The sequence below is a fragment of the Gracilinanus agilis genome, chromosome 2 (genome assembly GCF_016433145.1).
Source record: "Gracilinanus agilis isolate LMUSP501 chromosome 2, AgileGrace, whole genome shotgun sequence".
In the NCBI taxonomy this organism is placed as follows: domain Eukaryota; kingdom Metazoa; phylum Chordata; class Mammalia; order Didelphimorphia; family Didelphidae; genus Gracilinanus; species Gracilinanus agilis.
Window position 1 is genome coordinate 221787297 of NC_058131.1, and position 69461 is coordinate 221856757.

The following is a 69461-nucleotide window of genomic DNA, read 5'->3' on the forward strand; positions in this document are numbered from 1 at the left end:
AAGAAAGAAAGAAAGAAAGAAAGAAAGAAAGAAAGAAAGAAAGAAAGAAAGAAAGAAAGAAAGAAAGAAAGAAAGAAAGAAAGAAAGAAAGAAAGACAAGGGGTCAGGATAGGCCTCGGACTTAGTAGACAAGAGAAACAGGCTAATTTAGGAAATGAGACTCGGGGGGAAAAAAGTTGAGATAGACAGGAGGAAAACCAAGAGAGCAGTATGACAAAAAGAATAAGACATAACTGAAAGTTTGTAACTGTATTAGAAGACTTCTAGGGTAAATAAGCAACAAAATAGGCATAAAACTAACAGGATTAAGGAAGGTTAAAAAGAAAATATCTCACTTCCCAGGGCAAGAAAACATACCAGATGCTGTAAATCACCTGCTGCCCTTCCAATCTAGCAGACTTAACAGTAACCTTGAAATTCTGGCATCTGCCAACATCCCTACTGCTGTGTGAGTGAACTTATCTGTCAAGAGAGATGTAGTGGAACCTTTGTCAGGAACTGGCCTACTTACTATCCTGGGAACATCTTAATTATCAAGTGCTACTTCATTACTTTCTGACTGCTCAGAATAATCCATCTCTGCCCCAACTTCATTTCAACTAGAACTATTATTGATCTTAGGGAAATGGCCAACAATAAGCAAATGACTAAACTAAAGAAATGATTTTGTATTGTTAATAGGGTTGGAACCCTCAGTTTAAAGGACTGCCTTGACCTCAGTGGTCTCCTGGTCTGTCATAGAACTTGAAATATGAAATTCTTTATTATGTTCTTATTCTTTGCTTTAAATCAGTTTTTTTTGTTTTTTTTGCTAGAGGTATAACGATAAAAGTGAATTTCTAAAAGTGGAGCACATTTCCATCACCCTTCATAGTTGAAAATAGTAGGCTATAGATAAAGAAGGGAAAATTATTTATATATGAAATAATATGAGAAGTATTAGAAAGTCCTTAAAATATCTGCACAGATCATCAAGGGATTATATATCTAAAGCTGACAGGACATCAGAAATTATGTGCTCCAAATGCCTTATTTTATAGATGAGTAAAATAAGCCTAATTTAAGTTATTATTTGTTCAAGGTCACACAAGTAGTAAACATCAAATGGAATTAGAAGCTAGGTTCTACAGTTCTAGAGCCATTAGTCTTCTTATTGTACCCATTTGCCTCTCTCTTTAGAGTTTAGTTTCTCTTCTCCTTTCTTTGACTCCCCCTTCCTTTCTGCCTCCATCCTTCTCCCTCATACTAGGTTGTTCAGAAAAAATAAGTTAATTTTATCCAAGTAAAAGGAATGTCATCGCTATACATTTTCAATTATGGCTATAAATAATATTGTCTATTGATAGGAACAATTGATAAATTTGCATAATTTAGTAAAAGTGAAATTTTCTGTGAAGTTTTTCTGCTTATAAATTTCATATTTTCCCTAATTTGAGCAAAATTTAATTTTTATTTTGTGAAATTAAGTGGGACAAATGTCTTATAATTAGTTCACTGTTTGAACATCCCAGGTTATTTACTGCCAAGGGGGAGTTAGATCGTAAAGCACCAATATCTTCCTAAGGTTGGCAAGAAAACTTCAATAACGTCCCTGATGGATAATCTTTCAGTCTTTTCTGGAATACCTTTATAAAAAGGGAAAACAAGATATGACATAGAACACCTATTTCATTTCATATGGGAAGAAATTAAAAATCCAGATATGATTCTGTCTAAATATTCCTGCATACTCTTTTCCCACCCATCTGAATGTTATCTTTCACAGTATTCAGAGTAAATGTCACCCATTTACCAGCTGAAAACAAAGATCAATAATCATGCCTTTTCCCCACCTAAAGAATCTTTCTCATTGCCTTTATTAATATCTGAACTTAATTCAGTTCTATGAGTCAGTTCACTGGTTAGTAACCAAGGCAACTCATAAGTACTTTGAAAATGAACATATTTATTATTAAAAGATTACAAAGACATCATTTAGATTTCTGGGCAAGATCTAGAGCCAGCTCACAGTTGTCATCAAAATATAGCTTAAATTAACTCTTACAAATACATTATCTTCAGTTACCTCTAATTCTCTAATCAAAGTATCACAAAATTTCAGAGTTTGGAAGGCTCTCAATAAGTTCTCCTACTCTCTAAATAATCTCTAACAAAACATCTGATAAGTGTTCATATAGACATAATTTAGAGTACTATCATTGTGGAAGAAACTAGCATTCAGAATAGCTTATTCAAATTTTTATCATCTTTAATCATGAGTATTTTCTTTTTCCCTGGACTTAAAGTCTCAATATGTCCCTTTGAAAATTTGACTCACAAATAAAAAATATTACTCCATATTTACAATCACCAGACCAAGATAATTCTTAAAGAATCATATGAACTAAAATTTTAGAGATAAAATTAATGCAGAACTTAAAGAAAAAAATTTCTAGGATATAAAGTGAACAAATTTGAATGAGTAGAAAAAACATGATTTTAAAAAGATCAGTGTAGATACTTAGTACATAGGGAACTCACCCAGAAACCATCAGAGATTTACACAACATAGAGAAATACATATATACATAGATGCATACATGTTCATGTATACATGCATATGCTTTTGTGTATAAACATATATGTAATATGAATATACTCCATATGTGTATAACATATCATATGTAAATAGGTATGTATTTGGAGAGAGAGAGAATATGCTATATATTGACTTCATTCTTTAAAGAATTCTAGAATAATATATCTGGAACTGAAAAGTATATCAAAAACAAGATAGATCAAAATTACTTATTTTATAGTTGAGGAAAGTGAGCTCTAGGTAAATTAAATCACTTGACCAATATCTCAAAAGTATTAAGTATCAGAATTAGAATAAAAATCTAGGTCTTCTGATGCCAACATACAGACACACACACAGATATACATGCACAAATGTATGTATGCATACACACAAACATGCATACACTCATGCTTAATTACATATATATAAATATATACCTGCTTACATGAAATAAAGGTATCTGTATATATAATAAATAAATATAGTTATGTTTATAAGACTATATAGTGTTTCTAGAGTGAGTAAGCCATGAATAATATTTTCAATTCCATTTATATGTGTATAATCATTATACATATATATGTATGTGTATATGCATACACACAAACAAGAAAAAGAGGGAAAAAGATGCTTCTTTAAGAAGAATGTCAAGAGCACTAAATTTAAGAACAAAGTGAGACTGGAGAGAAAAACTAAGGATAGCAAAATACATTTTCTAGATATATTTGAAAAAAAAGATCAAATAATAAATAGAACAATAATTAATTACTATTGGGAAATCTCTTGGTGTAAAATTTTCCCTGTATATCTATCTGTAGATACTGATATATAGATCTATCTAGATTTTTATTTGTTCATCTAAAAAGATATAGATATATCAATATATATGTAGACACAGGTCTACATAGAAATATAAATATCTATATGCATATATGTATATATATATATATATTCTATTGGAAGTTAATACACAGTATGTTAGTATATAGTAAGAGTATAGTACTCATCTTAATGGAATTCATGTTTTCCAGATGAATCATATCTTCTAGTATTGAAAAAAAACAAACAAGCAAACAAACAAACAGTGGAACACTTGCAAGCTATATGACATTGGGAAAATCACTTAACCCTGTTTGCCAAGCCCTTGCCCTTCTGTCTTAAAGTTGTTACTAAGACAGAAAGTAAGATTTAAAAAAAACCAGTGGAAAGTATGATGAAGTCATTTAGTAATTTGACAAACATTTATTAAGCACTGTGTGTATGAGTAGTTATAAGTATGAGTGAACCCAAAGAGGAGTTACCATTAGCCAGCTTGTAGAGACTATATTAATGTGTCTTCAGGATCTTAGTGATCATGATATTGTTTTAACATTTTTATCAGTGTCTTGGACCTGCCCCCAAATACTTAAACTTTCAAAAGACAAAAAAAAAAAAACAACAGAAGAAACTGCTTATTCACTAACTAACTAAGAATCAGGACACAAGAAATGTATTTATGGAATAGAATATTGAATTAAATCAAATTAGATGAAATTCAGTAGGGATTAAGGTGAACTCTTACAAATGCATGAAAAAATTCAGATTCATGAGTATATGCTCATAGAAGTATAGTTAGAAAGTAATTTTTTTGAAAAAGCTCAACTGGTTTTGATGGACCATATGCTCAATATAGCCAGCAGAGTGATGTGGTAGGCAAAAAAAAAATGTTCTTGAGTTGTGTTAAGAGAGGATTAGTTTAGAGAAATAAGAATGGTTCTTGCTTTATCCTGGATCCTAGTCAGTTCACATTTGAAATAGTATGTTCACCTTAAGTGTCAGATTTTAGAAAGAATGCTAATATAGTGATCCCTCACCTATTGTGGGTGTTACCTTACAGATATCCCTAAGATAGGTGAAAATCCACAAAGTAGCGGCATTATAAACTCTTCTCACTCTCCTATACACCTTTTTCACACTCTTATAAACACTCAGCCAATCAACACCCAGGATGCAGAATACAGGACTGTGGTTGGTCACCTTTCATTCCACCATCCAATATTGTGCTGTGTAAAATCTCATGTTGGCAAACTTGTGCAAGTGGTAGTAGCATACTGCATTTCCATTGTGTACATTATGGTATTCATCTGCAAAATCCCACAATATAGTGAAAACTCTGTGATATAGAATTATATATATATATATAAAACCTGCGATACAGTGAAGCTGCTATATGTGAACTGCAATACATATAGAGAGAAGATTGTAAATCAAGAAGTGTTCATGAGAGGATAATAAGGTTCATCCACATCCTTGAATCTATTTTATATGAGTATCATTTGTACAACCTGAAATGTTTAGTTAGGAAAAGTTAACACTTAAAGAAAATGTGAAAATTGCTTTTAACAATGTAAACTGTCATTTGGTCACCAAGGACAGAATAAGAACTATGAAATGGAAGTTTAAAAGAAACATATATGGGTTTAATGTGTAAGATGTAAAATCAGGTTTGACTATATATGAGTTGTAAAAGTGAGATTGTGGTCACCATTTATAATATATTAACCCTTAAGTCAGAAAAAATTGTTATCAGCTTTTATTTTACAACAGGGTAGAGATACTGAAAGTGGGAAATGTAGGCAGGAGACAAAGTGTTGTCTAGCCTACTGTCCTAAGTGCTAGTCCAGTGAAGTACAATTAAGCCATCAGCAGGGGGTTCCCTCAAGTCCTGATTTCCATATGGAAGTCCCATTGGTGTCTCCAGAACAGAAAACTCCAGTAACTCATCTAGCAAGTCTCTCCAGGGAAGAAAGCTCCAGTCCTGAATGATTCCAGGAAAAGATGATTGCCTCCAAGGAATATCACCAGAGTTCACACTGAAGAGTGTCCCATGCACCAACAAGAGAGGGTCTCCTCACCAAAGAACCAAGGTGGTCAAGACTAAATCTTGTCCTATGTCCTTGCCTCTTATACCCCTTTTTCCTTGTCACTTTCTGTCTCTCCCCCTCTTCATAGAAACCAATCAAAATCTCTCAATTTGTCTAGCACTACCCAGGGGGCAATGTCTGTGGGATCCACCTCCCATCCTCTGAGGGTGTGAACTCTTATCAAAAGGATTCACAAGTTCCTGACTAATTAAGTTAAAAACATGGAGCACTCCAAGTATTTGTTTAAGTTAAGATTTTAAAATTTCTTTTCACAATCCCTGTTATTCTATTGGGAGACAAGGGTTTTGAAATCTCCCAGATTTACATGCATAGTTTCCCCAGTGAATCATTTCAAATATCCTGCTAATCCATCTAAAGATCTTCCAGCTAAGGGTGCATACAATACTACACTTTCTAAGAGGAAGTTACAAGAATTGGAGATAAGAGGGAAATAGAAAAAGGAGAGCAAAACCAATGATTGGTAGGCAGAAGCAGGAGCAGAACTTACCAGTATTATTCTATAAGAATTCCTTCCTGGTTCTTTAACTACTAGTGCCCTCCCTCTCTAACTTATGTTTGTCCATTTTGCAGTTATTGAGTTTATTCTCATTATATCTAGTCTTTATATATTTATGTATGTATTTGTAGGCCTCCTTTATTAGACTATAAACTCAATGCAAGTAGGAGTGTTTCATTCTTTTTTAAAAGATATATATTTCTTTTGCCTAACAAACACTAGAATAATCAGGACTTAAGACTTGTTGACTAATTGTTTGAATGATTAGAATTATCCAAAAGTTGAATTGGCTTTGTGAAGAGATAATAGGAACCTTCAAATTGGAACTTCTCAACATGAACATATATAACTATTTTTTTAATTTTTATTATAATCAGGATTCCTATCATAATAATTACAATAAAATATCTAGCATTTAAATAAAAACTTTGGGATTGTCAAAGTAATTTTTAATATTATCTTACCTTATTCATAAAACAGCCCAAGAAGCAAGGTGCTATTATTAACCCCTGTTATAAGTAAAGAAACTGAGGCATACTGATGTTAAGAGGCTTTCTCAGGATACATAACAATCATCTGAGGCTAAATTTGAATTCAAGTACTTTTGACTTCAAGTTCAGTGTTCTCTATACACTATGTCAAAAAATTGCTTAGTATGGATTAGACTTGATAGCTGTGGTCACTTTCAACTCCAAAATTCTGAGATTTCATTACCATTCTTCCAGAAATCATTTTATGACCTGCTTCTTGCTCAAGTCTCACTCTCTAAGATATGTTTTTTCTTTGTTTGTTAACTTCTTCCATATGTTATTCCATCATGCTCAAAGCATTCTGGAGAATGAATTATTTTCCTGCCACCATTATATCTGCCACAGAATCATTGACTATTGATTACCTTTGCTCTTTCATTATTTTCTTATTGCAACTAAGCTGTCACTTTATTACCTTAACACAATGGAAAATTTCTATATAAATAAGAGGCCAACAGAGTCTTGGTTCAGTTTTTATCCAGTATTCTATCTTGGATCAGTTTTTATCCAGGATTCTAAACTCTTAGGATTGTGTTATTAGAAAGATCATATTATACGGAAGAGATTCCACATGAAATCTGAAGATAAAAGAAAGAGTAATGAATGATGCTCAGATTATGAAAATTCTCTTATTTCTGTGAATATTGTAATAGTTGGAGTTAGATTTCTCTAAAGTTAGATAGTTTTCATTATTAGAAAATCTATTTATTATTCTACAATATGTCACTTTGTAAGACTCAGCAATCCTCTGAAATAAAAAAGAACAAATCTTTTCCATGGGAAAACATTCTGAATATTTGAAGATGCATATCAAGTCATTTCATGAATCTTTCTAGACTACATATATGTCATTTCTTTTCATCACTCCTCATTTAAAATGTATTTGAAATTGTTGTGGGAGACTTTTAGAGTGAAATCCAAGGTTTGGGATAGGTTACCCTTTGGAAGAAAGCAAGACTCCAAGTCTTAGCTTAAAAAATAAGAACAGAAATTTATTAATTTGGAAGTCATGTTGAAAGGCCAAGAGATAGTATGCAGGTGGAACACTGCCTCCCTGAGGAGATGGGATATGAAGATTTTATGCCCTTTTCACAGCAGGGGTTACAGGTTAAGAAAAGGGAGATGGAGTGAATCAGGAATGAGGTAATTCACTGAGGTTGGGGATATAAGGGATGTTGTAAGATAAATTAATAAGATGCTTAACATTAGTTAGCTGTGAGGCTTAGCAAGCAGGGCTGGAGAATTCTAAATGGAATGGGGAAGCAGGAAGTTGTGCTTCTCTCTCTGAGATGGACTCCATGGTGGCTGGGGACAAGTTGTAACTGACCCCCTGGGAGACCTCAGAGGAAGTGGAGTTTGTATCCTGATATTCTGATATCCAGAAGGAGGAAAGTCATTTGCCTGTGGGAGGTTAGGTTGAGACTATAAATCCTAACCTGGGTTGCTGGTCAGCTCAGGTTGGTTTAGCTCCCTGACTTACCAACAAGGAGTATTGGCTGAAGACCTGGGAAAGCTGTATCATTGCTGGACTTTGACAGGACTCAGCAGTGAAGACCCCACTTTCCTTCCTGATCTCCATTGTGCCCTGCCCTGCTATAGTGTCTAGTTTAGTGTAGATAAATCCATTCCCTGCCCCTGAGGCTTGCCCAAAGGCTGATAGAATAGAACCTCCTTTCCCTTCTTTCAGACTATCATTCATTGAATTAAACCCCTGTTTATAAAACCTCAGTCTACTCACTTTTTGGTTTTACAGACTCCCTGGCTAGATGGATCAGTGTGACAGTTAAGACCCAACAGTCAATCCTGTCAACTGCCATTCCCCAAACTGCCAAACCCAATTTCCCTAACTTGTTTGGTCCCAGACTATTGTCCATTTCTGTCTTCTACTCACCCTTCTGAACCCAGATAAAATATAAGTTAACCCCAGGTTTTACCTTAAGAAGGATGGCCTGTGGAATTCAAAGGTAGATTAGGTACCACCCAATGCTAATCAGAGTGGAAGCAGGAAGTATATGTCTATGTTAATTGAAGGCCTAGTGGAAAGTCCAAAGTGGGGAGTGGGAGATGGATTTTTGTAGAAAGGAATTTCTTATGTCCCTTTTGATCTAGAATACTTTTGGAGTTTGGAATGGCCAGTGGGAAACCTGTACCCACATATCAAAATGACTTGATATCATATTCACTTTCTTATGGATTTTGTTTTGTCCAGGTCCTCAACTTTGTTCATATTCACAAACCAGATATACTATCTCAAATATGATCAAATATGTAGAATTTAGTGGGAGTGATGTCCTTGATCTGGAGAATATATTCTTACCAAATTTTCCTGTTATTAAATTTTTTTTTGCTTTGTTTTATTCCTAAGAATGAGTAATATCTTTGCCTCTTTTTGAACTTGTGTTTATGTGATCAACTCTAACCTCTTTGTATCTTTTTTACATGAACTATTAACAATGCAGGTGTTTTTCATCTGGACTTATATAATTGACTTATTCTCAATGTAGGTCTTTGCATTCATCCCCATAAAATTTTATCTTCTTGGTTGCAATATAGCACTTAAGATTTCTGAATTCATTTTAAATGCTAATTTTATCTAATAACATTCAATGAAATTGATTTAAATATTGATTGAGACATGATATCCTCAAGGTAATTGATTTTGTTTATCACTTAATTCAAATGTGTAGTACTCTGAGTGATGCAGTGATCACTCATTTCACAGGATGAATGATGAATATTGATGCCTATCTACTGAAAGAAAGGTGATAAATTAAATTTCTAGAATGAGAAAAATTTTTAGACATAGCCAAAATAAGATTTTTAAAGCAATATTATTCATAAGAAATCTTAGATATTTAAGAACTAATATGGCATCCCTTTTTTACATTTTCCCCAAATACATATAAATACAATTTTTAATAATTGTTATCTATTTTGAAATCCATGTTTTCTCCTTCTTTCCTTTTCCCCATTCTTGGGATGGCAATTAATATGACATAGGTTATACATATAGTATTCTTTAATACATATTTCTAAGTTTGCCATATGAAAGAAGACACATATCATTTGCATAAGAAAAAAGTCAAAAAGGAAATGAAGGAGAAAATGGTACGCTTCATTTGATGGCACCTCTATTGCTGGATCTCATTACAAACCCTAAAAGTTCTATCTCTGTGATAACTCCCAATTTATCCTGTGTCATAGATAAAAGAATAGATCAATAGATGGATGGATGGACCAATAGACAGATGGGTAGATGGATATATGTTTGCCTCTTATCTCCATTAGAATGTAAAAACCTTAATGTTAGAAAATATTTTTGTCATTTTATATCCCTAATACTGAGCATAGTCCCTGACACATTGAAGTATTATGCTAGTTTATGATGAAACAGCATTAAAGACCCAATGGGATCAATGATTCTCGATGGTAAAACTTCTTTGAATAATACAGTTGGGGAAGTGGGCAATTGTTTGCATATTTGTAATGTCAACCTTAAAACCAAACAAGCATACAGACAGCAAAGATGTTTATTTCCATTGAGAGAATTAAAAAAGAAAAGAAAAAAAAAACACCTATGAGAGAGGCTGGATAGACTCAAACCAAAGAGACTAGATAAGGGTACAGGTTTCTATAGTGTTTCAAAAAAGTGGAGGAGAGGGATCTTTTAGGCTTAGATAATGTGGGAAATTTCTACCCAGCACAAAAATACTATTGTCAGCTGTGTTTCTGGAACCTCCAAATTTGCCCCCTCTCTTGGGAACTTGCCTTAAGGGCAGACTGATCTTCTCTTAGACTGAACAATGGACCATCAAGCATCTATTAAGTATCCTGAATAGGAGTGATAGAAATACTCAAATTTCAATCACCCTTTTTGTCTTAGAAGTTTCTTCCATTGTATTAGGCCACACCCTGGTATCTCATCCTCTGACTACAGTCTTTTTCCCTGATGTAACCAGTCAGTATGTGTTTTGTGTCCTCTATTACCCAAAAGGTATATAAGATCCCAAGTTCTTTTGTTCTCTGGAAAATCCCCTTTGGTGGAAAAATCTCCTGTGGTGGTGTATTTTCTCAGAGACACTGTTCCCAAGGTCCCAGAGCTCTTGGCTCTGTGTGGATTTAAGCACTTGACTCTGTGTGGTGGCCAAATCTTGATCACTGTCTCTTGTCCTGTTTAAGGAACTTGTTCTTTCTAAATTTATGATTCTGGGTTTTTTAAGGTTGGCACTGTCAATAAATATTTTGGAATGTAGGAGGATGCAACTTTGATAAGAAAGAAAGTGTTTATAGTCTTCAGGGCACACAGATCTTTATGGGCCAGAACACTGCAAAGTTAAATGCAGATATATGTCACCATTCCATAATTGTTAGGTTCTAAAGCAATTATAAACATCATAAAAGCCACTTGAAACTTGTCAACCCTTAATATTTCATAATTCCCACATTTTCCCCTCCCTCCTATTTTTTTTTGGGGGGGGGGCTGAGGACTTATTTGCCCCTCCTCCCAATGTCTAAAAAAGAAGAAAAAACTTGATGGTAGATAATTTTTGGTCACAATCTATTGTGTATTGAGTATGACAACTTTGTTTGATGTAACCCCAAACTTTACTTCTATCTCATGGGAACTTGCCTACAAAGAACTTCCAGATTGACTCTTGTTCCAGACTGAACAATAAGTCAGCAAGAACCCAATGAGCAGAATAGGAATGATAGAAATACTTAATTCTTAAGTATCCTTTTTTGGTTTCTTGTTTTCTTTTATTGTATTTGGGCCTCTACCAGATACCCTAGCCTCAGGCTACAGCTACTTTCCCCAGCTGCTGTGTAACTCAGTTGTTTCTCTTTGGTGATATTCCCTTAGGTATTCTGGCCTCTGGCTAGACTCCTCTTTCCCCAACCTCCCTGTAAACCAAATAGTTGTCCTTCCTTTCTTATACTCTTCAAAGTGTGTATAAAAGGCCAGGTTCTTTAGTTTTGTGAAAATTCCCATTTATGGTGCATTTTCCTGGAGACATTGTTCTCAGTCTCAGAGCTTAGCTCTGTGTGGTATTGGTGTATATGTGCATGGCTCTGTGTGGTGTCCATCAGACCATTCTCTCCTTGTCCTGATTAAAGAAATGTTCTTTGTAACTGCTTTCTGGTTCTATATTTTTCCAGGTTAACAAGTATCTTGACACAATATCCATAAAACATTAAGAAACTGAAAAAGAACTTAATATACAAATACAGTGAAACAAAGGGCCAAAGCAATAGAAAATGAATATCATTAACTAATATTAAGACTTTTAGTATTTTTAAAGCCCATCTCCAATTTCTACAATTTTATATTTCACATCTTAGTTGACAAGTATGATTGTTTTAATTTCAAAAACATCTTCTTTTGGACATCCTGGGATAAGTCTTCTATCTACTAGATTGATTAGCTTTTTTTTGTTCCATCTCATTTGTTGAGATTCTTTAGCTGCTCCTGTTAAAATCTTTTGCAAATCAGATCTCAATATAAATAAGTACAACTTTTAAATTTTACTTCTTCAGAAAGTAGTTGAGGTGGCAAAAATCATTCAAAAACCTGCTGTTCTGATCTTTATTAGGAATTTTTAAAAAATCATTTAAAATCCAGAGAGTTGAAATTTTTACATGCCCATTAGAATCATTTGCATTTAACATTCAGGATTATCTAATCGGTTATTTTCTCAAAACTTTTTATTGCAGTTTCTTTAGGAGGATCAGATATTGTTGAGGTTCTAATCCTAGATATAAAAACATAGACAACTTTTTTTTTTTCCCAAAATATTTCTCTACCCTGAGAATAGTGGGATACATGAAACCTAGACATCAGAAATCCTAAGGGACACATGAAAGACTTCTTAGCTTCCAATCTCAGGACTTTAATGTGGATGAAATATCATGTCTGATAAATGCTGATAAATGGACAGAGATTGCATATATGTTCCATACTTTTGAGATCTTCATATCTCACTGATAGACAACATTCCTAACTTTAAGCATTCTCCTCCCACCCACCTTTGTACATACCTCTCTTCGATTAAACACAAGCAGGCTGTGTAATTAGAATCTTGTACCCCTAGACTTCATCTCCTAGAATCCCTTGTCTTTTATCCCTATGTTACATCCTTAGGTGTTGTATATAAAAGTTTCTGTAACTTTCCTCTCTCTCTTTTCTCTCTCTCTCTTCTCTCTTCTCTCTCTCTCTCTCTCTTCTCTCTCTCTCTTCTCTCTCTCTCTCTCTTCTCTCTCTCTCTCTCTCTCTCTCTCTCTCTCTCTCTCTCTCTCTCTCTTCCCGTGAATATGGTCTGGGTAAACTCTTTACTCAGGCTATTTTATTCCTTTACTTCAAGTGACTATTAATAAATGTTATAAAAATATAATACTTGGAGTATTGGATATTAATTTTTAATCTTACACTTCTAGCTACCACTTTAGGAAACAAATTCTCAAATTTTTTATTCAACCTTTCAGTAAAGACAGTAATTTTGCCTGATGGTGGGGACTCTGCCCACCAAAAGAGCCAAGAGCCTCTCAGTGTGCCCTCTGCTTACACAGCTCCCTGGTTACCTCTGGCCTATGCTGCTCCCACTCCTCTGGCTGTTAGCTGCTCTTGACTGCTCTGCGGCCACCTCCCCACAGCTATCTCAGAGCTGAGTCTCCATAAGGAAACATATTTATTTCCCCTAGCTGAGTGGCTGATACTGCCTCCAGTTGTGGCTATACCCCTCCCTGGCCCATCTGTGTCTCAAGTGGTAGATTTTTTGACCTTCCAGCTTGCAGTTCAGATGACTCATAGACCAGTGAGCAGCACTTTCATGGCTGGCCAGCCCCATCTCTCTTCTAGCTTCCAGCCCGATTTTAAGCTGACCTTGGGCTCCCAACTGAGAATGTTGCAACTCAGGGTTTTTCATGGGGGTGGGGTGTGTCTCCCCTGCCACCCTCTTCACCCTACAACCCAGGATAATGGGGGAAGGGCAAGTAGTCAGTGGATGAAAAGCCAAAATTTTTTTTGGAAATGTACTTGTGATTTTTTTCTCTTTTTCTCCTGACCCAAAACACCAAGAGAAGCCCGAATTTCATATTCAATAATCTATTGTTCTCCCTGGAAATTTTGCCTTTAGAGAGAAGGGGACTGAAGGTTTCTCTTCCAAACCTCTTAACTCGTAGGCAGTGCATACAAGAGTAGCTCCACCTACGGACAGGAAGTAGAGATTGCAAGCATGGTCCAGTTTCCTGTCTATCTCAAACAGCTCCTATTTCCAGAGAGCCTTACTGACTCATGCAGCTCCCAGTTTTAAGATGTCTTTCTTCCTACTGTTTCTAGGTGAGCTAGTCCTTGCAATTAGCTTAGGTAATCCTAAGATTCAGGGAGGAGATTCAGCTACCTACATCAACTTGTGATTTTGGCCTGCCCAGTTTCTGCAACACACCAAATATGGGATTTGTCCACAGTCTGCCCAGTGCAGGTATGGGAATTTCCAGAGGTGTGACCAAAGGAATATAAATGGATGATGATACTGGGGAGGGGAAGGAGCCTTAAAGAGTCTGGATGTGAATTTTAAGCCTTTTCAGATATCATTGTTTTATTGATGATAACTCTTTCAGTTTTGTCCCCCCCCAAATAGTGAACAAGTCTATATTGGAACTGGAAAAAAAGGACTCTTGAATTCAATATCTGTATCCTATCACACTTATTTATTTGCTGAGTATTTGCTTTAAAATTAAATTTTTTTAAGTTCACATATTATTCTGATCTATAACATTCTGTTACACTGAACCATTTTCATCTACTGTGTTTTGGCTATTAGCCATATGTTCTGTTACATTGTCTTTATTTGTACCTTCCCTATGACTGTACTGGAGAAAACATCATTGTAAAAGCCCATAGTCAACTTGCAAAAACCTTTTTCAATGGCAAAACCATAGGTCCTTATGGATGCTGGGTTTGTCACCAGATCTATCAAGGTCACATGTTGCCTATATGACCTTTTGTTCCTTTTTTCCTTTGTTAATTGTCCTGTAGGTGATGATAGATGGACTCCATCAAACTGGTTACAACCTATATACAACCTTTGGAGAATTTAATGAACTAGAAATCTCAATTGATTTTAAGAGGTCTTCAGACATGATTTTTGGATATATAGTAGCATCCCTATTTCTGACTGATCATTTGCCTGCCTCTGAGTTGTTTGTAACAAGATGCAAGTGTCCATTTATAGTTGAAATGAAGTGCAATAGCATTGTTGTATTTCCCCATCTCTGCATTTATTAAAAATATAATGGATGAGACATCTGAAGTAATTTTTCACTATTTTAGTCCTCAGCTCCATATTGAAATGGATTGGACATATTGGAAACAGGTCTTTTACACTGTTACAGTCTGATAGCAGAGATGGGGAGGTCCCCTAAAAAGAGGTTCAGTTACCCTGTAGTGGTTTATAATCTCATCCAGAAAATGGGAAAGATTTTCCTAGGAAGCGTGGTACTTTCTGAATGGGTTATTATATTTTTAACTCTTCAGCTTATTCTACTCTTCCATGAGAATGATCTAAATTATTGGTGACATTTTAGACTCAAAAGGTTTTCATCAATAGTACAGAGGTTTTACTGGTTTCTCCTGCCAAATTTTGGAATAATGGCAGTAATAGACTTTGTTAAAAATATCTTTGCCAAGGTTGAAAGATTGTCTAAATCTGTAGAACTTGTGACAAGTATCCATGAGCTTCAAAGGTTTTTAAATGTCACACAGTAATTCATGTGAATCCTAATGATACTGGGTTTGTTTGCTATTGTTATTAAATTTGGTATTATGATTTTGGGTAATTTTTGGTACTTCTTTGAATGTGTATTACCTGTTGTACTACTGTTTTATAAAACTGCTACTTGGTGAAAATCAAGTTTTTTGAATTTTTTTTTTTGAAAAATTTTTTTTGAAAATTTGCACTCACACTGTGGATCATGGCCAAGTTAAAAAAGAAATGGATCTCATTTTTGGGTGAGAAATCTTTACATTCTGCCTCTCCTTGGCTGACACAGTGTGTCACTGATAATAAGTTACATATTTTTGATTTTTAAAATATTTTTATTATTATTGTTTCCCTTATATATGCAATATAGTATTTTTCTTTTTTTCTTTTTCTCATTTTTTGTACTTTAAGTACATGTTATCAATATTAAGGTTATTATTATTTTTTAAATTTTGTACTAGGGTAAGTTTAAAATGTCTATTAGCCCTAATGTCAAGCATACACAAAAGCTCTAGATTATAGAAACAGTGCCATTCATTGTTTAAAAATTATGGGACTTTGATTAATAATTGTTTCTGATTCCAGGAGAAAGGATTACAAAATGTCACTGCACAGTGCCAAGGAGCACATAAGAATTTGCATAATGCCAATGAGCACTATGATCAAAGAGATCAACCAATCCTGGTGGGATTGATGAGATTCTGCACCAAGACAAGAGGACTTGAACTTGCTTGAGTTTCAAGGTTGTGGCTGTTTGACATATATCAGATGCAGGTCTTCCCTGTGCTACACTTCTATCAAGCACCTCACTTTGCTGTCATCCTGGCTCCTGAGATCTCAGGATTTTTGCCAACATCCTCCTCAGGGGGGGATTGTATTATTAGCCTATAATGCAAAGTTTAATTTTTTTTTGAGAGTAATTTTAGGATAAGAATCTTGCTACTCCCACAAATACAGAAAGTGAACTGTTTGGAGAAGGCCCATGAAGATACTTGCAGAGACCACACACATTTTTGTGCACAAAATATCCAGAGTGAACTTTGGGATGTGGTGAATTTGAACTAGGAGGGAGTTGAATGCATTTGTTTTGAATGTACACTCTTATGCCAAAGGGGACTGCCCCCTAATTGTTTTTTGGTAAATCTAGCAATCATTGGTTTTTGTTCTTTTTCTCTTCTATTTCCCTTTTTATACCCAAATTATTGTAATTTCCCTTTAGAAAATACAATATTGTATGTACTTTTAGTTAAAAATCTTTAGTTATAATTTGGTGATGTGTACTGATCCTTTGGAGAGACTAGACTCTCCAAAGGATCACAGTGGGTAATATGTAAGTAGAATCTTGTATCCCTGGACTTCATCTCCCAGAATCCTTTTCCTTTCATTGTTATGGCATCATGTGTTGTACATAAAAGTTTCTGTAACACTGCCCTCTCTCTCTGGCTCTGTCTCTCTCTCTGTCTCTCTTCTCCCACGAATGTGGTCCGGGTAAACTCCTCTTTACTCAGGCTGTTTTATTCCTTTATTTCAAGTGATTATTAATAAATCTTATAAAATATAATACTTGGAATATTAGATATTAATTTTTAATCTTACAAAGCCCAATCATTTTTTACTTCAAAGTGGCAGATTCTACCTGCCCTCTCTATCATTCTATTTTCACTCCTAATAAACTTCTTTATTTTTTAAAGATTGGTTGGATCCTGGTAATTCTTCAGTGGACATTCCTATTGATAGGAAATTGCTCTACCACATCATTAGGTTCAATTATTGCACAAATGAATTAACTTAAAAGAAGTAGGTTGTATTCCTATTGAGGAAAAACAAAATATATCAAAACTTGGAATGGGGTGCAGATACATTTAAATAAGCAATTTATAATTTTGTACAGAGAATAGTGTATGTTGAATGGATCATCTGTTTTAAGACGTATTCAGTTCTTAAAGCACATTCAGATAGACTATCTCAAACATGACTGTTAAGCTGGAAAAATACAGAACTACTAAACAGTCAGAAAAACCACATCTTCAATCAGGAGAGGAATAGAGCTTATTCTTTAGACCTCCACACAGAGTCACCCACTCAAAAACATACAGAGCTGAAGTGCTCTGACTACTCTGGGTACCAATCCCTGGGAGAAATCACCACCCAAGATGACAGTACCTGGGAACAAAAGAATTTGGGGAACTTATATACCTTTTAGGGGAACTGAGCGACAGGAAAATATGACTGATTGGCATTACCATGGTTATAAAGAAATAGGAGTGTTCAAACTGTACTGACAGGATACAATCAGGCTTGGGAAAGGAACCATAGTCTGAGGCTAGTGTGTCATGGAGTAGAATACTTACAAAGGACACTAAAAAAGGCAGTCTTTGCCCAGGGGTTGGCCTTCTTGGGAAGGATTTCTGATACAATGGGGGAGACTACTAAAACAAAAAATAGTACTGAGTATTTGCTTAGCCCCACCAAACTGGGATTATCATTTACCTTGGGGTTTATTATTCAGTCTGAAACTACTAATCTGAGATTCCCTTTGAGGTGAATTCTCACAAGAATAGGGACAAGATTGGGGTCTCCAGTTTTCAAGCTGACTAAACTTGGGGTTGCTAGATCCCAAATTGACACAGACTTTGGAGTCTCCCAGATTAAAAATTGACATGTCTATGTGTTAAAAGGGAGATGAGTCCAGATACTAGTTTACTTTAGTTGTTTGGGATATGTAATTACTACACCTTCAGATTGAAAAGAGGTTACATATTTGCACTGTGTTCATATCTCTAACCATTTGCTCTGATTTTTTTGAAATTTGCTATAAAAGCGACAGGATTATGATAGCATTAAAACTGGTCCCTTTAGGAATAAACCTTATAAATACAGAATGATTCATCACATGCATACCAGCATCCTTAACTTTGTTGGAGTTCAACTAGAGTCATAGTTAACAATCAATCATTCAAAAACAATTCAACCTCTCTGACAAACACAGGAATAATGAGGTGAGAACATTCATATTAATATGTCAGAAGGATCCTATTCAGCTGTGCTGAGATTGTCCTCTCAAGTTTTCCCAAATAAGGACATCCACCTGCAATAGTTCAGGATCATACACCTTCTCAGTAACTTCTGGCTTTTTCCTCTTATGATGGATTATTGACTTAATGACCAGACAACTATACATTAATTCAAAACTAAAAATAATATTAGTTGCAGATCTAAGGACTTTTAACTACAATGGCTAGTGTCACTAGCAGACTCACCAAAGCAGTCAGAAAGAACAAGTCCTTAATTAGGACAGGGTAAAAAGTGCTCTTATGGCCACCCTACAGAATCACACATACACAAACAACAATGTGACGCCAAGCTAAGCTCTGAGACTCTGAGAACAATGTCTTAGAGAAAATGGACTTCAAGAGGGATTCTACATCATTGGAATTTCCATTGAACTGAAGAATTTGGGTTCTTATATATACTTTAGGGAGTGTAAGAAAGGAAGGACAATTGACCAGTTACATAGGACCTAGGGAAAGAGGTGGTAAGGGTGAGGTAATTTGGTGGAGACCCAAATACAATAAGAAAAACCAAGAAACCAAAAAGGATTCTTAAGACTTGAATATCCCTATCATTCTTATTCATGGTACTTAATGGGTTCTTGATGGTTTATTGTTCAGTCTGGGACAAGGGTCAGTCTGGAAGCTCCCTGAAGGTAAGCTCCCTTGGGACAAAGGTAAATTTGGAGTTTCATAAAACAAGGTTGTTATTCTTATAGAGTAAACAATAATAAAAGTTTATCAGGGTTTGGACACAAGGAAGAGATTTCACTTAGTTCTCTTTTTCTTAATCCTAAACACATCCTGGCATAAAAATCAATCATTAAAAATTATTTCTATATTATAAATAGCCATATCTTCTCAATAATCCAGTTTCATTGTTTAGAAATTCCATAACCTAAGCAAGCTTTTTTTTTTATTCTTTTTTTTTAAACCCTTGTACTTCGGTGTATTGTCTCATAGGTGGAAGATTGGTAAGGGTGGGCAATGGGGGTCAAGTGACCTGCCCAGGGTCACACAGCTGGGAAGTGGCTGAGGCCGGGTTTGAACCTAGGACCTCCTGTATCTAGGCCTGACTCTCACTCCACTGAGCTACCCAGCTGCTCCCCCAAGCAAGCTTTTTTTTAACTGGGCTGATGGCCTTGCTCACACAAATTACAGACAGATTATAGATGTAGCCAATTTTTCTGTCTTTTCTGTTTTTTCAATTTTTCTAGATCTGACTATTACCCATTAGGACTAAAACTGCACCCCTCTTTTACCCTTAAAAAGTGTCTCTTTTTGTAGTGTGGAAGCAAGATAGTTCTTAAAACTCAATTAAATAAATAGCAAAATAGGTAAGAGTTTACAAATTTAACTTAGCTCAAAACTTATTTTAACCTTTATAAAACATTCAAGATTTTTCCTTTAAACCTACAGCTAAAGAAGATTGCAACTTCTTTTCTACCTTAACTCCTCACATTTGCAGTTACTTAGAATTTACATATTTTAATTCCTCTAATGAATGGACTTTAATTAAAAGCCCCTTAACTTTCAAATGGACCTTGATTAAAGTCCCTTAACAATCTTTCTTTCATTTTCTGATCCAGCACTTCTCTCAACATCTTCTACATACTTTCAACGATCATAATTCAAATAAATTTCACTCTACTAAGTATTATTTTTACTTTTGAATTAAGCCCAATTAAACACTTCTAAGTTTTCTTGGGACAGAGATCTCTAAGAACTCAAGCAATTTTATAGTAAAAACAATATTATCCATTAAATTTCCAAAAAGTTTCAAACAATTTACATCATTCTTTCAGCATTTAAATTTATAACAGTGTAATTAATGACCCCAAAAAATCCATATTTTAAAAGAATTCACTATTTAAACACTAATTACAATAGAAAGCCTTATCAAATTCATGACAGGTATTAATTTTATCCATAGTACTATTTGGCAATATCAAATAACTTTTCATAATATCACATAATTATAAAATTTCTGATATGTACATTTTATACCAATTATTTTGAAAACTTCATACAGAATTATCCAGTTTAAGTCTTTTAAATCCAATCAATAAAATAACAAAGCAAACATACAATATTTATGATATCCAAGATTCTGAGCTAAACAATTCACAATCACCAAAGTGGTAGTCAAATATTAAATTTTAATCTCTCCTAGTTAGCCTGCTTTGTAAGAGCATACAATTAAATTTTGTTCAAATTTGATTTTAACAAGGAACTTAATGCTTTCAAGGCAGTTCTAACTCACTGTAGTTTCTACTTTATATTATCTTCATTTCAAACTGTACTTTTTAATACTCTTGCTCCCAATAATATGAACATATGAAGTTCTACATTCCTGAAGATAAAATTTCCATCAAACATCTTCCTTTTGTTGTGAGGAAGATTACTTAGTAATTAAGAATTAAGATTCATCTAGCAGGAAGGGCTGGAGCTGGAAAATTCCAAGATGGAATGAAGGAGCAGGAAGTAGAGCCTTGTGCCCTGAGAGAGACTTCATTAATGGTGGGCACAAACTGTTGTTAGCCCTGGGAGATCTCAGAGTAAAGGACACCCTGCATCCAGATTTCCCTGGGATCCTGAGTGGTGGTGGCTTTCCAGAAAGAGGATAAGACCTACAGAGAAGCACCAAGAAGAGGAGAAGTTTGGGATCTGGTGGACAGCATCTCAAGCACACTCTTTCTTCTTGGATATCTTGGACCACCTAAGCTTTTGGCATCCTAATCATCTGTGGATAACCATAAGAAACCCCAAAGCCACCCTCAGCCCATAGCTGTGCTGGTCAAACCCTGGCTGGAACTAGGTCTGATGCAGCCCCCCAGAGACTCCATTACTGCTCCTTTGGCCCTGTCTGCTGGATCACTAAGATTAGAGTAGAGAAGTCCTCCCCTTGCCCTGTCATTTTGTCATTAGGTTTTAAGTATAGAAATCCCTTTCCCACCTTTTAGTTAAACATAATTAAACCAGTTAAACCCTTTTACCTTGCCTGCTTGTTTCTAGACTCTGGCCTAGGGGAAGCTGGGTGACAGTTAAGACCAACTGCCATTCCTGTGTTAATCCAGTAAACTCTGGTCTTTCCATCTTGGTCCAGCCTCTCCTACAACCCAGTGTGTGTACCCACAACTATTTAGATGTATTGTAACATCCCTGGTGCCCTCCATTACCTATTTTCACACTTTCAATAATGCTTATTCCAATAGCATTTTAAATTTACTTATAGATTTCCAGGCTTTAGTTTACTCATTTCTTTCCTTAAAATATTAGCATAGTGTGTGAAGTGGAAGTTTAAGGGGACCTTGAAATAACAAGACTTGCCTCTTTAGCCAGTATTCAAAATGACCAAGGAAAACCTTCTTTAAAAATAGCAATGTCTCTGATCATAGACCTGAGACAACATTTCCCAGATTTACAGAGAGAGATGTGTGGCCATGTCTCAAGTCATTGATCTGAGACTAAAAATGACCCCTGATTTACAGAAAAATTCTTAACTTAGAGAAAAAAACAAAACTTATTTTACACATTCAATTCTTCCTTCAAATTAGTATTTTTTTTAAATGGTCAAGGGTTGGAGACAGAGGTTTTAATCCATAAATAAAGAACAAGCAATTTTAAAATGATTAGCTTTATGTTGGATACAAGTAGAGGAGGAGTTCAGGGCTGGATTATGTGGGAGTGACTGATGTTTTATAATGTATACAAGAGGATTATTCCAGCCATGGGGCTTGACCACCTGGGACAGCCCTCTGATATAATGGGAGAAACTCCCAAGTAGTCTGGAGTTTCCCTTAAGGCAATTTCCCAGGGGTCAGGGGCAAACTTCTTAACATTGAAATACTAAGTGGGTTTGGGGAATGGGATAGATGTTATTTAGGCCAGTATCAGAAGAGTAACCTGGGTTTTGGGAAGGCCACCCAAGCATAGGGCTGGCAGAGTCAGACTCTGAGATGACACACAAACACCCACTTAGATAATATAGAAAGGTGTTTAATTTTATCAAGGGAAAGGTAAAAGGTAATTGGATAACTTAAACTAAAGGTTTTTATCTAAACTCCACAAGATCTAAATGTCCTGTTGGCAGAAATCTTTTGTGGATTTATCTTTACATTGAGCTCACCTATCTATCTAGAGACCCAGACCCTAATATAAATATCCTACACTAACCCAAAACAACCCCCCTTTTGGTGTTAATTGAGGTAGTTAAGCAGCTAGGCAGGACAGGGGCAAAAGGATTCCAACCAGACTCTCACAGACAGATGGCTTAGCTGTACAGGATCACACAGGAAGCTCAATAGATGGTTCAATCAGTTAACAGGGAAGCAGGTAGGATGGAGAAGTCCAGATACACCAAAGCCAGCAAAGGAAGGTATCCAGTCTTTCCTCAGGTAAAAAGAGAGAATAAATTCAGCTGACTCTCTCCAATAGAATTCTAGAATTTCTTACTCTGCTTTCCCATGCCTTTGCCCTCTGCACACACACATAACTTTACTTATAACACATCTTAAAAGTAGAAACTCACCAAAGGGGAGCTGAGGTGGAGCGATCATCAGGGGACAGGAAAAACTAACTTTAATAATTTCTATTGGGGTCCTGGGGTATTGATCTTGAAGATATTAATAATTAATAATTTGAGAATAACACACTAATTTGTCATTCCACACACATGCCCTTATTAGAATTTTGAACTATTGACAATTTCACTATTTACTACAAGATGGAAACACCAAAAATTCTTGAAGATATCTTTTTTTTTAGTAAATATAAAAATCATTAAAAAAACAATTGATTTCTGAAAATTTATCAATGGGAATAAGAGAAAAATTTACTTTAGTAAACATCGCATACCAGTTGCTTACTTCAATAAATTTTTCTCCTTTCACAAAATGATTACATTTCATAAGTCATATAATTTATAGTAGAATTTCTGATTAAGACAGGATTAATTTTTACTTAACTTCAAAGTTTGGGAAACATTTTATTAATTTTCTGATGACTTTGTTTTATGGAACCACTAAGTTTATTTTTGTCCCTTGGGAATTTACCTTCAAGGAAGTTCCAGACTGACCTTTTTGTCTTAGACTGAACAATAAATCTTAAGGTACCCAATGATCTCAGACTAGATAGAATTAGTAGATAAAATCAGATCTTAAGTAACCTTTTGTCTTAGATGTTTCTCCCATTGTATCTAGGCCTCTCCCAGGTAGTCTAGAACCTGGATAGAATTCTCCTTCCCTTGTTTCCATGTTAGTCAATGAATTGTACTTTCTCTCCTTAATTCCCCAAAATTCTTCATTTCACTGGTAGATCCCCTTTCAAGGTACATTTTCCAAGAGACAGTGTTCCAGTCCCAGAACTTGTCTCTTTGTGGTATTTTGTGCAATACTATGTGGAGGCCCTTAGAGCATTGTCTCCTTTGTCCTTATTAAATACTTATTCTTTCTAAATACTTTGGTGGTTCTGCATTTTTCAAGGTTGACAGTTCTAATAACTTATTTATTTTTAGCTTTAATCATCAGTTTATGGCAATTTTTCTTGAATATTTCTGCCAACTTTGCTCTGTTAATAAGAAGGACATGCTTTCTCATCTACTAAAATAATAAATATTGCATTGTAAGGGATAATTTTTATTTTTCTTACTAAATTAATTTCTCTTAATTTATAGCTTAAGGAATATCAACCTAAAACATACTATATGAAAATTTCAATTTTATAAAAATCACTTAAAGGACAATTTAGGTATTTACAGCTTCCCACATAATTTCTTTTGTGAGAGAAAAAGACCCTTACCCCTTATATGAAGATTACATTTTAATGTTATCAGTAGTCCTGAGATGATCATAATTGTAATTCTAAGAGCATAAGTCATGAATTTTAGCAGGTTCTTGTGAATATTCTGGTATTTGTATTAAGGGATAACTGCTTTTGCAAGGCCTTAGTGCTAGCCCCACACTTTGTAATATCATTTTGCTATTGAAAATGCAGAACAGGATGATTGACACTCAGCAATTTTAGAATTTAGAACCAACGCAGATGCCATGAGCCAGAAGGCAAAAGCAGTTACTACCAGGACTATAAAAGGGAGAAATTTGAACAAGAAGCTCTCTCATTCCTGAGAAGGGACCTGGGTTGGTTGGGTGGGTAGCCCAAACCAAATCTGCTTAGGTTACTTGCATCTTGTTCCTCATCCTCAACTTCTGGACAAAGCTTTGTTATATATTAATCATTTGAACAGCATGGAAGAACAACATCAATACTCATTCAATCTGGTTAAGGCCAAAGGTACCTGGCCTGTCCAGGGTGCCACAGAGAGGAGAAACCTCTCCAACAGACAATCTCAAACCTGATTACCCTTTGATTGATAAACCTGATCATCAGTAGTTTAGTGAACTTTCCTAACACCTCTTTCGTTCAACCTTATTCCTTCCCTAAGTTTGTTATAATTAAATCTTAAAGGCTTACTTACTTGAATGTCATTATTGTCCTAGGATCATTCATCATATCCTTTGGCGTTGAGGGATCAGTTATTAATATTGGGCTCTGATTAGCCTTGGATCACGTTGTTTGTCTGACTGTGTTTGTACCCTCCCCAAGGGTCATGATATAATGACCACTCAGGAAGGTACTTATTAAATGCTTTACCTATGATCTTAATTAGGGAAAGGATAATGAGGATATGGATTGGGGATTGGAGACCCTGTCAAGCTAATATCTATAAGCTATAATCCCTCAGGACTGGAGGCTATTGATTTATAAAGCTGGAGCTATTATTTTTTATATTTATAAACCCTCTCTGATTCAGCTTGGCCACTGCCAAACCAGAGATGGTAGTCTGCTCAGTGGATGCAGCTGTATTGATGATTTCCTCTCACCTTTCCTATTATCAGTTTGTGATGTGTTAGCCTTCACAGCTTTTGGGAAGTTACCACCCTTAAAAACCACCCTCTTCTTCTTAGACTTCCTTCCTCCCATTGACCACCCGGGCCCAGATACCTAAATAGCCATGATTATTCAGATGCCTAAAGATCTAGGGAGATTCAGAGAGAACCAATGACCAAAGGTCAGAGACCCACAGATCAACGGTCAAAGACCAAGACCCCAAAGATCAATGATCAAAGGCCCCTTCCAGATGGCTATTGGGGTATTTATACTCTCAGGCCAACCAACATTTGCCCTTGGCTCATGGCATCTGGGAGCATTCTGATGTCTCCAACTGTCTCCCTTGTCAATCAAGGGTGAGACCAACATTTCCCAGAGTTTGAACATAATACCTTCACTCAGCTCAGGTCATCAAGTGACTCTTAGGTAATGGTCAAAACATGATCAGAAAATCTCTCTCTCTCCAAATAAGGGGTATTTCCTACATGACCTAATATATAGACAAATATGGGTTGTTTTCTAAATGAATTCACCAATGGGGGTTGTCATTGGGTGACTGACCTTTGGAGGCATGATTGTTCTTGTGATAATTTTGTGTACTTGTATGGAAAAATCAGAATCTCATTCTAATAAACTGCAGTTTATATATATATATACATATATATATATATATACATATATATTCAATTTAGGAACATAATTTACATTTCAATTTCAGAGCTGGCTATTTTTAAACAAGTTCATCCTTATCAAAGAGTCTCTCATTTTGTGGGCAATAATTACAGGGTTATTTTTATTACCCATCATTAAAACTAAAAAGATCCTTATACAAAAAAAGTTTTGTTTTGATTTGTTTCTTGTTTTTTGCCTACTGACATTTCCTAAATTGCTGATCTTTCTAGGTCTATAAAGCAATGCATAAGACTTATCAATAGATTCCCTTGGTGGCTTTTCTTTGCAAACTAAATTTCCCATAATCCAAGGAAATAAAGAAAGCCATTAAACTAAGAAATCTTCCCCCTGGAAAGAAGGATGAACATCCCTCTTCAGTCACTAAGCCAAGCATTCATTCTTTCAAAAGTAAAACAAAACCAAAAACAAACAACAAAAAAACAGTTCAACTAGGGAAAACAAAAAACAAAAAACAGGAGCTTTGGGAATTGAGGTCTGAGAAGAGAGGACTTACTGCTACCTGCAGTAGGCACAGAGTTGAGGCAAATGCCTCTTTTAGTTATTGAAGGGGACTCATGCTAGTGTGCTGCTAGAATAGGCAGAAAGTCCCCAACCACACTCCCCCTTCCTTTTAGGTCATGTTTGTGTTCGAAACCCCTGATTGTGTAGGTTATGGGGTAACTCATGGAAACTCTTGGGCACTTATCAGGTAACCAGTGGAACACCGCCCCGCCCCCTACCCTGCCAAATCCACCCTGCAACTTCGCTAGAGGTGTGTATGAGGCTGATTGGGTTTTGAGGGCTGTTCCTGAGTACCACAGAAGGTCAGGACTGGATTTAGGGAAGTGATCACGAGCACGGAGGCGGAGAGGATTAGTTGATTGGTTGTTAGAGTGTGAGCCCCTACGGAGCACCAGGACACCCCGCCCCCTCCTTGAAACTATACTTAAACATGTGCCTTGAGCTCAGCAAGATGCCTCCCAACCACGTTACATCTCTGGTGCGGAGACCCTCTGCTGGTAAGAGTAATAAATTGGGGATCTCAGTCTCATTTTCTTTTAGTTTGAGTCGGTGGGCTCGCGTCCTGCACAGTACCAGACCTCAGCTAGATCCTGAAAGTAAGGAGAAGGTATCCTCTTTCTAATACCACAAGCTGCCGCCATTACTGCCGCCATGACAGTTAACCTTAAAATCAAGCAAGCAAACCTCCCTGAAGAAAAGATTCCATTGAGAGAATTCGAAAACATGTTTGGAATATAGCAGGATACAACTCTGATAAGGTGGAGGAAAGCATAGGCTCTCTTCAGGGCACACTGACTTTTTTGGGGCCATAACATTGCAAAATTATTGGCAGGACTGTATCACGATTCCATAATCTTAATGTTTTAAAGCAATTTTAAGAATCGCAAAGGTCATTAGAAACTTCTTCATCTTAAAATTTCACAATAATTCTAATTGTTTTATTTTAATTAGTGATTTTTTAAAAGTGAAAATATTTAGGAATTGATTTTTTTTTTCAAATTTAATAGCCAATATAATCTAATCTTAATTGTCTTTTTTTAGTTCTTTAGTTTCTCCTTTTGTATCTAGGCTACTTTCAGGGATTTTATTTTTCAAATTTAAAAGCCAATATAATATAATCTTAATTGTCTTTTTTTTGTTCCTTTAGTTTCTCCTTTTGTATCTAGGCTACTTTCAGGTACCCTAGCCTCTTGCTCATGTCTATGCCTCTTTCAGCCTCTTTATTTTATTTATTTTTATTTTTTTTAAACCGTTACCTTCTGTCTTAGAGTCAATACTGTGTATTGGCTCCAAGGCAGAAGAGTGGTAAGGGTAGGCAATGGGGGTCAAGTGACTTGCCCAGGGTCACACAGCTGGGAAGTGTCTGAGGCCAGATTTGAACCTAGGATCTCCCATCTCTAGGCCTGGCTCTCAATCCACTGAGCTACCCAGCTGCCCCCACTTCTAGCCACTTTAGACTGTGACTAATGTCTCTTTCCCAAGCTCAAGGCCTCTGCCCTTCCCACTCTCTAAAAAAAGATATATAAACACGCTGTATTTTGTTGTTCATTGAAAGCCCCAGGAGTGAGGTTCTGTGCATTTTCTCAAATTAATCTTTCTACTTCCGTTATTAGAACTACTTTGGCAGTTGTATGTTTTATCAGGTCTACAATACTATATAGTGAGAGAGGGAATATCTATAGGAATAAATACACTGAAACCCCAACCTCTGAAGTAAGCATTAATTGAATGTATTTTTTAATTAATTTCAAATTTAAGCTCACTTGAGTTTTTCTACATACCAGGGTCCTTCACATCAGCTTATTAAAAAATCAGCTAGACCAGTGACAGGTAAACTTTTTAAAGAGGGGGCCAAAGGAAAGGAAATGCTAATCTGTCAGTCTGTTTCTAAGGCAACTCTTTTGAAGTTTCATTGTATTGTATCCTACTCATTGTATTCATCAGATTAGGAATAATGTCTTGTGGCCATATGGAACATTTCAGCCCCGCCCCCCTCCCCATATCTGGCCAGCAGGCTGTAGCTTGCCCATCACTAAGCTAGACTATTTACAATGCTCTTATTCTTCATGTATAAGCATCTGAAAAATAAAATAAGAGAGGTTTCAATGTTCATGATGGAAATATGTAGCAGAAGATAAAATTTGATCTCATAGATTTTTTTCATTGTTGGGTTAGCAACCAAATCAGAGTCCAACTATAGCCTCTACTTTTCACTTCACTATTCTTTTTAAAATTATTTTACAAACTAGCTGATTAAACTTTACCTGCTTTCACTTTTTTGATTACTATTCAGGCTTTCTCCTCAGATAACAAATCCACACTTGTGACTGCCACTCTTCATCTTCTCAAATCTCTCTAATTCTCTATTTTCACTAGTTTACAAGAGGAACACTCCTTCCTGGTCCTTTTCCTCTCCCTGCAGACTCAGGCTCAAACTCCCTAGCATATTTTCTGAATCACTGCCACCTCTTGTATCCCACAGGCTAAATTCTCATCTTCCTCAATATCTTTGTGGGGCACAAAATCTTACTTTCTCTGTGAAGCTACCCAGGTTCCTTGACACTGAACAACCAAAGTCTCACTGGGCCACATGAACAGACAATAAAACATATCTGGGAGATTTGAGTTTCTGTGTTCCTTCTGAAGCATCAGAAAAGCTTTTGGAATTATTTCATCTTAGGAAGATTGATAAGATCTCTTTTATCTTGATTAGCTATTAGAACTGTTTCTTGTATGTCCACATGAAAATAATATTTGGGAATCACAATAGAGCAGACAGTGTAAAACTTCTAGTACCACAGCTCCTAATGAGCTTCTGCATAGTTAAAGAGATTTTTAGTAAAGGTTGCTAATACAAGTTTTAATGAAGGTAAAAATGAACTTCAACTTAAGGAAAAAACCTGCAAAAACAAGAAGGTCAAAGGAAAACTCATACCAAAGCATAGGAAATCAATATGAATTGGTGCTCCTATATGTTAGTTTACCAACTATAATTTATCATATACAAGTTAAAAATAAAATATACTTGGGGCAGGTATTAGAAAATACATTAAATAAGAATTCTAACAGCAATACCCCCTAGTTTGTATAATTCCTCTGAAAAGGAATTATATAAATATGTGGGTTTTATGTAAAGTTAGCCTTTATAGTTGTTTTATACACTAACTTGTAAGGCAGAATGATATATTGAACAGTACAATAAAATTGGAAGAAGTATACCACATTCTACTCTTGACTCTGGAACATCTAGTCATATGTTCTTGGATAAGTCACAACCTCTCAACTTTCGTTTCCTCATCATTAGGATAATAATACTTGCATTATATACTTTAAATTATGATTGGGATAAAATATGACATGTAGCGAGCTTCTACTAGATTATAAAGTGCTATAAAATATGGTATATTTCGTCTTCAAGGAACTCAAGCATATAGGAAAGCTTAACTGAGGGATTAAAGTTTTTGAAGTTAACTTAAAAAATATTGAATTATTGCTTTCTTCAGTGCTTTAAGAATTGATGGTTAATATTGGTGGAGTTACTGAGTTTTTAAAAGAGCAATTAAATTAACAACCTGATCTATCTGGCAGTAGATGGAAAGTAACAGATCATAAAAATATAAAATAAAAATAATACAAAGCCAAGATAAAAGTTTAAGCACCACTAGAAATGTGTACTTTCTTTAGTGGACTTGTAAAGTAATATGATAGCATGAAAATATAGCTGCAATCTATAGAGCACATTAAATTTGACAAAGACCTTCATATTGGACCTTCATTCACACATATGATTATTATTATATAAATTTCTAGATGAGAAAACTGAGAGACCCTGAATGACTTGTTCAAAGTCAAAGGTCAAATAAAATGTCAGTGTGTGTAATTTTAAATCTGGGCTTTCTTTTATTCTGTCATAAGGAAAAAAAAGAAGTGCTAATGCTTTAGAAATAGTTAGAAAGTTGTAGTTCATTCTTATTTTTTTGTTATTATACATGACCATTAGCACTAGTTCATAATCAATACAAAACTAATAAATTAGAATTCCAATACCAGATTAATTTTCTTGTTTAAGTTCATTTAAAATTTTAAAAACAGTAACCTGATATACTCAGTCATTGGACGAAGAGATAGACAGAAGAAAACCTTTATTGAGGTAGCAGAAGAAGGTCTGTTTTCGTTTTTAATTTTTTATCCTTCTTTTTAAAAAAGCATCTGCTATTTACTTAGAGATTTGTTCAGAAGGGAAGCATTTTGCAAAAACAATCCTCATCCTCGTAAAAAGCTCTTTGGAACATCAATCAGGCCCTAAACTATTCAGATTTAATTTTATTTTTGGACATAGGTCGATAGCCTAGCTTCTCTTAGAAGACTTGGTTTAGTTTAACACTAAAAAGTCTATGTATCTTCTTATTTGACTCCCAATTGAAAAAAAATTCATTTTAGGAGCCTCTATCACAAAAATTCTCTAGTATGGGTCTTATTTCTTGAATTATATCAAACAAGACACTCTCCCTCCATATTCTGGGGATTTTCAGTGTTTTTTCCTTAGATCTAGAGTATTCTCATTCTTCATTTCTACCTCCTACAATCCCTGGCTTCCTTTGAGTGCCAGCTAAAATCTTGCCTTCAAAAGGAAATCTTCCTGGAACTGCCTTCATACTAGCTCTTTCTCTCTCTTGACTCTCTCCAATTTATCTTTTATATATCATTTGTATAGACTTAGATTGTGAGTTCTTTGAAATTAGGAACTATCTTTTGCTTTTCTTTGTATATTCAGTTTTTAGTACCTAGTACATTGTTGTTGTTCTCAATTGTTCATTCCTGTCTCACTCTTTATGATCCCAGGGGTCATATTGTCCATGGGGTTTTCTTGGCAAAGGAACTGGAATGGTTTGCCCTTCCCTTGTTAAGTGACTTGCCCAGGGTCACAATCTAGTGAGTTTCTGAGGTCAAATTTGAATTCAAGGTTTCCTGACTCTAGCTCTACCCACTTAACCACCTAACTACCTTTTACTGACTTTTAGAAACATTATATTTTGTTTTCCTACTGATATTCAAATTATCGGACATTCAAATTCCAATTATCAACAGAATAACAAATTCTAAGACAAAAGGCTTTTGGTGTGATTGTATCCTTAGTCTTTTTAGGCCCCAAAGCCACATTAACCAAAGAAAAGAAATCTTCTACACAGAAGAAAAGAGGAAGACTAGGAGAACAGACGTAGAAGGCAAGAACAAAATTAAGCTCAGCTTCATGATTAACCTGCCAAAACAGTAATCTGGCACCAATTTCATTGAGTTCTCAACAGTGGCCCTGATCACTGAGACTCAAAGGGGATTTCAGTAACAGTAAATGAACATAATTCATTCCCCGTATCCCACAGGACCACTTTGGGTGAGAAAATGGAAGAAAAGAAGGGCCTCAGAAATGTATAATTAGTCATTGTTAAATAGGTGGGTCACTTTTTACATATAAATCAGTACTTTGATGATAGTATAAATGACATTTCAAATTGAAAGCTTTGTAAAATGTGGAGATATGAAGAATTTCTAAGGAAACAACTCAAAAATGGAAGCTTAACACTACACTTTTTTTTTTCTTTTTAGAAAAATTTCCATGGTTACATGATCCATGTTCTTACTTTTCCTTTCAACCCCCTTACATTCCCCCAATAGCCAACATGCATTTCCACTGGTTTCAACATGTGTCATCTATCAAGACTTATTTACATATTATTGATAGTTGCATTTGTGTGGTCATTTCTAGTCTACATCAATAATCATATCCACATCAACCCATGTGTTCAAGCCATTGTTTGACTTCTGTGATTCCACTCTTTTAGTTCTTTCTCTGAATGTGGGTAGCATTCTTTCTCATAAATCCCTCAGAATTGTCTTGGGTCATTGCTTTGCTGCTAGTACAGAAGTCCATTACATTTGATTTTATCATAGTGTATCAATCTCTGTGTACAATGTTCTCCTGGTTCTGCTCCTTTCATTCTGCATCAATTCCTGGAGATCTTTCCAGTTCACATGGAATTCCTCCAGTTTATTATTCCTTTGAGCAAAATAGTATTCCATCACCAGCATATACCACAATTTGTTTAGCCATTCCCCAAATGAAGGGCATTCCCTTGTTTTCCAGTTTTTTGCCACCACAAAAAGCAAAGCTATAAATATTTTTATACATATCTTTTCCCCTATGATCTCTTTGGGGTACAAACCCAGCAATAGTATGGCTGGATCAAAGGGCAGGCATTCTTTTAGCACTCTCTTGGCATAGTTCCAAATTGCCATCCAGAATGGTTGGATCAGTTCACAACTCCACCAGCAATGCATTAATGTCCCAATTTTGCCACATCCCCTCCAATATTCATTACTCTCCCCTGCTGTCATTTTAGCCAATCTGCTACGTGTGAGGTGATACCTCAGAGTTGTTTTCATTTGCATTTCTCTAATTATTAGAGATTTAGAACTTTCTCATGTCCTTATTGATACTTTTGATTTCTTTATCTGAAAATTGCCTATTCATGTCCTTTGCCCATTTATCAATTGGGGAATGGCTTGATTTTTTTTATACAATTGATTTAGCTCCTTGTATAATTGATTAATTAGACCTCTGTTAGAGTTTTTTGTTATAAAGATTTTTTCCCAGGTTGTTGTTTCCCTTCTGATTTGGGTTGCATTCTTTTTGTCTGTACAAAACATTTTAATTTAATATAATCAAGATTATTTATTTTACCTTTTGTAGCTTTTTCTAACCCTTGGTTGGTTTTAAAATTTTCCCTTTCCCATAGATCTGAAGAGTATACTATTCTGTGTTCACTCAATTTACTTAGAGTTTCCTTCTTTATATTCAAGTCATTCATCCATTCTGAATTTATCTTGGTGTAGGATGTAAGATATTGATCTAAACCTAATCTCATCCAATATTGTTTTCCAATTTTCCCAGCAGTTTTTGTTGAATACTGATTTTTTTCCTAAAAGTTGGACTCTTTGGGTTTATCATAGACTGCCTTGCTGACGTCACTTACCCCAGGTCTGGTCCACTGATCCTCCCTTCTGTCTCTTAGCCAGTACCACATCATTTTGATGACCTCTGACTTATAGTATAGTTTAAGATCTGGTACTGCTAGGCCACCTTCCTTCACGTTTTTTTCATTGTTTCCCTTGATATTCTAATTATTCCAGGTAAAGGCAAATATATGTCTATTTCACCCCCTTATAGCATGGAAATGCCCCAATCCCATGTTCCTTCAATGCTGCACCCTGTTGTGGGGTCCCTCTCGTTCATCTGGATTTGGTTTTTGTGTCCTCTTGAGGAGTCATGTATATGTGGGTTAGGAGAGGTTAAGCACGCTGCTTCTACTCTGCAGCCATCTTAATCCAGAAGTCCCTATGGTACCCTCTTAAAAAAATACTTCTTTCCTTTTCTCTGGAAAAATTCTGATTGCCATTTTTCCCAATTTTTAATTTATTTTTGAGTCAGTGTTCATTAATATTTGAATTTAGTTTTCTGTTTTCTTTTTCTCTGCTTTAGATATTTAGAATAGGTTTATATCATAAATGGATAATGAGAATGATTTCTTTGTCAATTTTCTGATTATCCATCAAGATTATTGACTAATATAATATAGATATTGACTTTGTGTTTGGATAAAAGCTGCTTTAGAAGACCTCTGACATCCCTCCCAAATGTGAGATCATAAAATCAAATATTTTTATGTGGAAGGAATATAAACAGTGAAGTTCATTAATTTTCCTATTTTTAAAATATGTATATTTGAATTTTGAAAATTCATGCATTGTACATATAGCTTTCAGATCAAGAAACATATTTATTGGTAGAGCACTGAACCTGACTTTAAAAACTTATATCTTTCACTTAATAATTTTATGACCCTTGTTAAGTCATTTTACCTCTTTCCATGTCCTTTTCCTTTCATATTAAATAGGGGAAATGATAGTATCTATCATAGTTTTGTTGTGAGAATAAATTTAAATAATATTTATAATGTGCTTAGTGATTTATAAATTTAATTATATTATCATTAATATTAATTAGTATTTAGATGATAGACAGCAAGGAAGAGTGTTTAGAGAGCTGGTCTCAGAATCTAGAAAGCCTGGCTTTAAGCCCTCCTGCTGACATATATTGGCTGTGAGAAACTGAGAAAGTCAGTTAACTTATTTTCTCAACCAAAAAGGTTCTGAGAAATTTCAAGGACTAAATTATGTTCACCAGCCTTTAGTGTTATTAGAATCACCTCGCAGAAGGTTTCAGGTTTGAGTCAATTCCCTAAGACTTTACATTGTGGAGACTATACCAACCTTCATTGTTAGAAGGTTGTTGTATTTTTTTTCTCCTAATAATTCCGTATACCAATGAAATCACAGATCCTGCCCTTTTCCCTGGCTTACAAAGCCATAATATGGATATGACATCATGGATGTGTGGATATTGATATTTCAGAGATAACTTCAGGTTTTTGAAGGTAATTCCAGCTGTGTAAAATTCTGCTATACTCTTTTGTTGTTATTTAATTGTTTTCAGTTGTCATCTCTTTGTGATCCAATCTGGGATATTCTTGGCAAAAAATATTGTAGTAGTTTATCATTTCTTTCTCTAGCTCATTTTACAGATGAGGAAACTGAGGAAAACAGGTACTTATTCCAGGTCACAGAACTAGTAAGTACCCAAGGCAAGATTTAAACAACAGAGGATGTCCAGGACTGAAATCTTAACCACTGTGATACGTCCTTGCCCTCATACATCCTTGCAAATTATAATTACTTCAAGAATTGGTTGAAAAGTTAATTTTGTTCTCGTTATTTACCATTTTCTCTTTGCTCAGATTAGAACACCAATGGATGTTGAATGCAGCTAGCAATGAGTTGACCTCACCCACATCCCAGAGAGATAAACTACCTGAGGATAGTCCAGCTTAGTGATTCCCAAAGTGGGCGCTACCGCCCCCTGTTGGGTGCTACAGCGATCCAGGGGACGGTGATGGCCACAGGTGCATTTATCTTCCCTATTAATTGCTATTAAAATTTTAAAAAAATTAATTTCCAGCGGGCTAAGTAATATTTTTTTCTAGAAAGGGGGTGGTAGGCCAAAAAAGTTTGGGAACTACTGGTCCAGCTGGTCCAAGCCAGTAAAAAACTGGTTCTACTTTTTGAAAATTCTGCACCTGAAGCTCAATCTTCTGGCAGATGTTACCATTCCCCAACTCTCTATGTTGCAAAACAGCTTATGTAACAGGTTTGCTAGGCTGTGCCTTCCATAAGATTCTCTCCTTGGTGAAATTTGTTTAAACTCTCGCCTTTTCCTCCTCCTGGGTATTCTTGTACTCTGATGCTGTTTGGTGCCCTGAATTATAATTCCCTTCTCTCAAATAAAGACCCTTGTTACAGCAGTCTTTGTATTTTTTTTAAATTTTGGGCTGACAGGTTGATCATCAAGTGATGAAATTTTTGTGACCACAAAAACTCAGGAAGATTATGTGTTAAGGAATGGAGAGATGAATTAGCATTGGTGAGAAAAATAGTATAGAAATTATATCATAGGTATGTTAACCTATAATAATAACATAGGTATCAGAACAAATGCAAACATGGAAATGGTGAAAATTTATTTTATTTTTTAAAATTATGCTTAATTATTTGTTAACTTTTTATACAGATTCATTGATCTGGGTGATATTTACTACTATGTAATCAGTATTTTGATTGAGGCTTCACTCCTGATCATCTGTGCTGTAATTTTCTTTAGCTGTAGCGCACATGTGTCTCATTATCCTTCTTAGTAATTATGTAATTGATTCCCTTTTGTTTTTCCTTTGCAATATCTTGGTTAATTCATGTTCAATACCTAGCTGCTTTCTTTTATGAAGGAACAATCAGTACCATACTCTCATTTCTGCAAAACAGTCTGGTTATTGATCATTTTCTCCTTCTACTCAGTACTTATTTGTCCCTAGCTTACAGTTACAGGGTTTCTTCAACTCTGAAAAGAACTCATTCACATTCACGGTTGCATTTTTTTCATAACATATCTATTCATTTTTATTTCAGCTTCATAAAGATCTCATATGATATTGGGAAATGTTCTAAAATATTCTTACTGCTGTGCCACTGAATTTAGAAATAAAGTTAGAAATTGTCTTGGTGTAAAAAAGGAATTAAACAACTATTCTTTGAAAAGAGTTTTGTGCTAGTGAAATTAAATATGTAAAACATTCAGTTCCAGTTGTTTTTGCCCCAAGGTAGGCAGAAAGAAAACATCTTTGTGGTGAATTTTTTTTGCTTTAAGAGACAGAAGAAAATATGTTCTTCTATATATGTAATCAGTATTCATTGGTTATGAGTCATTTCCTTACCTAGAAAGCCCTAGGCAATTACTTGAGAAAGAGGCAAGCAAGAACTTTTTTGGAATTTTGGAATAACCCTAACCCCAGCATTGTAAACATCTAAGGAACAAATTCATTCATGCAGATCTTCACCTAGGAATAGCCGAGATGAATTGAATGAGCTATTTTTTATAATATCCTACAGGTAAAACTGATGAAATATTTTGACTAAACATATGTAGGGAGTTTTAAATTCCTACTGTAAGAAATGTATGAACTTTTTCTTTTAAATTATTTCTTCATTGGAAGTCAACTGCCTTTAAACTAGTTCAGGCTTTTTAAAAATAAAATCTAAAACACTAAGAAAATCATCTATCACACTCTACCATCTTGTCATCATTATCATCATAAATCCATTATGAACCATCATAAATATATGGAATTTGCTGAGAGTCATCAGTAGTATAGTAGATAGAGAAGTGCCCTCAGACATAAGAATGTCCAGGTTCAAGGCTAGATCTATTATCTACTGGCTCTATGAGCATATGGTGAGCCTCAGAACCAAGACCAACTCTCCAAGATTCTATGTTGCAGAGAAAACATTGAACTGAATTACTGGAAGAAGTTTCTTTCCCTGGGAATTCCCTTTATCACGAATGTAATTTTTAAAAATGCAGATCATATTGCCAAAGCACCTATCATCTCTCAAGATACATATTATACATGTTTTTTATTAAGTTAATGAAAAGGATTTGATTTATAAAATATGTCTTTAAACTATATGTAGCAAGGACTGTTCTCCACATGGGGAATAGTTTGGGGGTGTCATCATGCAGCAAACCAGAAGATAGAGAGGAAATGTCCAAGATCAGCAAAAATAGAAAGTTTCTTGCAAAAATAATGTATTTCAATAGACATCTGTCACTTGGCATGAGGCTTCTTCTTCACATCTAGCAAGGGGATATCAGTGTTTGGCATGAAGGAGGGAGAAGAGCCATGTCTCACTTCTTTCCCACTCAGTTCCATTATAAGCACACATAGCAAGTGGCAAAGAAACCAATTATCTAAGTAGATAAAACAGAAATCAGAGAAAGTTAATATAAGAGAATATACAACTGACAATACAAAGTGAAGGAGCTTTCCTATTGGGAATGATTATAAATTACAGAGACAGAGAAGGATCTCACACAAGAGACAGGGACATATAGAGCCTTTCAACTCCTCGTCACTTTTTTCTCAGTCTTATTTTCCAGTCAACAATCTGAAGAAGAGTTGTGATCATCCATCTTCTCTCTTAAAGCTGGAAGTTAGAAGTGCCAGAAGCTTCAGAAGCTACTGCAGAGCCTGAAGAGACCTGAAGGGTCTCACACTCTCCTCTCCCCTGCTCTCCACACTTTCCTCTGCCCCTAACATAGGTGCAATACATTGGTTTCTACTAGTGAGGAGGAAGTATCCTACCATTGAGCTTTACCAGTTACTTATAAGACACAGCTGGCAGAGGTGACTGCAGGAGTAATCATTGTACCCCAACTATAGCACTTAGCATTCATCAGATGCTCCAGACCACAGTGCTGTGAATATCATTGTATCTTACAGCATGGCTGTCATATTGAGAGAAGGTAACAATTATCTTTGCAAAGCTCTAAAGTTTTGGTACTAAGCAGTGTGTGCTCTTTAGACTGAGGTAGGCTGATTCAGACTAGTTTTGCCAGCATATTTTACACAAAGAAATTACCATGTGCTTATCCTGTAATACTGATATAGTGGTCCAGGCTTCCCCTAGACACTCCAAAACCCCAGAAAGTGTCCTAGGTCAGAGAGTACATAAAGAACTCATTTTTCCTTATATTCCTGCAGTGCTAAGGGAAGGCGACTTTGAGCTGAGAGGAAGATACCCTCTTGCCTTTCCCCTCATTCTCAATGAATACAGATAGCATCTCCCAGTTCCCAGCTTCTGATAAGCATCTGTTTTATATACCAGGCATCTGATTATCCCTAAATTGAACAGTTCACCCCCTTTTGACTTTGAGTCATAGCACATAACCTCATGACCCATCTTGGGTTCCAGAGACCCAGTAACACACCATCATCATCCCATCTCTAGTTATGCAGGCCCTGTTTTCAGGAAGGTATAAGTATTCCAAACTCCATCTCCTCTGGGAGACAGTATCCCACCTGCACACACTGTCTCTTTTGGCCATTTGATTTACATTCAAATGAATAAATCTCTTTTTATTTTTAAGCTACCTATTGGAGTCCATCATTCCTAACAAGGATACCTGTCCAGATCCAGGGTTTTACTTCAAATCTCTCCCACATCAGTCCCAGAAAATAAAGTGGGGAAAAGGAAGGAAATAAATATATATTAAAGACCTACTATATTCTAGGAATTGTGCTAAAGACTTTGCCAATAGTGTATCATTTAAAGTGGTATGGGAATGGATGATATGACCAAGTTATTTTTTATGATACCCAGAAAAGCCTTCTGTAATATTTAATACAAACATAAGATTGCCTAATGATCCCCAAACTTTAGAAAAACGTGGACTCTATGCGCAGAAAAAATAATGTAAATTTACAACCACCTCCACTCCCACAACAATTATAATGAAAGAATTAGAGGAAGGGGAAGGAATCACACAATTAGTAGGGCCAGAACAAATGAGTTCTCAAGCACTCAAAAGTTGGTCCACATATGTTATGTCATTTATTCTGATTTTCTATTGGTTTTCTACTTTGACAGATATATTTTTATTGCTTGTGAGTAGTGTACTTTCACTAAAAAAAGGTAAATTCAGATTGTAAATATATTAAAAACAATTCTGTTACCTACTCCTCATCACCCATTAAAGGGATCTCTGAGGGGTTCAAGCCACTAGGATTTAGTTTGCTGCTATGGTGACATATCTCATGCCTGGGCACCAATATTTCCCCCACACCTTTTGTCGTATTACCTTTTCACATAAAGTATGTTCTCTTTCTGATTCACCTCATAGAGTGGACACTGACACTTACTTGGGAAAGTTAGAGTCCAGGCTTTATGATTTGGATCATAAAGATGCGAGCATGAATGAATAAGTGTTTATGTTTGCTCAGTCAGTTTCAAATTAATGTGGTAGATGGCTGTCAGGGGAAATTTTTCTATGTCCCTGATGGAGCTCTTCCTGCAAAATGAGTCCTGTTAAATGATCCCTGTCAGAGACATCTCTCATCCTTGGCTAACAAAAATAGAGTTCTGCTGAATAATATTCTCTTTAGTGTTCTGAATTCAACAGATGGTACCAAATGGTCAGTATTTTAAACAAATTCTTGCAGGTGGGATATGATGCTGAGGCTCTATATCAGTTTTATTCTCTCTTTCCCTCAGTGCTTTATTCATATGAATAGTGTTGTGTACACTGTATTATCCTCAGAACAAATATAAATGTGCACGTTGCCAAGTATGAAATATATACACAAATTTCCTAATCCTTCATAATACTAGCATTTAGAGCTAGAAGTGTATATAGATAGCATCTAATCTAATGCCTTAGTTTATAGAAGTAAACACATACAAACATACATATATAAAAAAACAAAAACAAAAAAACAACCTGAAGTCATAAGTAGAAGTAACTAATCACACATTTAGAGCTAAAAGGAATTTCAATTTTTATCTATTCCTCAAACCTTCATTGAAGACAATGAAGGTTTGAGGAATAGATAAAAATTGATAAAAGGAAACTGGCTAGTAATGTCAAATAACTTGCCCAAGGGGAAATGGTCAGAATTTGACAAATTTAGAGTGCAAAATCCAATCTCTTGTTTCTAAATCCACTGTGTCACACTGTGTCACATTCTATTTGACTAAAATCACACAACATTTAATACACAAAGACTTTATAAGTTAATGATTTCTCCTAATTCTAATTCAAATCACATTTACTCTTCTGCTTCCTTTACTAAATAAACTAAGTTTCTCTCTCCCCCCCCTCTCTCCTTCTCTTTCATAGCATCCATCCAGAGTATAACCTGGAATAGATGCTGAATAAAACTTTATTCTCTGTCATATTACCAGAAGGTCTGATGGAACATGGAAAGCATTTATTATAGAATGTTCCCCATATTATATTTATATTCATGTTTAACAAAACCAAAGGTGAAAAAACAAAAAACAAAGGGGAAAAAGGTTAAATTTAAATATGACTCTTTACTAAGCCTGAAATAAATTCCTGGTTTCAAATAAATATGGTCTCTCCTGGGTACTGGTAGCAGAAGATTCATTTTCTCAATAGAGATAGCTAGGTGGTGGACTGGAGAGAACATCAGACCAAGAGACAAGAAGACCTCAATTCAAATCCAGTCTTAGACCTTAGACTCTGGGCAAGTTACTTAATATCATTTGCCTCAATTTATTCACCTGCAAAATGGGTATAAAGCATCTACTTTCTAGAGTTTTTTTTTTATGTCGTACTGTATTTTTATTTGGCACCTGAGTTTGACACTGCTGGTGTAGTATCTAAATTCCCTTAATTTCCCCAAAGTTCTAGAAACAAAGATACATATTCTTAATGCCAATATTCTATTAGTATTATTGTCTTTTATGAGTCAGTAATATAATAGTCTCTGAAGAATTAAAAAATAATCACTTGGAGGGCAATGGAGAAGCATATGGCAGGTGTGAAGAGGCCAGGAATTTTAATAAAACTAAAGGATATCACCAAAGAAATGTATACACACAACAGATGAACTGGTCACAGAGCAAGAGTGAGATATTAAGAGACAGCCCATATGCTGTCTTCCTATTGTTCTGACATCTTCTATTTGTCAAAAGAAAATGAAGACTTCTAGCATAATGAGTCAATCTTGTGTCAAAATTATGCAAGTTTGTGGATAAGTCACGTAGGATGTGCATTTATGGATGGTTTGCAATCTGTATGACTGTAGGGAACATCCATTTCAGTGAGGTCACTGATATTTATATGTAAGTTTAATCAAGGGCCCTGTTTAGTAACCAGATTAACAGTCCAAGCACTAAAAAATGATACAGATACTTCTTATCTTCTGTGGAGGTAGAGTGGTTATTACTCTCTATGTCAGTATAATCAAGGGCACTTTTTTCTTTAAAAACATATAGTAGTGGGGGCAGCTTACTTTCTAGAGTTTTAAGGCTCAAATGAGATAACATTTGTAAAGCATTCAGCAATATAACTAATAAATACTAAATGCATAACAAATGTTTATTCCTTCCTTTATTTTGCCCCAAAATGTAGTTTTCTCCAGGAAACCTTCAAATATAACATTCCAAGATTTCAACTAACAATGTTCATAACAGAGAGCCCTAGGCAGATCCTGAATGCAATAATATTGGTAGAGGATGGAAAATATAGATATTACTAATGATTCATGAGATTCTATAAACAGATTTTTGAAAATACATGAGCTACTCGAAGAACTATAGAAATTAATGGGAAGATGCAAATTTATATATGTACATATACATATATATTTCTCTCTCTCTCTCTCTCTCTCGAGATGTAGTTTTCTCCAGTTTTCTCTCTCTCTCTCTCTCTCTCTCTCTCTCTCTCTCTCTCTCTCTCTCAGAGAGAGAGATAGAGAGTTCACCCAGGGGGCAGCTAGGTGGCTCAGTGGATTGAAAGCCAGGTATAGAGCCGGGAGGTCCTAGTTTGTCAGGCATAGAGCCAGGAGGTCCTAGTTTCAAATTTAGCCTCAGACCCTTCCTAACTGTGTGACCCTGGGAAAGTCACTTAACCCCCATTACCTAGTGTTTACCACTTTTCTGCCTTGGAACCAGTACACAGTATCGGTTCTAAGGTAAGGGATTAAAAAAAGAAAAAAGTTCACCCATAAAATCTGCCCAGAAATTTATAGGGACTACTAGAAAAATGATATAATTTCTCATTACACTCCTAATCATTTGCTTTATTTTTTCCAATATTTTATTTTTATTTTTTCAATTACGTGTAGAAACAATTTTTGACAATTGTTTTTTGGCATACTAAAGTTCATATTTTCTCCCTCTATCCCAGCCATAGTCTGATGTAGGCTATTTTCATGTAGTACATATTTCCATATTGCTTATGTCATGCTAGAAGACATATCATATACGCAATAGAAATCTCATAAAGGGAAAATAGTGAAAGATGGCATGCTTTGATATGCATTCATTCTTTGACTAGGCATTTTCATCACGAGCCCCTTGTCGTTACCTTGGAGACTTGCTTTGCTGAAAATGCTTTAGTCCTTTATAGTTGATCATATAATATTTCTGTTATGTATACATTTTTCTCTTGGTTCTGCTCCCTTCACCTCACATCAGTTTATATGTCTTTCCAGGTTTTTCTGAACTCATCCTGTTCATCATTCCTTATTGTACAATAGTATTCCATTATAGCCATATATCCCAACTTGTTTATTCATTTCCCAAATGATGGACAACCTCTTACTTTCCAATTCTTTGCCATACAAAAAGAGATATTCAATATATTTTGGTACAGGTAAGAGCTTTCCCCTTACTATAATGTCTTTGGGATACAGATTTAGTAGTGGTATTGCTGGATCAAAGGGTATACAGAGTTTTGTGGCCCTTTGGGCCTGGACATATATATTGCTCTCCAGAATAGTTGTATCAATTTGTAGGTGTCACAATGTACAATGTACCCATAAGTAAATGAAATTGTTTCCTTGAATATTATTGCCAAAGCAAGGATCTAGGAAAAACAAGATATTGTTGCAAAAACATTTTCTTTTTGTGACAATATCAGAAAACCTTATATGTTAACGATTCCATTAACAAATTCCTGATTTTTTACCCATAAGAAAGATGTGGTGGGCACCCCAAATTCCTAGATGGTCCACAGGTCAAATATTATTCTTGGCCTCCTGCTTCAGATGTAGTATATAAGGAATTCCATCCTAGCAGTGCTAGATGAATAAACAAAAGACCTTCTGCCTCCAAGCTCTAAATATATTTATATAGTTTTGAGATAAGGTTCTTAGCACAAGAGGAAACCTATTTAGCATCTCTAACATCTCTAGGTTCCTCCTATTTTTTCATATAAATTATCTCAAAAGTCTGTAGGCTTCGCAAGATAAGTAACTTACACATATTTATGATTAGTATGTCATAAACAATGTTCTGGTGCCCAGACTCAAAGGCACCTCACTACATCCCCTGGATTATCCCCCTCCCCATCTTTCCTTTTCCTAGAAACATAGCCATGAATGTATTCATAAGCTTTACCTGTAAGGAGGATTTAACAAACCCTTGTTTAATCTGGACTTTGTTGCTATCTCAAAAGTATTCCTTTGAAGGATCCATCTGTATGGCTTCCCCTTGTCTGTCACTGATTTATTTCCTCATATCCATCTATGTGTACTGATTTTCCTAATAAAAACTTCAGCTAGAGCTATAGCCAGTAGCAGTCTGCTCAGACCCTCAATCTTCTCTCTGCCTCACCTTTGCATTATTTTTTGTGCCATCCATGTTGAGCTGTTCCTCTCCAGTACTCTGTGGTGTTTCCCTCTGTCTGTGTTGGACACAACATCAGTTCACAGTTCCACCAAAAGTGTACTAGTGTCCCAGTTTTTCCACATCCCTCCCAATATTTATCATTTTCCTTTTTAGTTATGTTAGCCAATCTGATAAGTGTGAGGTGGTACCTGAGAGCTGTATTAATTTGCATTTTTCAAATCAGTAGTGATTTGGAGCATTTTTTCATATGATTAGAGATAGTTTTAATATTATTGATAATTGTTATAGGGTGGTCATTAAGAGTCTACATCCAAATCATGTCCATATCAACCCACATGTTCATGGGTTTTTTTTTTCTTCTTTGTTTCCACTCCTGTAGGTCTTCTGTGTTTTCCACTCCTGTAGGTCTTCCTCTGAATGTGGGTAGAGTTCTTTCCAGAAATCCCTCAGAATTGTCCTGGGCCATTGCATTGATGCTAGTACAGAAGTCTATTACATTCGATTTTACCACAGTGTATCAGTTTCTGTGTATAATGTTCTCCTGGAAATTCCTGGAGATCATTCCAGTTCACATGGAATTCTTCCAGTTTATTATTCCTTTGAGCACAATAGTATTCCATAACCAGCACATACCACAATTTGTTCAACTATTCCTCAGTTGAAGGGCATACCCTCATTTTCCAATTTTTTGCCACCACAAACAGCGTGCCTATAAATATTTTTGTACATGTCTTTTCCCCTATGATCTCTTTGAGGTACAAACCCAGCAATGGTATGGCTGGATCAAAGGTCAGCCATTCTTTTAGCTCTCTTTGGGCATAGTTCCAAATTGACATCCAGAATGGTTAGATCAGTTCACAACTCCACCAGCAGTGCATTAATGTCCCAATTTTGCCACATCCCCTCCAACATTCATTACTCTCCCCTGCTGTCATTTTAGCCAATCTGCTAGGTGTGAGGTGATACCTCAGAGTTGTTTTGATTTGCATTTCTCTAACTATTAGAGATTTAGAACACTTTCTCATGTGCTTAATGATAGTTTTGATTTCTTTATTTGAAAATTGCCTATTCATGTCCCTTGCCCATTTATAAATTGGAGAATGGCTTGATTTTTTTGTACAATTGATTTAGCTCCTTGTATATTTGAGTAATTAAGCCTTTGTCAGAGTTTTTTGTTAAAAACATTTTTCCCAGTTTTTTGTTTCCCTTCTGATTTTAGTTTCATTGTTTTTGTTTGAACAAAACCTTTTTAATTTAATGTAATCAAAATAATTTATTTTACATTTTGTAATTTTTCTAACTCTTACTTGGTTTTAAAAATCTTTCCTTTCCCAGAGATCTGACAAGTATACTATTCTGTGTTTGTCTAATTTTCTTATAGTTTCCTTCTTTATATTCAAGACATTCACCCACTCTGAATTTATCTTGGTGTTGAGTGTGCCAGCTTCCTTTTTTAAAAATTGTTTCATTTTTAATTTTGCGGGGTCTGTGGTGGGATTGGGCATGTGGAGTATCATTTACTTTGCCATCCTAGCCCCACAGTATTTAACTCCTAATAATTAATGCTAATAGAAATGATAATAGCAAATATGGATACCTTGCTTCTATAAGGGGTATTTTGGGGTTTTGGTTGGGTGAATATTAAAAGGTTTGGATGCCAGGGAATTGAATAATTATCTATCCCCAATTAAAGAATAACCTTAAGTCAAAATAACTTTTATGGAAGCTTGTTTACAAATGAGAAGAGAAGAGAAAGTAAGAAAATTAGAGAGAGAATAAGATAGGATAAATAATCTAACACACTAACTAATTTGCTCTGCCCCCTGGCTCAACCCAGGCAGATTTAACTAGTCCTTAATTGAAGAAGGCTGAGCTGAGAGTCCCTGAGGCTCAAGGGCTGGGGATGAATGAAACAAAAGCTTCTATCTCTGGTCCTCTCTTGAAAGGAGAATTCCTTCACAGAATCCAGGAAGATTTAATTTTTACACTCACCACATGTAATTCCAAGGGAGAGATTAAGAGCAGTCTCACCTAGTCCAAGGTCTCAGCCAGAGCTCCTCCAGTTCCAAGCCATGAACAAAAAGAAGAGCTACAGGAAGTTGTCACTCTTTTAAAGGGGCTTCTTTTGTGTTACTTCCTGTGCCTTCCTCTTAGTTTACATGTTCAGTCACAACAGACACTTTTCTTAGGACTGCCCAAGAGGCAGTCAGTAAATTCAGATTTGTCACTCACTCTAGCACACATGGGTCACAAACCTCCCAACTTGTGAGTTAAGTAGAGTTGTTTACACTTTTGGTGATTAGATTTGAGAATGGGAAAGGTAGATTTAATCTCATTATCATACTTCCACAATGCCTAAGTCCCCTTGCTATCTTCTAGTTCCAATGGATATATAATAATTTTGCTTTTTATCTAACAAATTCTCTGGTTCAAGAAATCCTCCAAGCTTTAGAGAAGTACAGGTCTGAAACTCTCACACTTGGAAATATATAAACCTGGGATCCCTCACAAGACAAAACTCAAAGTTGTTGCTGCCAAAGAAATTTTCCTTCTCTTCCAAGAATGCTAAATCTTAAAATTACAATAAAAGGAGATGAAAATCTTCCAAACTCTACTTAGGATCTTAGGGTTCAACAGCATTATCCATGAACTTGTCCTTTGAAATGAAAAGTCTCATGCAGATCTACCTCTGCCATATATGCCTGTATCAAATTCACTATCAACATCTTTCGATGAGTGAGACATTCTTTCATCTCTCTACCAAATCAGTGTCTTTTTTGGTGATAGTGTAGAGTTGGAGGAAAGTGCAAAGGGAAAAATTACATTGAAAAGAAGCCTGAAGAGATCAAAAGACAAAAGTGAAGAGAAAAATTCATTATTCTTCCTTATAGATTGGCACATATAGGTGGCTAGAAAGTTACATTTTTATGTTCCATATAGTCCCAGTCACTAAAAACCAAGAAGTAGTTACCAAACTTTTTCTATCTCTAGGTGACAATAATCAATTCTTTTGATTTCTAGCTATACCATTTAATAGTTGCTTGACCTTGGGTAAATGACAATATTTAACATCTGTATTCTGTAGGGGAAGAAATATGTTCATATTTAACACTATGGCATTGGATTAGTCACTTGACCTCTGCGGACTTCATTTTCTTTATCTATAAAATGAATGACCTTTTTCTGTGTTGTCTTTGGTGTCTTCTAGCACTTAGTTATATTTCTTATGGTCCTTTGATTATTCCCTTTGGAGTATTTATTAGACCTTGTATGAGAAATAAATCAAATGGAAATGTATTAAGTGGAGTTTCTAATTTTAACCTCATCCTGTCAGAATGTCATGTTATTGAAATGAAATTTGGTTGGATAAATACTATGTGTGTTCTTATATATGTGTGTGTGTGTGTGTGTGTGATGTGTATATAGATATGTATATATTTTTGTATTTTCAATTTTAAGGAAGCAACCATGGAAAAAATGATCAAATGAAAAGGCAACATTTGAAAATTTACAAAAAGTTTCCCTGCAAAAAGACTATCTTCGCATTGTCATGAATGCTTTAACTCCAATAGTCTTGAATCTCAGGAAAATACAGTTGTTAACTCAGAGAAGCTAACTAAATAGTGAACATTTTTTTCACGTATTCTCGAGTTCAGGTCAGCAAAATTTTCCCCAGATTTTGTCTTCATCTTCTTGAAATCAGGTCCTTTGAGAAAGATGAGGTGGAAGGGAGGTGTGGACATGGGATACTATTCTCGTTGGGAATAAATGGAATGGAGGACATTTTATTTGTGAAGTTGTTTCCTGGGTAATAGAGGAGGGTCATGTGACTTGGCTTGTTAGAACCTAACTTTACTTATTAGTTTACCTAAAAAGAAGACATCAATATTTAATTGATAGTTATGTTGATTGAGGAGATGGAGGTGAGACTTTTCCCATCTGGTCTGTTCAAGATAAGAAATGGGAAGGCTGGTCCAAAGATTATAAATTAGACAAAATTTTCTTAATTCCTTTTTCATGTATTCCTTCAAACAATAATAGAGGATGGAGTTCAAAAATGGTCATGCATGTTAGTAAGGTTTTCCTAGTCTGGAGGGAAATCAAAAACAAAAATATAATTATAATTCAATTTAATTAAGTTTTAAATATAGATAACTGACATATAAACAGATACATAGATTCATATATTTACATAAAATTTAACTAAATATGCTTAAATATATATGCGTATCTATATGTTACATGTTTATTTATATATATGAATTTATATATCTCTGATATGCATATATGTGTGTGTATAACCACACACACATCCATATACATCCATATCTTTCCACAAGAGTCCTTTTTTGATGCTTCATTTTTCCAGAGAAATGAGACTGGATTTTAGAAGCCTCTGTTATCAAAGCATGGATTAGGCTATCTTCTATCAGTCTGAAAAGCCTTTGATTATGGTCCTTGTTAGAGAGTCTGTCTACTGTATAGCAACAAGATTGTAGATGGAAAAAGTCAAGACCCCCAAATTGGTCAATAAGTGATAAAATAATTGGCCCCTAAAAATCCATGAAATAGAAGAAAAATATATACACTAATCCCAGTACTATGAAAATTCCTTCTATTTCTACTTTAATAGGGTAATAAAAAAGGATTAAAATGGAACTACAAAACACATTTTAAATCATCAACACTAATTAATCATTGGTATTCATGGATGTATCTTGCATAGCAAGTCAAACAAGTTTATCTACTTCTGGGGGAACTGAACTACATCTATATTTGCATCCTGATTATAAATGAAACTAAAAGATAAATAATTGACATCTAGATGGAAGAATGGATCTAAGTTCTCAAAGATGTAACTAAAGAATTGCATTTAGTTTGAAGCCAATAAGGAATTTAGAGATCATTTAGCTAAATTCCTATCTTATATAAATATGGAAACTGAAAGTGAGAGGATCAATCATGTGCTTATGGTCATAAAAGCTATAATTTCAATCACCTAGAAAACATTTCTTCTTGCATAAGCTAACAACATATAAAGCCCACTATTGCCAAACTAAGCATATGCTCTTTGCTTGCTTCTTTTTCTGGCTTTGGAGCATTGATACTCTCATTCAACTTGTCTACTAGGATTAAAATTGTGATTATTTGTTTCATTAATTTCCTTTTATCCAATTAATTTCCAATTATCCAATTGGTTCTCAAGTTCTATGTATACTATTTTCATGTATCTTTTTCATTTTCCTCTATCCTTTATGCTCATTTCTTTTACTCAAAGGACAGGTCGCTTTACCAGAATATTATTAAAGTTTTCTAACTGGATTTTCCTATCTTCCTTCTCTCTTAAATACATAATCCATGTTTCACATAATACCAGGCTAATATTAACGATCTGATTATGTCATTTCTCTCTTTAATAGTCTTTAATTGGTCCCTATTGCCTACCAGGTCAAATATAAATACCTTGTTTAGTCCTCCATGTTCAAACCCCCTACAGTTCAGCCTCATTTTATCATTACAATCTTATTTTATATTACTCCTAATAGCATCCTCTTATTGTAATCATATTATGTTGTTCTCTGTTCCCTGAATATATTCTAAACTTTTATGCTTCCATACCTCTGCTTTAGGATATTCTCCATTTATAGAATTATATGACCATTGATTTCTAATTGTATGGGAACAAAGACCTTTAAAAATAATTCCTCATTTTGTAGATGAGGATACTGAGGGTACATATCAAGTAGAAAGTGCTTGGAGTGAGATTTAAATTTAAATCTTTCAATCTTTCTCACTTTGCATCCAGTGTTCTTTCCTCTAGTCCATGCTGCATCCAAATCCCTTTCAACTTTCTGTCTTTTGCCCAAATAAAATATCATTGCATAAAAGTGCATATGTATATAAACTTTTATTATATATGTATATATTTTTTTTCTTTTAGGATCAGGCCTGTGGTTCTATGTACCAATATAGATTTGCCCCTTGATCCTCAACAATAAATTTGAGAGATCCTTAGAGTTAGTCTTAGCAAGTTATTTTTTTCTAGGAGGTCAAAGAAGATAGTATCTTTCTCAGGGATACATATGTCAGAGATGAACCAAATATTTTGGAACCTAGACCTAGCTATCCATATATCACACAATGTTCCTTCTCAAAATATTATATAATAAATACTTGAAAAACTTTACTGCTAGTATTACTATTTTGAGATACCTTAGGAAAAGCACACTTGTGCTTGAAGTTGAAACCTCCAGGATGGTGAAAGATATGAGTGAGGTAAGAATGTTGGTGCCTAATCTTCCTATATACATTCAAGGAAAACACAGTCATTAAATAAGCAGTGAAGAAACCTTCCCTTCCTTTCTACTCACTATCAATATTTGCCTGCCTGCCTGCCTACTGGGAATTATGTTACTGATATCTCAAGATGTCGATATCTTAGTGACATTTTTAACTGAAATTGACATACCCTGTTATTAAGTAGTCACAGATTCTTAGCTGTAAGGTAGAAAATGAATTTGGAAGCCACTGACCCAAACCTTCTGATTTTTGAAGTAGATCCTAGAGAGATCATGTGAGAAAACAAGTAAATAAACAAATACCTACAGATAAAAAATGTCAAAACAGTTACTAGCTCTGTGATCATGAAGTAATAATTGACGTCTCAGTTTCAATTTCCTCATCTGCGAAACAAGAGTAAAACATAATGTCATTTAATAATCCTTAGATTACACTGCAAAATCCAATATCTTCTCAATATTTTTTAAAGACTGGCATAGAGGCAGAGCCATTTATAACACTTTCTAAAAGTTTAAATGAATAAACAATAGAAAAGATGAATAGATAGATAAATCCTGAGTTCCAAATAATCAAATCTGTTTCATTCCTAGCTGTGCCACTTACTACTTGCTTGAAATTGGGCAAGTTATAAACATATCCAGGTCTCAGTTTCTTCATGTAAAAATGAATGGGTTTATCTTCATGAGCCCCAAGGTCCCTTTTAGCTCTGATGATAGGAAGTGCCTATCTGAACATGCACAAAACTCTGAATACAACCTATTTCCAAGTTAGAGGCTTCTTATATTCTCCAAACCGGACTCCCGATTATATGAATCATTCCCTGAATTCTCCACATCATCTTTTCCCCTTTTCTTAGTTACAAACAGCAGCTCAACAAAGGGACTCTAACTTCTTTATTAAGCCACCTAGATAGGGAGAACCATTCCAATAGCTTGTTGAGGGCATTTCTCCTAGAGGGTATAAAATACAAAAAGAAAGTAAGTGTCACACCTGCTGACACACTGCAGGAAATAAAGATACACGGCAGGGAGACTTACTTAGGTATTCAGTTACTCCTGTGCTGGGTAATTTACTTTCAAATAACAATTTTAGAATGAATCCCATTCTTACTGCATTCATATAAAAATTAGGCAGGTTTTTGCCCTCAGTGCTAGAACACCCCTTAGTGGCAAAGAAGTTTAAAAAAAAGTGAAAAACAAACAAAAAAATTTTGTTCTAAAAGGATAGAATATTTGTTCTTTCTGTAAACCTTGTGAAATGATCTTTAAAAACTCAGAAACTACAGTACACTAATCGGAATGCAATTAAATACTTATTGCTTTTGTCATTTAAAGGAAGTTAACCAGATGGCATGCAATCCTCCAAAAGAGACTTTTAACAAACAACCTAGATTTAATTAATATGCACCACTTAGCTCATGAAATATACAGCAAGTAACTCATTAAACTTAAGGTAAATACTTAGTAGAGACCAATTGTAAATTTCCATTTATTGAATTTTGTTCTCTGACCACATGACATATGACAGCTCTGAAAGCCTGCTGACAAATGTTTTGCATTTTTAAAGGGAAGATTTAAGAACTTTTCTTTCACAAATCTTTTAGACTTGGCCTGGAAAGAATTGTATTTATCTCTATGGACTATTCCTTAGATTCATAGAAAACACTAACTTCTCTGGTTAAATTCCAGTAGCAGAATTTAGAATGAAAATATTTTAGAATTATTTATACACATTGAGATATCAATTATTTCAACAAGTATAAATTGTTTACAACATTTAGCAATAGCTAACTCTTCCTTCATCCACTTACTCTTGTGAGAAGGAAATTTACATTCTCCTCCTTTCAAGTACAACTACTGGCATGAGCCTGAGTGAACTTGGCCTGGAAGCAGGGATTGTGAAGGAAATCATGGGTGAATTGAGTCACGAGAATAGAATGGAAGCTGGAAAAAGGCAGCATTAAAGTTAAGGGATCATGAGATGGGGGCAGGGTGAATATCCCTGGCACTGCCCCCTGGACTGCCCCTCCTTGGTGGTACAGGCAAAATAGAAAGCCATAGCTGGCTCCTGAGATGTGATATTTGAGAGTTAGTGGGTGGAGAAAAGGTTTGATAAACAGAGGCATGAGCCGATTTTGCTCTCTTCTCTTCTGTATTTGGTGCTGACTGGTCTTCCCTGTGAGCATGGTTAGGGGGTCTCCAATGGTGGCCACAGAATAGCAAACTAAATGGAGAAATAAGGAAAGTATAATTTATATCTCACTCCTATTTCCCCATCTTTTCCCTCTATTACTTTTGATTAATAAAATTATTAATTTATGGTGAGTCTCATAATTTTCACTTTCACATTCTGAAATTCTTTCTATAAATTTACTAATAAAGAAGGAGGAATCTTAGGATCAGAATCAGGAGAGTTGATTTTTTTTTCAGATCTGCCACCTGCTACCTGCATGACTTTAGAGAAGTTACCTGTTGTGATTTCAGTTTTTCTCTTCCTCAAAATGAAATAGTTGAATTAGCTGACTTTCTACAACTCTTCAAAGCTTCAAATTCTATATTTCTGTAATTTCTCTGTTTTTGGAAATTTCCAGTAAGAACCTTTGTTTTTTTTTCCATTTGAACATTTTAGCTTTATTTCCATGCCAATTACACACTTGTTTCCTTCTTCCTTTCTTATCCTCAGAGACATTGTTGCTCTTAAATCTTTAGCCTACATTATTACTATAATCTTTCCCTTTATCTTTGTTCTCCTTCCTTTTTCTCTCTTGATATGACAAGATCCACATAATGTAAGTATTTCTTAATATTCACTTTGCCCCAGGATAATCTTCATCCCTGTCAGTATAGTCTTTTATGTGCTTGAAAGATTGTCAAAGACAATAGCAGTCTAGAATTAATTTCGCCACTAGGCTTGAGTAAAAAGGTAAATATTTAACCTCCCTATTCTTTTCATTCACCTCATTTTTTAAACTTAGAGTAGAAAAAAATCTCATCAACCAGTTGTGAGAGTGAGAAAGAAACAGAGAGAGATAAAGGCAGAGAGAAAGAGTGTTATGAGAGAAAAATAACAGATGGATAGATGGATATAAATGGACAGATAAATAGGCATCATACCATTTTCTCTATTTAGCAGTTAACCCCTCTGTCTTAATAAGAGGGACATTTGACTATTATAGCTGTCTTGATAATCATGCTTAGCCTTTTCGGTACTTAATTACTTATTTTCTCCAATTTCAAGAGAATAGCAAACCGGGAAGAAAAGAATGTGTATATTCTCTGTTCATCTTCTTTGCACTATTTGTTGTCAATATTGGTAAGGCATTCAGAAACTTTTCTTAGGAATTCCTTGGCCTTATCTTCATGTTAGTTTGTATAATAATAAAGGAAACTCATTTTATTTAGAATATCTAGGAACCAGGATGTTCTTAATATTTTAATATATTCCAAAACAAAGGGTTCCCATTTACCAATTTATTTACAATTTTCAAAATCTGGATTATGGTAAAATATATTTACCATTAATATATGGATGAAAATGATAACAGCAAAAGAAAGAATTGAAATTTAGTGTGTCTCTTTGTCAGTGCAGACACAAGGCTTTTTGCTCAATTAGTTTCTTAAAATTTGAAAATATATTTATTCTCTCTTCATATGAGAAATTCTAAGTTTTACCTATCTTGTTAAACACTTTCTATCTGACTAAACTCTAAATCTATACACTAATGGATATTTGTTATAGCTATAGAGGAATAATAATAAGATATCCAAATACAGCAAATAAGTTCCCATATGATTATATCTCAGTTTTTGAAATCATTTCACCAAAATGAAAATGTGTATTTAATTCAGGGAAATATTTATTATCAATTTATGGTAATAATCAATGCCTCAGTATATCAAATATATGTTTTTGTGGTTTGTAGGTAGGAGATTGTTCTCTGTTAAAGAAGGGGATAACTTGTCTGTAATTTAGTAAATAAGACTGAATTTTGGCTGAGGTTTAGTGAAATTACATGATTTATTCATAGTCACATAGTCAACAAGGATAAAAACTAGTACTATAGATTTTAGGTCTTTGACTTTTAGAAGAGTAGTCTATCTGAGATACCATGTTTCTTAGCCATTATTATAGGAGTAACATAAATAAATCCAAATAAATTTTGGATTTTAAAAACTCAACAAAATCCATTATTAATTAATGCACAGCTATTTCAACAATAAATAGAGAAGATTAAAATTTATAACAAAAATCTTGAAATTAGGTAGAAAAGTGACGTCTATTTTTAAATTTTCATTTCTATAATTGTTTCTTGAACCAATTACCTCTCATTTTCCATTGTATCCTAGAATTCTTGGGTAGAGCCCAAAATACCCATGTGTCCCAATGGTCCATCACACCAGTAGACATAATTAGCCTACAGAATTAATTCTCTACCTGCCAGTTACTTCCCTTTATTCTATCTCTCTGTCTGTTTCTCTCTGTTTGTCCCTATTTCTCTGTCTCTCTATCTCTGTCTGTCTCTATCTGTTTCTTTAGTTTCTCCCAAATTTAGTAGTACCATTAAGGGCCATCATTGTTGTCTTTGCCTCTAGCAGCTTTCTTCTCAGGAGTAAAGGGTTTGGCCCCAAAGGGAAGGCAAGAATATTTTTTACAAAATGTGTGGTTCTAAGAACCTACAGTATTAATTCTCAACCAGAAATTTTCTAGCCTCTCCAAACTTCATTGGTACTATCAAAGGTTAAGGATTATCATAGTTTTAATTTAGAAACAGCTATATATTTACCTACAAGGCTGAGTCTGGCCTGGCCTGGTCACTGATAACCTTTCACTGGGCTAGTTGAGTCAAAACTATTTCTTCTGACTTTTCTTACAGATGATCCTCAAAATCTGTTCCTTTCAGAAATAACAGGGGTTCTGGCATTGACATAAAAATTGTTCCATTCTCCATTACTTGAAAAGTGGTTTCTCTCATGAGGGAAGAATTGAGGAGACAGTTTCAAGACTAGAAGGTGGTAACAGATTCTGTTGATGTTTTAATGGTTTTAGACCTCAAAGATATAATAGTTACAGTTGACTAAAAAAGAGGATTCCAGTCACCACAAAGATTTGCTCTGATGACTTGGCAAGGTGTTCAGTCAGAACTAGTCAAAGGCCATAGGTGGCTGCTTCTTAGTTTGCCAGCCTGAGAGATCCACACACCAGGCCAGCCTCAAATGACATGGGTAGAAAAGGAAGACTGGAGACTCAAGGGTCCTACAGGTTAGGTTGGGAAATCAAGGCCTCATAGGTCCAAGGATAAGGCCATGACAGGTGTAGCTCCTCTGCAAAAAAACTGGCTTAGATTAATGAAGAAGTGAAAGTGTATTTCTGTCCAAGTCAGAGATCTCACCTTATTATTACCAACTTTGTCAGTATTTATTTTATTAAGTAAACTAATGTCAAAACACCAAAGTATAATGCTTCTTATTTCCTTGCCTATACCATCACCACAAAGATTACATCTCTCATGGCCTAAAAAAAAGTTTAATAGTGTGATTCTTGGTCAGGTTAAATTAAATCAGATGATCAAGTTTTTTTTTTAGCTCCTATTGCATAAAGTTCTCCTAGAAGGAAAAGATATGGCAGAAGATATGAATACTCCTTTGGAGGAGCAAAAACCATTTATAAATGTAATTCCTGTTTTAGTGTCATGAGCAAAATAGAGGAGGATAGAACTTTTGCCTGCTAGATCTATGGATAAGTGAAGCACTGACGGCCAAACAAGAGATAGAGATCATAATGGGATATAAAATGGACTATTTTGGTCTCAAGAAATCAAAAGTTTGTAGAAACAAAATCAATGCATCCAAGATTAGAAGGAAAGCAGAGAAACAGGTAAAAAATATAGCAAATTTATCTGATAAAGATCTCATTTCTTGAACATATATAGAACTAGACCAAATTTAAATAATTAGTCTTTTCCTCATTAATAAATAGTTGAATCATATTGTAAAAGATATCTTAGTTAAGATCTTTTATTAAAATATATTGCTTAGTAATATTTTGTGTGCATAACTTCTGCTTGTAATCCTCTTTGATGGTCAATATTATAAGGTGTCATCATAACAGAATTAATGATAAGGAATAACCTCAGTTATTAATTAATCACACAATTGTTTGAGAATCACTAATCAATAATCATGTTCTGAGTGAAAATCATGGAGAAAGTCCTCTGAAATGCCTTGGCAGAATATCCTTGCAAAGGGGAATTCTGTGCATGTGACAGCATCCTGGAAGGTGTCCAGATAATATGATGTCTTAGTTGGCTTTGAAGCTACTGGAAGTAACTTTGGCTTTTACTATATATGGAATTATCATTACTATATAGAATATATATTCTCAAAAAAAGAGACCTATTAGAGAAGAGGTATTCAGAATATCACTCTCTTTTTAAGTAGGTGGTAGGGGATGGGGAAGATCTGTGTAATGTGACTCTTTATATACTTGTGATACATAAGCACTTGATCTTTGGTCAAGATGGGAAAAGCCTGGACCCTGACATTTTGCAACTTACAAATGTTTACAATAAATGTCATATGGCTTAAATCATTGCTTCTCAATATTTTTTTTTTCATTTTTACAATTTGGCGACCAAAGAGATGGACCTAAGTTTCTGACTTCTACTTCTGTTCCCCACCAGGTGAGTCTCCTGGGGACAACCAAGTATCTGTAGGGACTCTGTACCAGCATTCTAACCCACTCAAAATCTCATCACTTCTGAGCTTAAGATAGAAACTCCATTTTTAAGAGATTTACATTTATTTTCCTTTGCAGTGTTCTTATTGTATGTTCTGTGTTTTATACTTCTTAAGAGGATACTTGAATCTGGAATCTTGTTAAAAGTACCATTTTTTCTTAAATCTTTTAGATAGGATGTTGAGGGTCAATTTGTAACCATCTTGAGTGTCATTTCATGATCATTTTAAGAGTCAGTCTGTGAGCAGTGTATGAGAATAGAGATACTTTTTATTCCACATACCTTGTGACAAGAGTTTCTAGATTTATTTATTTATTTGTTGGTTTGTTTTGTGTAAGTGTTTTGTCTGTATCTTTGTATTAAAGTAAATTAATAGAACTGTAAGGGTATGTGTGTTAATTCTATTACGTAAAAAGTATTGAATTGAAATATAATGATGTTACAAATTTTCACGTAACTTGAATGGGAAAATCTAGTGCATAGAAACTCATTTATTTTTGAAGATTTAAACAAGGTATGATGATTTGGTAAATGATAGAAAAATAATTGAAATATAAGGTCTATAAAGTCCATGTTGTTAACAACAACATATAAAAGATTTTCATTGTTAAATATATATCATGAATGATTTCCATCTGGGTAAAATAAAATGAGACTACCTTTGTATTTGAACTTTGAAATTAGTTTTCTAAAAGGAATCTCTGCTTAATAAATTAACCCGACTGCTAATAAGAGATATGATTAATGTCATAAATCTAGGTTCAAGTCCTTTCTAAAAGAAACCAAGTAAGCCCTATTATCAGCAAAGAGAAGGAAAGGTTTGTTTTGAGATCTTCAAAGAACTAAAAAATAAATAAAACTGATGTGACAAAGCTGAATTACTAATGTGTAATTAGTATTTGTTTCCCAGAACTCTAAATTCCAGCTTCCCATGTTCTCCATAATGTTATGTGTAAACATAGGAGGATATAAGTTTTGTGTAGCTCTGCCCTTTCGCTCTTTTTTTGCCCTTGATCATGATTTGTTGAGGTGGGGTGAGTCCCAGGCAGGAGAATTTTTCCCATGTGTCTTTACTCAGGCTTTTACTTTTGTTCTTGTATTTTTCCTACTTTAAGTGATTATTAATAAATCTTATAAAACATAATACTTGGAGTTATTGGATGTTACTTTAAATCTTACATTTTCTGATAACCATGAAGAGATAGAATCCTTGATCTTTTTTTTTTTTTTTTTTAAAGATAGCCTTTAGGTAAAGATAGTGAGTATCTTAAAACTGCATTTCCTCTCTGCCATGACCCTTTTGCCCTCCCCCTCTGGGGGACTCTTTTCAGTGTGTGATGTGGGTGGAAAGAAAGGAAGAAGGAGGAAGATGGAAGAAAGGAAGGGAAAAGGAAGGTAGGGAACTCGGAGGAAGGGAATGAAGGCAGCGAGGTAGCCCCCAGCCCCGATGGGAAATATATCGAGCCCTTTGGAGCTCAATAAAATCAGTCTACCCTTTAGGAATAGAATAGCTGCGTTTATTTAGGTTAGGAAAAGTTAGGTAGGGGAAAATGGTGCTCCTTCGGAGGGGTGGGGGGAAAGGCCTCATACCTATCAGATTGGCTATGATAGAAAAGGAAAATTACAATTGTTGGAGGGGTTGTGAGTAATTAGGATATTAATGTATTGTGGTTGAGCTGTGAGTTGATCCAACATTTTGTAGAGATATTTGAAACTATGGAGCAGCTAGGTGACACAATGAGTGTGGATAGAGAACCAGACCTTGAATCAGGAAAATTTATCTTCCTGAGTTAAAATCTGGTCTGTTATAAGGGACTTGGAAGATGTAATATGGGGATTAGGTAGGATATAATAGAGAGGTGCAGGATATAATATGAGGCTGAAGCTAGGGTAATAACTGGTAGGATCAGGGAATAAGACAAGGCAAGGGACCCAAGGCTGGAGGTAATCAAGGGAATAGACTAGGTAGTAGGGAAGTTAAGGCAATATATTGGATGAGGAAGGTGCAATGATGAAGGATGGTAGTTGAGGTGGCAGGAGAAATAAGGTAATGTCTGAGTTCAGGGAGTATAACACTGAGGTAACAAGGGTTTCAAGGGAGAGGATGAATTAATCTAAGCAGACAAACAGCAGCAGGGAAATACAGACTGGGACTTAGGTTAAAGACAAAATACTGAAGGGAAATAGACCAATCCCTTCAAGTAAAGGATACTATGCAGCCAAGTTAGAATCAGTCAAGACAGATTGAAATTAACTACAGGTTTTAGTCAGTATCACAGGAAGGGACTTGTTTTGAAGTTACACTTCCTTCAAAATGGATACCTTCGGCTTCCCTCAAATCCAGAGAGTATGTTGTTTCTCTTTTCCTCTTCCTCCCTCTCTTACTAATCAACTAATGAAATAGCAAAAGGTCTTGTTTAAACAAAAAAGGGGTTTATTGTCTTCTCAGGATAGATTGTCAGGGTAAAAGGATCAAGGAAGCCCTAACAGCCGCTCAGAGAAACCTCAGGTGGGGGAAGGGAAGCAGGAATGTGAGACTGAGAAAGGACCAGCCTTTACTCAGCTCTCAAGGTGATTTTGAAATCAAAAGGGATTTAGAAGTTGGATATAAAGATTCAATAAATAATTTGTTGCCAGGGTAGGACTAAACTCTTACAGATTTAAACTAACTCTCTGATTCACTCTCCTATTCACTCTTCTCAGATATTCCGGTAAGGGAAATGAAGGTAGGAAATAAGGTAGGGTAGGGAGATTCAAAGGATTTAGCTAAATTAACAAATCTCAAAAGAAAACTCAAAATTTAGGCTAGGTTTCAATCTCAAGAAGGAGCTTGGCTGGACCCTGGTTCCCTCCACGAGTTCCTAGGTCCAACTGAAAACTTTCCCAAGATTCTAAACTCTTAACTGACAGTAGAAATTCTGCAAAAGCAGTTATGCCCCCTCTCTGTACCACAGGTCTCAAATGCTTACTAGCTGTGTGATCCTTGGCAAGTAACTTAGTTTATTTGCCTCAGTTTCCTCATCTGTAAAATAAACAGGAGAAGGAAATGGCAAACCACTGTAAGATCTTAGCCAAAAAAAAAAAAAAAAAAAAAACCACAAATGGAGTTGCAAAAAGTCTGACACAACTGAAAATGGCTCAGTAATAAAATGGATCTATGCCCAAAGAGTTATAAAACTGCATAACTTTTGATCCATCAATACCACTCCATATATTTGTATCCTAAGAAGATCAAAGGAAAAGAAAAAGAGCCTATATAAAAATATGATAATAGCTCTTTTTATCATGGCCAAGAATTTGAATTTGAAGGAATATCAATCAATTGGGAAAATTACTGAACAAGTAGTGGTATATAATTGAGATGAAATGCTATTAAGAAAACAAAAGCAGAGTGTTAGAAAGCCATTGGTAGAACATATACTAGAAGCAAGGTCTTTGGATCACAAAACAAATTTTAGGTGTAGTTATTACTCTACCATACTGCTTGAGCATAGATAAGTTTGACAAGAACATTTTACAATGAATTCTGATTTTGTTTTTATGTTTACCCATTTAGTATGCTAGCAACTCTGATTTATTCAAAAAACTTAGGAACCAATTTGATCTTATTAATTGAACATTCTGTTTATCTGAAATGTTATCATTTAGCAATATGAATTGCCAACTTTCAAAATCTTAGGCTAGTACCAATACATTTATCACTACACTGACAAATATGATTTGATCTTTTTTTGTTGATAGAGAAGGTAATTCAGAGACCCAGGACTATCACTGTGAACAATTTTCATTCTTCACCACTCTGGAGAAGAAAAAAAAAATATGATAGAAGTTTTAGGTATTATTTTTCTCATCCTGATAACAACAATGAATTTCTTCCTATATCTAAATCAATTTAAAGTTGAAACATTTGAGTTCTCTCTGTTCTGATTCTGTCAAAATGGTAATTTCATTAGGATAATTTGGATTGTCTTATAAAATGATGGAATGTAGGTACAATTAATTATGCAGTATATTAAGTACAAGGCAGTTTTGATACTAAGATATGTAAGGAAGGTCAAGTTCACCTTTAATGGTCAGTGTTTTATGTCAGTCACTTGCACAAAATGGAACATTTCAAAAAACAGGGGATTTAAAAAATTAGCATAGTTGAGCATCACCAAAAGAAGATAGCAGGTCAGGAAAGAGTAACAAATAATAGATTTCCTAGGAGGGAGGATTATGAGAAGGGGATAACATTTTATTATATTCATGCAACTAATAATGTTATGATAATATATAATATAATGTTATATATATAATAATGCAATGAATAGTGTTAGGACTGGGGTCCAGAAGGCCTAATTTAAAATATTATTAAAGTGCCTGGCATATGATAAGTAATTTATAAATGTTTTTTCATTATTATTATTATTATTATTATCTTGATTTTCTGGATTTCTGGATTTTTTAAAGTTCAGAGATAAAAAACTGGATTTCTACAGAGAATGCTATTTTCTTGATCTTTTTGACATAGATACAGCCAAATAACACTATAAATCTCACAAGACAGCTTATTTCCTGGCAAGTTTGAACCCGACCTCCACACCAAATGAGTTCAAGAACATTTTAGATAACTTATTACCTTCAAACTGATTTTGTTTTGTTTTGTTTTTTAATGCTTTCCTATCTTCAGTTATAAGAATCTTTTGATTTGGCAACTAGAAGAGCTAGAATCAGGAAAACATGATTTATCAGATATTAATGTAAGCTTATTATTAATTTTATCATGTTATGCTCATCCTCAAGCTTTCTTTTTAGAGCCCATTTGAGTCCCATCTAACATATCATAGTACTAATTTAACAAATATTACTGTGGTGTTCTGAGACCATTAACACAGCTTCCAAAAGTACCTAACTTAAAATTGCTGTATGAAAGAACTATAGGGAAAAACACATTAGAGACCATTACTTCCATTTCAACTTGCCAGCTAGGACCTGTCTGCCTTGCCAACCATGATTGAAAGAGAAAATAAAGCTATCAGTTGCAGCCTTCATTTCACGTATACTAACTGTAATGGGGCTAAAATAAAAGCTGCAGTTAAAGCAAGTCTATAAGCATTTTGACTGACAACAAAGACAGGGATACAACCACAATAGACTAGCTCTAGTAACATCTTTAAGATAAATTGAACAACAAGAAGGAGCCAAGATGTCAGATTAGGGGCAGGTATCCATCTGAAATTTTCCAACATTCCCATGCAAACAACTTTAAAATAACATTTCAAATAAAATTTTGGTGTAGCAGAGACAACAAAAGGTAAAGATGATTTTTTTTTCTGGCCTAAGAAAACATATGAGGTTGTTGGGAGAAATCCGTGACAAAAGGGTGGAGGCCTATCCAGAGCCTACAGACACTCACAGTAGTAGCTCTGAGAGGGAGCTTTTAGCCCAGAAAGAGAAAGGGGATTAGACAATTGATAAGAAAGAGATAAAGGGGGGACTCTTTGTTGGCACTTTGTACAGATGAGGCTGATTGTCACTCTATTGACCACAGTTCTGTGCCACAATCCCAGGACAGGGAAAGGCACTGATAGTCACTCACCATTCATCAGGGGACCTGGCCACAGTTCCAAAGGGAAAAAAGAGTACTTTCAATTGCAAGGTACTATAAGTCTTTCCTGGATAAAGACCAGGGCATGGAGCAAGAGAGCAATTGACCGTATTTATTCCAGGAACATACTATCAAAGCAACAAAAACTTGCAGGCCCCAGAACTAACTCTGAAAATAGCACAAAAATTCTGAAGCTTGGGATGATGCCTTTCCATTACTAAAAGAGCAGACCCTAAAGTCAAGGTGTGCAAATCAAAGTCAAGAAATATGCTGAAAAAATGAGCAAACAAAAAGTAATTTGGTCACAAAAAGCTACGAGTGTGGGAAGGAAGACCAAGACATAAACTCTTTTTTCCACCTAAGACAATGTGAAAATATTTAAAAGCATAATAGTAAGTAAAAAAAGAAATTAAAAAAAACCTTTTTAATCTAAAATTAAAAAATATGTAAGAAAATGTCTATTTGGAAGAACAACTGAAATGGAAAGTAGATTGAGAAGAGATAATTTAAGAATTATTGGACTATGGGGCAGATATGTGTCTCTGTGGACTGAGAGCCAGGTCCTACGTTTGAATATGGCCTCAACCAATTTCTAGTTCTGTGACCCTGGGCAAATTGCCTAACCTTTTTTGCTCTGAATTTTTAAATCAATACATTGATTCTAAGATTGAAAGTTAGGGTTAAAAAAATGATTAAGTCCTGAAAGTCATGGCCAAAGAAAGAACTTAGACTTCATATTTCAAGAAATTATCAAGAAAAAATCCCCTACGTCCAGAGGGTAAAATAGAAATGGAAAGAATCCACAAGTCACTTCCTGTATGTGATTCCAAAATTAAAATTCCCAGGAATATTATAGCCAAATTTCAGAGTTCCCAGGTTAGACAAAATAATACAAACAATCAGAGAAAAAAAACAGTTCAAATATTGTGCAACCACAGTGGTTTCCATGTTAAAGCAGTAAAGGATTTGTAATATAACATGTAGAAATATAATATATAGAAATGTAATATATAATATAATATATTTATATTTGTAATATAATATGTAGAAAGGTAAGATAGCCAAGATGACAACCAAAAATAATTTACTTAGTAAAACCTTTCAGGGGAAAAATGGATATTTAAAGAAACAGAAGACTTCTAAACATTCCTAATGAAAAGACATGAGCTCTATAGAGAGAATAAGGGAGGATTTTTGAAAAGCAATATAAATAAGAGAGGTATTGGTCAAAAGAAATTGGGCATCTGAGGAGTGATATGACAGAAAGAAAGGAAGAGGGAGAAAATCAGTGAGGAGGAAAAGATTAGATAGAAATGCACAACTAGGAACTATAACTTTGAGCACACATGGTAAGGAAATGGATAGAAGAAAGGATTGACAAGTCCATAAGGACACCCTAGGCCCATTGAGGCAAAAGCAGCAAGAAAAGACTTATTTGCATATCTGCCTCAGACTCTGGCAAGGACAGGTCTTGACCTTTCAGGTCTACAAATCAATGTCTAAGTATACCTGGTTCTTTTAATTGGCTCTGGACATTCTGATTAGCTAATCACAAACCTTGGGCTTTATCTCAGGGATAAAATGGCCTTCCCATATCAACTATATCCTGGTACTTGTGAACTTCTAAAGAAATTCTTATGTCAGTGAAAACAGACCAAAAGAAGCTTTGAAGATTACTATTGGTGAAAATGTGTGTACTCCTTTATATAGCTGATACCTGTGTACTCTAATCCGCACTGAAGAATGTATGTTTCTGGCATGTTTCCTTCTTCTTGATATATTATTTTCCTTTGATCTTAGAGTGTAGAGGCTATAAATATTGTACCTATATGCTTAATAAATCAGAATCTGTGATCCCAATCACACCCCTCTACATTCCCATAATTCAATAGCATCTGATAGACTCTGAGCATCTCTCTTTCTGCTCTTCCTGTCTCTCTGCTCTCTAAGTTCTCAGCCTGCCATTTTCTGCTGCATGATTTCAATTCAGCCATCTCTACTGGCCAGGGCACGCTGAAACCCGACTCCTAGCCAGTCTTGCTGCAGCAACTAGCCAGGGCAGGACTCTTCCTGACCTCTCACTGCAGTTTATTGGAGAAACCCACTGACAGGCATTTCCCAGCCCTTTACAAAGGATAAAAAAAACAAAAACAAAACAAAAACAGGACCTGACAATGTGTTGTCTATACACTGAAAAAGAGAGACAAACAGAATGAAGGTGAGAGGCGGGAGCAGAATATACTATGCTCCCTGATCCAGAAAAGACAGAGGTAACAGTCATGATCTCTGAGAAAATTGGGGCTCAAATGGATGTAACTGAAAGGGATGAAGAAGGTAAATATATTAGGTTAGAGAGTTCTATGGCTAATGAAGTATTATCCATATTGGATCAATATACATCAAATGTTATGACACCTAGATTTTTTAAGGAAAAACTAAATGAGATACAGATGGAAATAGATAACATAATAATAGTGGTAGACTTTTATTTTCCCCTCTCAGAGCTAGATAAATCTAGCAAAAAATGAATAGATAGGAGACAAATACAACCTCAGATAAGTTAAATAAAATAGATATCTGAAGAGGCCCCACACACCTACACAAGAATAGTAGCAGATCTAAACCTGATAATCTAAATACATAATCCAAACATAGTTTCTTGTAGGATAACAATGACTTAGAGAGCATAAATATTCTGCAAAAATGTTACTTCAACAATGAACCTACTATAGAGATAATTCAGGGTCTGTGGCTCTGGAACAAAAGTTCCACAGGGTATGATCAAGATGGAAAGACTTGTTCTGGAAAGCATATAGTACTGGTAACAGACTATCTCTGCTGCCTAAGGACCAATCTAGCAAAATATAGTACTGGTAATATATATATATATATATATTAACTGAAAACCAGAAAGGTTAATGTGATTAAATTAAATGTTGTTAGGAACATGGAGAAGCAGGCATAATATTATATTGTTAGAGCAGTTGGGATATTTGTGGGTTTTTTAGAAAACAAGATGGAAATATGCATTAAAAGTTGTAAAGATGTTCATGCTTATTGACCTAGTGATTCCATTACTATGATTAGGTCCTAAGGGCATTATTGACAGGGTAAAAAGCTGTGTATGGAACCTTTGTTTGTTATGACAAAACAACTGGAAATGACACAAATGCAATCAATGGGAGAAATGGATGAATAGGTTGTGATATTTAAATGTAATGGATTATATCATATTATTAGAAATGATATAGAAATATAAAGAAAATAAGGGAAAGATATGAGGAGATGAAAAGAGAATAAAAATATATACTATTACCATGTTAAAAAATAGCCACAAAATCAAGAGAAAAAAATATCTGAGTAAAACAAATCCAAAAGAAACTCAAAAGCAGATATTTATATTTGTTCATATATATAACAATATAATTTTAAATAAATTATAAAGATGTGGAGACCGTTGGATACATTTGAAGCAACTTCCTATACCCAACTATTTTTCACCTTTTTTCCAGGGTAAGTCTCTCTCCAGGTTCAAAATGCAGTTTAAGGAACGTTCTAGAATATTAATGAAATCACAAAAACTATAATCTATATGAAGTGAAAGAATTTTTTCTCTTTGCTTTGGTTTGGAGTCTGCTATCTCTATCTCTGATTGCTTAATGATAGACTTAGACTACAATCATTGTAACTAGCCAGGTATTTTACTTTACAAATAGTTTCAAATAGTGAAGATACACAGATAATTCATTGAAAATGAACAAGGTTCTTGATTCCTGGTAGCTATGTCTGTAGTCCCATTATAGGGGAAACAGGAAGTGAAATAATTGTGTAGATAAAGGGCAAAAGAGTTTCCCACTGTCCAAAAGAAGAGGAAAATGTGGACTGGAACTCAGAAACCTCTCCAACAATACATCTGGTATTTGATACTTTGTTCCTCTGGATGATGCTTGTCCAACCACATCTCATTCACCTCCAGGTAGCACTTTGTATCTACTATTGATCTCCTCTTCTTGGCTGTTCTCTACTTATAATCATCTGGATAATTACAGAACCTTCTGTGTGTTCTTCAATCCTTTTATAACCTGGTCTCTTTTTTAAATTTTTTCTTTTTTTTTTTAATATTGATGTTACTGAATAACATGTTCTTATGGTTCTGCTCAGTTCACTCTATGTGAGTTCATTCAAGTCTTTACATGTTCTATTTCTGAAATGTTCCTGCTCATCATTTCTAATAGTTCCAAATTGCTCTCCTGAGGGTTTATAAAAGTTTACAAGTCCACAAAAAGTGTATCACTGTTCCAATTTTCTTATATTACCTCCAATATTTCTTATTTTCCTTTTCTGTCATGTTAGTCAATCTAAGAAGTGTGAGGTTAATAAAAAAACAATTAGTATTCTTTTTATTTTAATTTCTTCATCTGAAAACTACCTATTTATAAGTTTTGTTCATTTATTAATTAGAGAATGCCTTCAATTCTTATAAATTTGACTCATTTTTTATGTATTTAAAAATAGGCCTTTTATCAGATATACTGGCTATAATTTCCTTTCTCCTAGCTTTCTGCATTTTTTTGTTTTGTTTGTGTAAGAACTTTTAAATATAAATAAAATTATCCATTCTCTTACTTGGTGACAAATTCTTCCCTTATACAAAGATTTGACAGGCAAGCTATTCCATGCTCCCTTTATTTTGCTTATGGTATTGCCATTTATGTCTAAGTAGTTTTGACCTTATCTGGTATATGGTGTGAGATACTGAGTGGTATACCTAATTTCTGCCATCCAGCAGATTTTTGTCAAATAGTGAATGCATGTCCTAAAAGCTTGGATTTTGGGGGAAAAACAACAAAAAAATTACAATGATCACTTACTACTATGTATTGTATACCTAATCTATTCAACATCTATTCAATGGTATTATTTAATTATTCTATTTCTTCTACTGTTAATCTAGGCAATTTATATTTTTGTAAATATTCATCCATATCACCTAGTTTGCTATATTTATTGCCATATAATCAGACAAAATAGTTTTTAATAATTGCCTTGATTTCCTCTTCATTAAAGGTGAGTCTCCCTTTTCATCTTTGATACTGGTAATTTGGTTTTCTTCTTTTCTTTTTTAAATTAGATTGACCAGTACTTTGTCAGTTTTATTTATTTTTTCAAAGTACCAGCTTCTTATTTATTAATTCAATAGTTCTTTAAATCAATTTTATTGATTTCTCCTTTGATTTTTATAATCTCTAATTTAGTTTCTAGCTGGGGATTTTTAATTTGTTCCCTTTCTAGTTTTTTGATTAGCATGCCCAGTTCATTGACCTTTGCCCTCTCTAATTTGTGATTATATGCACGCAAAAATATAAATTTCCCTCTGAGTACTGTTTTAGCTGCATCCCACAGATTTTTGTAGGATGTCTCATCATTGTCATTCTCTTCAATGAAATTATTAATTGTTTCTATGATTTCTTCTTTAACTATCTGATTTTGGAGAATCATATTATTTAATTTCCAATTAGTTTTTTATTTGCCTGTCCATGTGCCCTTACTGATTATTATTTTTATTGCATTATGATCTGAAAAGTTTACATTTATTATTTCTGCTCTTTTGCATTTGTTTGCCATGTTTCTATGTCCTAGTAAATGGTCAGTCTTTGTGAATGTACCTTGTGCAGCTCAAAAGAAGGTGTATTCCTTTTTTCCCTATTTATTTTTCTCCACATTAACTCTATTTTTTCTAGGATTTCATTCACCCTCTCTTATCTCTTTCTTATTTATTTTTTGGTTTGATTTATCTAGATCTGATAGAGGAATATTTAGATCTCCCACTAGTATGGTTTTACTATCTATTTCCTCCTTGAGCTCTGTCAGTTTCTCCTTTAGAAATTTGGATGATAGGGGGCAGCTGGGTAGCTCATTGGATTGAGAGGCAGGCCTAGAGAAGGGAGGTCCTAGGTTCAAATCTGGCCTAAGCCACTTCCCAGCTGTGTGATCCTGGGCAAGTCACTTGAACCCCATTGCCTACCCTTACCACTCTTTTGCCTTGGAGCCAATACACAGTATTGACTCCAAGAAGGAAGATAAGGGTTTAAAAAAAAAAGAAATGTGGATGCTATACTATTTGGTGCGAACATGTTGAGTACTCTTATTTCTTCATTGTCCATATTGCCTTTTATCAGGATGTAATTACCTTCCCTGTCTCTTTTAATCAGATCTATTTTTACTTTGGCTTTGTCAGAAATCATGATTGCCACTCCTGCCTTCTTTTTCTCAGTTGAAGCCCAAAAGATTTTACTCCAGCCATTGACCTTAACCCTGTGTATGTCCTCTTGTTTGCTTTCTAATCCACTCTGCTATTTGCTTCTGTTTCATGGGTGAGTTATCCCATTCACATTCAGGGACATAATTTTCAGCTGTGTATTCCCAAACATTTTGGTATCCTTTCCTAGTTCTACCCTTTCTTTTTATGGTATTTCCTTTTAAACCAGTGGTTTCTTTTAAATAAATCCCCCTTGTCCCCTCCCTTGGTTTACTACCCTTTCCACCCCCTCCCTTCCCCTCTTATTATTTTTTAAGGCCTAATGAATTCCCTCCCCCCTCTCTTCCCCTCCCTT

General features: G+C 34.9%; 1 long non-coding RNA gene across 1 annotated transcript; it reads right to left on the reverse strand.

The window, feature by feature from the left end:
• Window positions 1–27537: 27537 nt before the first annotated feature.
• LOC123235724 lies at window positions 27538–41530 on the reverse strand. The gene is made up of 3 exons (XR_006505400.1): window positions 41448–41530; window positions 31145–31147; window positions 27538–27548 (listed from the first exon to the last, which is right to left on the reverse strand). It is a non-coding gene; the product is annotated as an uncharacterized LOC123235724 (long non-coding RNA).
• Window positions 41531–69461: the final 27931 nt, after the last annotated feature.